This window comes from Salvia splendens, chromosome 16, assembly GCF_004379255.2.
Source record: "Salvia splendens isolate huo1 chromosome 16, SspV2, whole genome shotgun sequence".
NCBI lineage: Eukaryota > Viridiplantae > Streptophyta > Magnoliopsida > Lamiales > Lamiaceae > Salvia > Salvia splendens.
The window spans coordinates 24,460,785-24,532,873 of NC_056047.1; the positions used below are offsets into that span (position 1 = coordinate 24,460,785).

At 40.6% G+C, this 72,089-nt stretch overlaps 3 protein-coding genes, 1 long non-coding RNA gene and 1 pseudogene across 4 annotated transcripts; all 5 read right to left on the bottom strand.

Moving 5' to 3' along the window:
* Nucleotides 1-8,727: 8,727 nt before the first annotated feature.
* On the bottom strand, nt 8,728-9,408 carry LOC121771087. Its single transcript, XR_006043929.1, has 2 exons — nt 9,284-9,408; nt 8,728-9,133 (listed from the first exon to the last, which is right to left on the bottom strand). It is a non-coding gene; the product is annotated as an uncharacterized LOC121771087 (long non-coding RNA).
* Nucleotides 9,409-15,772: 6,364 nt separating this feature from the next.
* LOC121771466 lies at nt 15,773-17,607 on the bottom strand. Its single transcript, XM_042168252.1, has 6 exons — nt 17,472-17,607; nt 17,241-17,401; nt 16,649-16,829; nt 16,442-16,564; nt 16,212-16,355; nt 15,773-16,122 (listed from the first exon to the last, which is right to left on the bottom strand). Exons 3-6 carry the CDS (start codon nt 16,706-16,708, stop codon nt 15,919-15,921), a joined length of 531 nt encoding a protein of 176 aa, XP_042024186.1. The 5' UTR covers nt 16,709-16,829; nt 17,241-17,401; nt 17,472-17,607; the 3' UTR covers nt 15,773-15,918.
* Nucleotides 17,608-19,347: 1,740 nt separating this feature from the next.
* On the bottom strand, nt 19,348-21,528 carry LOC121771459. Its single transcript, XM_042168247.1, has 3 exons — nt 21,269-21,528; nt 20,975-21,031; nt 19,348-19,770 (listed from the first exon to the last, which is right to left on the bottom strand). Exons 2-3 carry the CDS (start codon nt 21,018-21,020, stop codon nt 19,355-19,357), a joined length of 462 nt encoding a protein of 153 aa, XP_042024181.1. The 5' UTR covers nt 21,021-21,031; nt 21,269-21,528; the 3' UTR covers nt 19,348-19,354.
* Nucleotides 21,529-51,927: 30,399 nt separating this feature from the next.
* On the bottom strand, nt 51,928-53,353 carry LOC121770890 (protein FD-like). The gene is made up of 3 exons (XM_042167673.1): nt 52,846-53,353; nt 52,577-52,654; nt 51,928-52,197 (listed from the first exon to the last, which is right to left on the bottom strand). The coding sequence occupies exons 1-3, from the start codon at nt 53,320-53,322 to the stop codon at nt 52,126-52,128; spliced, it is 627 nt and encodes a 208-aa protein (XP_042023607.1). The 5' UTR covers nt 53,323-53,353; the 3' UTR covers nt 51,928-52,125.
* Nucleotides 53,354-60,787: 7,434 nt separating this feature from the next.
* LOC121773084 lies at nt 60,788-60,959 on the bottom strand (annotated as a pseudogene).
* Between the last annotated feature and the right edge of the window lie 11,130 nt (nt 60,960-72,089).

Below are 72,089 nucleotides of genomic sequence, written 5' to 3' on the forward strand. Positions count from 1 at the left end.
GACATAATGTCCCTATATCATTATGTCCCTATGTCACTTTGACATATGCTTAATTTAAATATAGACTAATATACCCTTATATTATTTTGGTGCATGCAATTATGAATAGTTCTAGTTTAGTGGATTTAATGTTAAGAATAATCCAATTAAATATGGTAAATTTAAGTTATGTCTCCAACATGTTCTAATCATAAATTAATATGACAAAAATATTTTAAAAAATGTGAAGTAATAGTTTTATTTTCCTTTTTTTCTTTATATTTTTATTAGTATCTTTCTTAAATTATATATTCTTCAATTTTGTATTACAAGATTTTTTTTATCATGATTTGACTATAAGGTTCCGAAAATTAAGAATTTAAATAAATTTAAATTTTGTAAAGTAAATAATTAGATTCAAAATTATAAATTCTCAAAATCAAAACCGTAAAATAGTATTAACATATCATACTATAAAAAATTATAATTTGTTGCTTGCTATAGTGAATAAAATAAGACTTTTAATTAGTATTTTATAAAAAAATAAAAAAATATTAACCATGTATCCTTAAAATATTAAATAGATTTCTTAAGACCATGAAATTATATTATTTGTCGAGATTTAGCGCAACATTCTAAAAATGAAGAATTTAAAGAAATTAGACTCTGGAAAGCAAATAAATAAACCCAGTAGTATTATGAAATTCATAAAAACTAAACTATAAACGTAATTAGTATTCATATATCATATATATCAAAATTTATTTTATTGCCTGTTCTAGTAAATTGTTAATTGAGCTACAAACTTTGATATCTGATAAAGAGAAAGAAAATAATGATTGCATAACTGCGAAATATGAAATAGATAAGTTAAGAACATGTGATTATTATTTTTTTGACCGTAGTATTCTAAGAAATAAAAATTCCTAGAAATTAATAATTAGAAAATATCAAACTAGAGTTAAAAAATTCTTAAAATCAAAATCATAAATTCAATTAGTATTAATATATCATATATAAACATTTAATTTGTTAATTTCAAATATTCAATAGCAGCTAATTATTTTAGGAAAAAAATTAAAATATACTACCATCTTTAAAATATTAAAGTAGGTTTTATTTATCGAAACTAAAATTAAAATTAAAACAAAGAAATTAAATTTTGAAAATTAAAGAATTCAAATGAAAATTATTAAATTAGTAAAATTAAATTTGTAAACAGAATTCATATCAAAATTAAGAAATTCATAAAACTAAAATCATAAACTTAATTAATAATGATATTGGTTGAGATTGCAAAATTGATTTTGTTTTTAAAAAGTATATCGTTAATGTTTTATCTTTTTCTTTGTAAAAATATTAGAGTTAGTTTTTTCATTAATTATAACATATAACAAAATATAATTTGATGTACACTAATACTGATTGAGTTTGTGGTATTAATTTTATTTCTTTTTATTCACATATTTTAGTTTATTTTAAATTTTGGAACATTACAATCAAGCGTCTATCAAAAAATCTATTTAATATTTTATAGCTATATAATTAGTATTTTTTATTGATATAATAAGAGTTTTTAGCTCAATTCATTATATCGTGAGTATTATTTGTTGCATGATATATTTAATTCAGCATAAAGAATATTGTGGATTAAAAGTGACAAAATGAATAAGTTTATCGTTATTGTAAAAAACTAGTATATGTATATGAACTACATCATTATTAAATAGATGAGATAAGATGATGTGATTATTTTTTTTGCTGATGTTTGATTATAACGTTCCAAAATTAAGAGCTTAAAGAAATTTAAATTCTGGAAAGTATTTTTTTTTTAAAAAAAACCATGAAATTCTTAAAATCAAAGCCGTAAAGTCAATCAATATTAATATAGTTATATAATAGTCCATCCGTCCACAAAAAATATGACACATTATGAATTACACGAATTTTAATGTGGAATTGGTAAAGTAAGAGAGAAGTAGTGTTAGTGGAATGTGAGGTCCATATTATTAGTAAAAAAGAAGGGAAAAAAGTAAGAGAGAAATTGTTGAAAACTTTCATTTTTTAAATATGCTCTAATTTTCGTGGACAACCAAAAATGACAAATGTGCTCTATTTTTCATGGACGGAGAAACGATTATCATATACTATCAATTTTTAATTGTCTCGTAATACAGTGAATTGACCTATGAACTCTAATATCGTATTGTCAAAAAGATAGAATTCTACATAGCTTTAAACTATTAAATACATGAGTTAAAAATATGTGACTTTTTTTTTATCAAGGTCGACTTTAACGATCCAAAACTTAAGAATTTAATGAAATTAAAATTTTGAAAAGTAATGAATATAAATCAAAATGGTAAACTCAATTAGTATTAGTATATCAAATTTTAATTTGATTCTTAATAAAATGATTGAGCTAAGAACTCTAATATAGAAAAAGAAAGTATTAATTTTATAGTTTTAATATACTAAATAAATAGACGGTTAAAAACATGTGATTATTTTTTTGATAGAGATTCGACCTAGTGTTTGAAAAGTTAATGGATAAAGTAGGAGTGAGAAAGAGAAAAAAAATTGTAAAGCAATTTTCATAAATAAAAATAAAACTAATTTTAGTGGATGAGCCAAAATGAATGTGACCGAAAGAGGAAATATTAAATTTGTATTTATATAATTGTCAATGCATTTGACAATTTAATATCTTATAATTATTTGTTTTATTATTTTTGTCATTTTGACGAAAAATAAGGTGAAATTGATAAACTTTTACTTATTCTTTCATTATTTTAGTTTCAAGCAAATTACAAAAATTTTAATGAATTATTGTGAGTCCAAATGTGGGCCCCAGGTTCTTAATCTTCTTCTTTATGAATGTATTTGAAATCGTCCATATATATTGACCATAATTAAGCCATCATTATTTTATCATAGTTAATACTCCCCCGACTTCTCGGTTTTTAAATACAAGGGAATAACAGTAATATTACTACTTAACCCCTATTATGGCAATGCCATAATGTCAAAAAATCATTTCTCTTATGGCTCGTTTTGTAGACTGGATAACCATGGAAAAGGTTTATTATCTGAGTTAATCCTCTATTTTGTAGTTTGGATTAATGCAAACCCAAAGCCAGAAAAAAAGGCGGCGACCCGCTAGGCCCGCATGAATAGTTCTACTTTTCACTATTGGGCTTAGTTAATTAATCCCATAAAATTTGTGGGTTTATGCACTGTTTCCACAGGTTTCCCCTCTTACCCCTTTCTCTTTCCTCAATTAGGTCTCCACATAGCTGCAACTTCCCCTTCTCTTACCTCCTTTCTCTCTCAATTATGTTTTTCCGTCCCTCTCCTCTCTGCGATTTCCGGCCCCTCTCGCCATGGCAGTCGTCGTTCACTCTCTCTCTCTCTAACGCGATCTGTTGTTCGTAATCTCCACGACTCCCCCACTGTCAACCACTCCATGGACGCCGTTGTTTGCGACATGGCGGTAGTGGCGGCGACCGGCGAATTCGTTAAACATAAGTGACGATTCTCGGAGTGAGATTCGATCCCGCTCCACGGCCGTCATTGTTTTCGTAATTTTTTTGTGTGGTTATGGATTGAGAATCAATTCTTCAATTTGCACAAATTTGAGGTTGCAAATCAATTCTGGGTTCTTCAATTATGATTTTTGAACTGAATTTCCTCTCATTTATGAGTGAATCTAATGATTTTAAAATTTCTGGATGAAATTTGGCTTCTGTTTTTGGTTAACTAAGGCTACAACAGTTTCTTCAGATTCAAAAGAGATCTAAATGAGCAGGGTAATTATGTCATTTACATCCTGCTTGAACAATAATCCTAAAAACTTATTTTTTCTACGAAACAATATGATAAAATTCTTATCCATACACTATCCTAGATAGATAATAATGTCATAATTAATCATAGTCATCTTATCCAATTAAAATAATCTCATAACTCATGATTATTTTATCCAGTGGCGATCCAGAAATTTCATATTGGTAGTGCGATAAATAATTATATTGACTTGAATTATACTAATTTATAAAAAATTCAAAATATTTAAACTAAAAATAAAATGCACCATATTTTCTATACATTTACCGGGTCATGGGAAGGGTGATACATTTAGCACTAGGCTACTTCAATATTTTGTATACAATAATACCTCAATGTTCTTTCAGGCCGCCAACCACTATATGCATTAATACTATCATGCCGTAAATTTGTAACTCTTTACGGTGACAATTGCAATTATATTAAGTAGTATTTCCATAAACAATAAGGAATGCGTTTCTTTATGTTGACGGCTGTAATTATTACTATTTTCATAAACAATAAAGAATGATGCTAAGGGGTCAACACCAACGCGTAATATATAACTATAACTATAATCTATAACTATATAAAATATGAATTTCAACCTTAATTTTAAATATTTTTTAGTTTTAAATATGAATTTGAATATTTATAAATTTAGGGTAAGATTTTTAACAAATCTGAATGTTTGTTGTAACTGCCATATATATTTATGTGTACTAAAATGCCATTAATATTTATATTTTGAAATTAGACTATAAATTACCGTTACATAATTAATTGAACAATATGCCGGTACTATTTAATATGACTATGATGCATTGTCGTTATTCTTTCTATACATATATTAGTACTCCCTCCATCAGAAAATAAAAGTCTCATTTTGTCATTTCAATTTATTACACAATAAGAATTACATTTCACTTTTATCACACTAATTCATTGTACTCACATTTTATTGTAAATCTAATATAAAAAAATGGATCTCATGTTTCACTAACTTTTCCAACCCACTATTTTACATTTCTTAAATCCATGCCCTCACTAAGTGTGACTCTTATTATGGTAAGGAGAGAATATATCTTAATAACATAAATTATTGGAAAATGAGAAACATTTGGAATTTATATAGCCGATTAAATTCTTTAAACTCAAACAAAATTATTTTAATATTTGACATCGGAATTCATTACAGCTATATATATGCCTTAGAGCATCCATTATAGGGGCGGCGTGCCGGCCGCCTCGGAACCGTTGCCGCGGCGGCTAGCAGGAGAAGCGTCCGCCCCGGTGCAGTCGCTTTTTTTTGGGGCAGAAGGGCGATCGGCGGCTGGCGTCGAGGACGCGCCGGCCTATAGCGCGGCGGTGAGCGGCGCACCGGTAGGGGACGGATATTTTTTTTTTCATTTTTTTAAAAGTTTATTTAATTTTCCTATAAATACACTCCAATTCCCTCATTATTTTCACACAATTCCAACTCTTTATTCATACTTTCTCTCACTAAAATTTGTGGATTCCATTGATATTAAAAATAGACTATTTGGCAGATGGGATATACCATCGTTGGCCCGTATTCGTCAAGACAGTTCGCCAACCGGTTGGACCAAAGAAACAATATTTTGCGCGAAAACAAGAGGCTGCTAGGAAGGATGTTGAACGAGCTTTTGGTGTGCTTCAAGCGCGGTGCCCAACACGAGTTTGGCACGAAGATGATGTCGTGAATATTATGTTAACATGTATCATATTGCACATTATGATAATAGAAGATGAAGGATTTGCTGCAGAGCGCTGGGCACCGGAAGATGGTGCAGGTTCAAGTCACGGTGTTGCCTCCGTGCTGATACAGATGGGTGTATCACGTAGTAATGAATATTTACTCCAACGTTTCACTGATATGCGCAGGAGCACAACACATGCCACACTCCAGGCCGATTTGATTGAAGAGGTATGTGCACGTAGGGGAGGGGGCGCAGCGTGAAGAACATGTGTGATTTTCTATAGATTAAATTTTCGTTGTATAATTTTTCCATTACTTTAATACGATGAAAGTTTAGTGTTCAATTTTAATTTATTTAATTATAGCCTTTTTTCTAATTATGTGTAGTCCGATAATTTTAATTATAATTGAATTAAAATATAAAAATAATAAATTAAAGTGAAAAGTGGCTAAAAAAAGTATCCACTATTGCTGCGGACACTTTTTTTTATGGGCGCGAACAAATACGAAATGGCTGTGAATAAAAAAAGTGGTGAGGCTATTGAAAGTGTCCACCTTATAGTGGATGCTCTTACTCTTCACCGTATTGCTCATTTGAATTTAATTAACATAACACGTTTATAGCATGCTATTATTCCATACTTTTCCAATGAGGTATTTGCCTACAAAATTTGACAGTTATCAAGTAAAATGAAAAGTCAAAAAAGTAATAAAAAATTTGTTATTAATTTAACTCAAAATTCATTCAAGCCTACCATCAATCCAAAAATATCATTTTTATCATGGACGGTAACAGAAAAAGAGTGAGGCACCGCGTGGTTCTGTAAATGCCTACAAAATTGCAAAATGGAAACAATGAAAAGAAACTTACTCGACGACAGCAGGCTGCGATTCTAGAAAGGAGACAGTGGCGCCAAGGCGACAATGTCGGATAGGAGAAGGCGATGTACAATTCAATACAAGAGTGAGAAACATAATTGTGTATTTTTGTTTGTGCTTCATGCGTGTCCAGAGCAGACGAGTAGAGGGGTGAACAACTAATGATATTTTCTAGGGGGTGTATTCGGGTTTCGGTTCAGTTTTTTATCCAGATTGAACCGAAACCGAAAAACCGAATTTACTTGAAAATCAAAACCGAAAACCGAAAAACCGAAAAATCGAAAACCAAACTAACAAAACCGAAAAAACCGAAATTGTATAAGATTTCAAAAAACCGAAAATTCAAAAAAAAAACAAGAAAGCATAAGGCCATCTGCAACGCTGTCTCTTATCCGTCCCTTAACCGTCCCTCAAATTACTATTCATGGGCCCCACTGTACTTTTTTACTTCATCTCTTAACTTAAGGGACGGAACCTGCAACCCTTCATATCTTATCCGTCCATTAACCGTCTCTTAAATTTCTATTCATTCAATTTCATTTTTTATTTTTATTTCCAACCAAAATCAATTAATAAAAACACACTTCATTAAATAAAATAAAATTACAACATAAAATAAAAATACAACATAAAATTCAAAAAAATAAAAAAACACATAATTAAAATCCTAAAAAAATAAAAATTACGTAATTTAAAATACAATTTTATAGAAAATAAAAAAAACTACTCCGCCGGCAAATCATCCCCCGAAGGCGGTGGAGGTGTACTGAAGCCACCTGGAGGCGGAATACCAAGTTGTCTTGACATAAACTCAATTCCGGCAAGATAGGCTTGGTATTAGGGAGGCGTCATGCGGGAAGTGTCCGCCATTGTGGCGGTCATGTACATGGACATTAGGGAGTTCGAGGGTGCCCCCGAGCCCGAGCCCGAGCCCGAGCCCGCCTGGATTGATTCGGCTCGGCCCCTCCTCCCTTTAGCCGCCTTCGCCGCATTTCTTCCTTGCGCCCGACGGCGCCCACGGGAGGACCCCCTGGGATCGTCTGTCGTGCCCTCAACCTCCTGCGAGGCAAACTCTTGTGCGGTGCTGCCCGAACCGCCCTCACTAGACGAGTATTGGCCACCCGCCGTGTGCTTCGTGCACTTCGAGGTCGAGCCCGAGCTGGACCGGACAGCGTCGGTCCGCCTTTCCTCGTCTTTGACGACCTCCCAAACATCGACATGTTCGAATTGTTTGGCGGTGTCGTCGAAGTAGACTCGCAAAGCTGACCTCAGAATGTCGGCTCCCGTGGCTCCGCTTTAGTAATGAGCCGCTTCACTCCTGTAGATGGCGCAAAATTTTTTGACCTCTCTGTCGACTCGGTCAAAGTGAGCGCAGAGCATCTTATATGTGCGGTGGCGGGACCCCTGCGGCTTAATCTTGTGGTAGGCCTCGGTGACCTTTTCCCAGAAGCACTTCCGGGATTGTTGATTCCCGACGATGAGATCGTACGAGACGCTGATCCAGACGTTGTACACTGCCAGCGTTTCTTTGGGGCTATACGGATGCCGGCCTAGATCCTCCTCCTCCTCGCCCGCCTCCGCCCTGGAGCTTCCACCCCCTCGGCGTCCTCCACCGCCTCGGCCTTCTTCCGGAGTGGGTTCAACGGAATAATCCTCCCGAATCTGGGATAATCCCTGCGAATACTTCGAGGCGGAGGGACGGGCGTATGCATCCACATCAAAATGGGGTGGTTGGTACCCCCGGCGTCGACGAACCGGAACCACCACCCAGGACATTGTACATGCCCACCAGTCGCCGAACGCGTTGATGTCGAACCCGCCGGAGCCGCCACCGCAAGAGTTTCCGTCGCCGGACATTTTGTGATGAGAGGGTAAATGAAAATTGGAGAGGAAATGGAGATGATTTGGGAAGAATATATGCGTATTTGTGTGTGAAATAAGGATGAATTATGAGTATTTATAGAGTAAAACAATAATAAAAAATGGTAATATTACCGTTTTTCATTTTTTTAATTTTTTTAATTCGATTTTTTTTTAAAAAAATGATTTATTGCGTCAGCGTGACGATGCCCACTCGCGGGCCGGCGAGTGGGCGTCACGCATGGCGCCGGAGCGCGCCACGTCGCGCTGGTGCGTGGCGAGACGTCTCGCCATCCGTCTCGGAAGGACGGAACGCTCGGCTGGCTGGGGACAAGACGGGGCGCTGCAACACGTCACGCCGCCGTCCCGTCCCGGCGTGACGGATTATGGGCCACCCGCGTGACGTGTTGCGGGTGGCCTAAAACCATAATATAATTAACATACATCCACAACAATTACAAATATTTTAGGCAAAAACATAAAAAAAAAATAGAGTTTGATAATATTAAATAACTAATAAATTTACAACAAATTATAACAATGTAAATCTAGTCCAAGCCTTCTTGACTTCTTCTTGCTCAAAATTCCAAATACTAAGGGATGAACTTTGGTCATATCTTTTGCCCACGGTTTTTCCTCACAAGTTTGAATAAACTTTGTAAAATCTGAAATACAAAATGATCAGTTATTAAGAATGAAGCTGAAAATTTATGAATGTGCAAGAAAATGCTAATGAACAGTTGTGGGATTGGGAAAATTGGAATAACAAAATTTTTTAAATCTAAGGGCATGGAGCCATGGAGCCATGGAGGACGGCAGATCTGGAATTATTAGTGCAATTCAATATTTTTCTTCAATTATTTCAAGTTCCTGAAAAAAGAACATATCCATAAACTCATTATATCAAGAATAATACTAACTTGCGCACTAATGCCTAAACACAAACACTTCGGAAATATTATAAATTTGAACAATAATTTGAGTATTAGTGATAGAAAATATATGAGTTTGAGTTATTACCCTTTTCTGGAGGCGTGGATAACTGGAGCACGGCTGAAGGCGACGGGTTGGAGGCTTAGAGTTTGGGAGATTTAGGGTTAGATTGAGAATGGAGGCGGAGAGAGTGGGGAACGAGAATGGAGTCAGAATTCTTTAGGGTTAGAGATTTTAGTGTATTAAATAATATATATATAGAGTAGTGATCTAGGGCAAGTGCCCACTAACTACATAACTAGAGAACAAATCACAACCACAAGATTAAGAAAATCAAGGGCTAGTATTAATACATGTAATTTTAAAATTTAAAGGAGAAATTAGTTCCCGCTCTCACAAATTTACTCCACAATAACCAAGCGGGGTTATAATGGTAATTGACAGCCAAAATTAGGTTACGTCATTGCAAATTCAATTCATTTGAAAGAAACCGCATCTCATCTTCTCCTCTTCTTCTCTTCTCCACTTCCCTCTTCTCCAAAATCAATGAGTATCACACAGATCCAATGGATTCTGTAATATGTTTGGATCATCTATCCTCTGTTTATTATCATTTCAGATACGGATTTTTGCGTTTGGAATTTCAAAGAAATATATGAGATTTTCGCCCTCTTTTTGCTTATTTCCTTCGGCTTCAAAACCTTCTCTTTCTTGCTGGTTTCCAATTGATATTTCTAGTGTTGATAGATCAAATTGAAGCGAAAATCAGATGGAAAGCATGCCTCTGTATCAGAGAGAGGCGAAATTGCGATTCGGAGGTGTCAGCATTGAGGAAATTGGTGAAGAGCGGCGGAGAGCGGATGCGGCTCTCGCGGAGGTGGAGAGAGAGAAGGCGGCCTCTGCCATGGCGGCGGAGGAAGCGATGGCAATGATTCAGCGGCTGCAGCGCGAGAAGAACTCGATCGAGATAGCAGCCAATCAGCAGTGAAAAAGTTAACCACAATGAAGTAAAATCATGCTAACAGTGATGTGTTTTGTAAACAATAGTGAAGTAAAATCATGCTAAGGGTGATATGTTTTGTAAACAACAATGAAGTAAAATTATGCTAAGAGTGATGTGTTTTGTTAACAACAGTGAAGTAAAATAATGCTAAGAGTGATGTCTTTTGTAAACAACAGTGAAGTAAAATCATGGGAAGTTATGAATGTGAGGCTGAAATCTGTTGAATATTATTATCGCTTCGATCATTTCCACCAAAAAAATAATTACTGCTGCGCTAAATGGCTCATCACTCCCACTTTTTTTTTCATAATAAAAATTTCGGCTGATCACCCGTTCTTAGGTCAATTTTTTTATTTCCCCAATAAATTATACTACTTTGATTCCAATAATTGAATTGTATACATATTTCATGCATGATTCAATTGCAATGTCGATGATGAAAAATTTGACAATTTGTGATAAGATAATCGATTGAGAGATAGAGAGTTAGATGGTTGAGTGTGAGCTTTGCAGGGCGGTGAGGGTGATGGTTTACTGCAAGTCCGACGGCGCCGTCTCGCTCCGCCACCTCCGCTCTCTAATCTGCGACCGCTGGGGCAGAGCTAACCGCCGGAATCCCCACTCCTCTCCGTTGGGATCCTCCTCTCGCACAAGGTCGCCGACGGATTATCTCTCCACTTGTTCATATAGAGAGAGAGTATGCATGAATGTGGTGTGTATGTCAAAATATGGAACAATGTATTTCCCAAAATACCCCCATGCAATTTTTATTAATAGAAAATAAATACTTAATTTAGTCATTAGATTAAGATAATGAGTGGCTGAGATTTGTTCTCTAGTTATACACTTAAAATTAGTTATACCTTGATCACTAACATATATATATATATATATATAGGGATGTATTCATTTCTTTTTTCTATATTTCCTCCTATTTCCTTCTTCATCATAGCCATTGATTTACTAAATCCTAGGGTAAATGAGTGGGTTGAATCAATTAAAATAATCACTAAATTGGTAATCAGTGTTTTTGTTAGTTATGGTATCTTTCTTAATTTACTCCTCTGAAGATCTTTACGGTTATTCTCCTCTCTGCAATTGTTTTTTCGCTCCAGACGTGTACTACCCCATTCTCTTCTCTCTAATTGATTATTTCACTCAACCATTCCTTGCAATTATCGGATATCCGATAATTGCTAAATTGTTTAGTGTCGTTTGTTACCGGCGTTGTAGAGATCGTTGTTCTCTCATTAATGGAAGAAGGTAATTTAGCTCCGCCTTCGTGAGTTAATGTATCGGTTCTGTTAATAACAATAAAGATAAGTCCGAATAGTCGATTCTTGGTGAGCAAGTCTGATTAGTCCGATTAATCGCTCGTGGTATATGTATCGGTTGTGTTTAAACATGTCGCCCATTGTTGAGTATTTGTCCTATATGTTTCTGTTAATGGTGTACGGTTGCCCAATTCTAGGGGATTGGGGTGTAGGACAGGTTGAGAAACGTAATCTTTATGGAGGACCGCGTGTATGAGAGAATTATTAAGGGTCTAGCTTAAAAAGATACGAATAATGCACCACATGGTAATGAGTAATGGATATTCTTGACCATATAATGCTTAATATGTGAACAACAATGCATACGAATAAAATGTGCCGTGTTTCGTTATTTGACAAATGGTGCTTGTGTACGTTAATTATGTATATAATGCACGACTTGATTATGCATAATGATGTCTATTGTTTGTATAATGCATAATACGTTGTAGGATGTAATGAAGGACCGCGAGTATGCCTCATTAATTAAGGCTCTTAATGTGCCGTGTTTCGATGTTTGGCACACGTTTCTTGTGTAACCCAATGGTTTAATAAGCCTAGGGGCTAGAGTATAGTACTTACACATTATATGGAAGTTGTAAAATAGGGCGTAACTGACGTATATAAACATCACGTATTTTTGAAATTTATATATTTTACCGAATAAAGTTATGGAAAAGATGCAAGGATACATATAATGCACCAAATAAATGTGCATAATGATATCTATTGTCTGTGTAATGCATAATACGTTGGAGGAATTAATGAAGGACCGAGAGTATGCATCATTCATTTAGGGTTTTGATGTGCCGTGTTTCGATGTTTGGCACACGTTTCTTGTTTAACCCAAGGGTTTAATAAGCCTACGGGCTAGGGTATAGTACTTACACATTAATAACAACGTTGTAAAATAGTCACAACATTCGATTGCTGCAGTGTACATTTTTGCTCACCCCTTCTTATTGTTTTTCTCTATAGTGAGTGTTGTTCCGGAATGTACGCTGGAGCTGAAGCCTCATGTCGGTATGAAATTCCAATCTTTGGAATTTGCTTTCACTTTTTACGAGGTATACGCCCGCGCAGTTGGCTTTGATACGCGCAAACAAGCGATGAGGAAGGCGGATGATTTCACAACCTGGTATCTGGTATCTGGTAGTATGCAATAGGGAAGGAAAGAAGAAGTCGGACGAAGATGACCAGATGAATGCCCGGTCTGGTTTCAGTAACAAGCGGATGAAGTTGTCTAAGCGTTGTGGTTGTAAGGCTAGTATATCTTTCAAGTTTTTCTCGGAAGACGGCTTGTCTGGTTATATAATTCTGGAGTTTAACGAGGTTCATAACCATGATATGGTTGAGTCGGATCATCATCACTTCATGTGCAGTAGTCGCAAGCTAGATGATGTACATCATAAATTCATCCTCGACTGTTCCAAGGCTAATATAGGCCCCACAGTTACATTTAAGGTGTTGAAGGAAATTCTCGGTTGGTTTGACCTAGTTGGTTGCACTGTTGGGGATATCAGGAGTGCTTTGCGGGACATCAAAACATATGCACATGGATTTGACGTACAAATGGTTTTGGATGATATGGCTAAGAAGAAGGAGATGTCCGAGGCGTTTACCTATCACTACGAAGTTAACGCTTCTGACCAGTTGGTTGCTCTATTTTGGTGCGACGGTTTGATGAAGAGGAATTACCACATGTTTGGTGACATTGTGTCCTTTGACTCCACGTACAACACAAACAGGTTGGACCTCAATAATGTCTAATATACCTTGTAGCGCTCAAATTTGTTAAGTATCACGTGCATTACTAATGTGAACAATTGCATTACCACTGCTTTGAAGTTGCATTATTAAATTTTTACCTTTGTCATGCCACTTTACTTTGTGCTACGTAAACCTGTGACCTTCGCTGCCGGATTAGTTTGCAGCGAGAAAACATGGGCTTTTGCTTGGTTGTTCAGACATTTCGTTGAATGTATGGGTGTAGCACCCAAGATGATTGTGACCGATCAGGATTTGGGCATGAGATCAGCTATTGAAGAGGTTCTAGTCGGGACTCGGCACTGTTGGTGTATGTGGCATATAATGCATAAGTTGGCTAGCAAGGTACCAAACCGGTTGCTGAGGGACAACGGGTTCAAAAAGGAATTCAATGCTTGTGTGTGGTCGGACCTGGTTGAGCCGGGCGAATTTGAGGAGGAGTGGAATAGATTGGTCGAACAGCATCAACTAGAGGACATCGACTGGTTCAACACGTTGTATGCGTACAGGCAATTCTGGATACCGGCGTACTTCAGGGATTTTCCTATGGGTTCGATGATTAGGACTACGTCCATATCCGAATCAGAGAATAGTTTTTACAAAAATTTTCTGAAGCCCAGAGCTAACATTGCTGAATTCTAACTGAATTTCAACCACGCCATTGAATTTCAGCGGAACAGTCGGACGGCGTTGGACTACCACGATGCCACTGCCATACCCATACTAGCCACTACTCTGCCATTCGAGAAACATGCTTCTACGTTGTATACCGAAAGTATTTTCAAGAAAATACAAGAAGAAATTGTGGAGGGTAATGACAGATGTCGTGTGCTTAGATTTTCATCCGGAGAAACGGTTGACACCTACAAGCTTGGTGACAACCAGCGCAATGCATATGTTGTCCGTCATAAGAATACTGATGATACTTACTCGTGAGAATGCAAACTATTTGGTTGGCACGGTTACTTGTGCAGCCATATATTTTTCCTGTTTCGGAACAACGAGGTGAAAAAGATCCCTGATAAATACTGTGAAAGTCGATGGATGAAGACTCCCTTAGCCAAGGCTGTACATGGGGAGTTCCACGATCCCATGCCTACCCATTCCTCCGGAGACGATAGGCAAATTGTGTCTAAGCAGGCGATTTCGATGTTTTATGGGTTTCTTAGACGCTTTGAGACAGACATTGAAGTGCTACGTGCATTCGTTGGGGGCGTCGAAGAACTTGGCAACGCTCTTCAAGCTGGTAACCCGACTACCTCCGCATCTGAGAAGAGGCGTATGGTTGAAGAGTTTTATGGCATGGTCAGGCCTGAAGTAGTTGAGGTGCATCCTCCGGATGTTGTGAAGACCAAGGGCCACGCCAGTAGCTCTGCGAGTCGTCTGATTTTGAAGAGAGAGAAGGCTATAAAGGATGCGACAAGACCTCTTAGACGGTGTAAGGCGTGCGATGAGATGGGTCATCACGACTCCAGGAATTGTCCATTGCTTAAAGAGATGACGATGGAGAAAGATGCGCGCAAGGGTAAAAGGCCAGCTTGAGTTAGATTATATAAACACCACATTGCAGATTTTTGTTGGTCTAGTAGTATGGTTTTTCAAATGGTTGTCGTAGTGTTTGAAATTGAGAACTAGTTGTTTCTTGTAATACTTCAGTTTTTATGTATTTAATATTTATTACAGGAATTATTTTAGTCGACGTCTATACATGTATGCAGGGTCAGTGATTGAAGTAACCATGAGCCCATGGATACTTTGTGTTCGATACTGCATCTAAAATAATGACACTTTGTTGATACATAATGCAATATTTTATTCCAATAATGCACATCTCTATGTTCCGTATATATATCAGATTTTATTTGTCTGATGCTGATATTGATAGTTAACAAATCAAATCTACCAAATACAAAAGTCCGTTAGCAACTTACAAATTACACGCATGTTAAGGCCTACAAAACCATATTCACCCCTATACACAGAAAAATTCTCATAATGCATACTATATTGCAAATAATGCCATTGGATGCAGACATAATGCACATCATAAATAATAGTACTGTACCTAATAATTATCTGAATATCGATAATCTTTCGGCGCTTAAAGAAAGTCGTAAATCAAATAACATATTTTACATCCCTCTAGCTTATTGTACTGTATAATGTATTAGTGCATTGTTTATTTTACAAGTTGCATTATGTATCATGTCATTTACATTATGTGGGATGTAATACGCATTATTACTGAATAATGCAAACATCTTTAACAATAATGCACAAAGTAATAAACGTAATGCACATATTATAAGTTTGAATAATGACTTGTAATCCATTCACACTACATATTCCCAAAAACATTGTCAACTACCAACACGCATCTTAACGGTGCAAAAAACTTCAGTATCAAATTCAAAAGTGAACCACCAAATCAAGGATTTCGTTAACCTCCATCAACCTATATGAAAAACCATCACTCGCTACAGACCATAATTATCGACCCACTGCTCGAAATTGAACTTTGCAGGTCTCTCCCTCCAATACTTTGTCGCTTTAGATTGGTTTGCAGCACCTCGGGTGTTGTGCGCACAGGTAAGGAGCGTCCGTGCAATCTTGATTCTACACATCTCTAAGCCTTTTGTTCATTTTGCACTCAGCCCGCAATCCCAATCCTTTTCTTTCTCCCCGAAGTACGTTTCCATGTGGCGCATGACATACACACCGTTCTCCATTGTAACCACGTTGTTCCTCCATGGCATTGTGACCACATTAGTAGTCCAGCTTCGTACGAGATCGGACAATTTCGTTTCTTTGCATTTGTCCAGTGCAGCACCCATGAACTTCCTCTGCATCAAATAGAAAATGTCTTTTACATTAGCATTATAGAAGTTTCGTGTGCTATTATACATCAAAACCGATTAAGCGCATTACGTACCAGCAGAGAGGGTGTGTTTCCATATTTGTAGCTGAACGATGCATGAGATTCAGCAAGGCTATGGTCTATTATATTCATCTTTCCATCCGGGACATCAAAACAGACCACATACTGATGTCGTTCACCCCAGATGGGGAAGAGTAACTATGTAATGAAGAACACATTAAAATATCTTGTATCGTGTACTATACAATTGACTATCAGCCACAAATATTTGGAATCAAACTCACCATTTCGAGCTTATCCAACTTGTTGTATCCTGCTCCAAGTGCTTCCTCGAAAAAGATGGTCCAGAAAGAAGCAAATTGCCTCTCATCATCCCATCTTGTGGGTGTGTCTACCACTGGCTGTGTCTGCATTTTTGATTTGTAACTCAGTTGCTTACTTTGCAGTTGTATGTATATTAAGTAAATGTTGTACACAAATGATAAACTCACGCATGGCCTTGTGGAGGAAAATATTCTTGAAACCGTTTCTGGCGCCTTCAGTTTCTCCATGTTATTCAAGTAAGAGCTCCATGTGTCTACAATGCCGGGGCTTACTGCTTTGAACGGTGCTAACGAAAGGAACTCACTCAGCTCGGTTTACTTAAAATGGTCATCGTACACAATCGCATCCCTGCATGGCAATAAAACAATTAAACACATTCAAGCACTTATATAACAAGGGGAGTTGTTTTCCCAAGATTCATATTGTCTCACATAATGCTAAATATACTCCAAATAATGCAACCAACTGACTAAGTAATACATTGCCCACATCAAATAATGCATTTATATTTTCCAAAAATAATATAGTATGGTTTGACAGAATACCATTCAAAATGCACTTGTATAAAATACACTAAGTAGATTAACCTATATACAAATTAACACTAAAAATACATAATTTACACCAAATAATGAATGAATACATATAAATAATGCACTGCCCAACCCAAATGATACGCATATGTAAACTTGATTGAGTTGCTTATCCAACAAAGAGAATACCCCTATTTACAACATGATACAAAACAAAGAAACAAACCTGATTGACGGATGCGTCTCCGCTGTGCAAAGGACCCAGTAGTAAAGTTCCGTGTCATTGAGGTTGGCCTTTGCTGTTAGTTTAACAGCCCGCTCGTTGAACGGTGATCGCAAAGCCAGACTGGCTTTCTTCGCGTGGGCTGTGTCCACATTGCCCGCCTCCTTCAAAAAAAAAATTCTGAACTCAAATATTATTCATGACAAAAAAAATGAAGCACTGTTATTCCCATACCACTGTTCCAGCCTCCTCAGGATTGACCTGCTTTTCCTTGGCTTTCCCACGCACAACAGTATTACATACAGGCACCTCTTCACCGAACGCACCCGTCCTATTCCCACCGATGACTATCCCCTTCTGCCTAGGCTGGGGAGGTGGTGACTGTGCCAATCCAAGTTAAGAATGCGACAACAATATATTATTACATGTTATGAACAAGTCAAGACAACGAACTTACATCTCTCTATTAAATAATGCATACTTTACAGTAACGAAACATAAACATTGTGTAATCCACGGGATTCATAGATTGTGCATACCTTGGCTCTCTCCTCTGCCATGCCTACATTGCGTTTTGCCTTCACAGCCCTTGGTATTGCCACCTTTCCACTTCCACCTTTCCTGTTCACAGTTGGCACACGAACCGTCTCACCTATTGCAATAGTCTCCTACAGAATACAGCCAACAATTACAGCAAGTCCGATACGTTAAAAACATGCAGCTGAGAAATTGTAAAGTTATTAACTAATACTATAGTCTCGCTATGCAATCCCCCGACCACTTCCTTGTCAGTCACTGCATCTGCAGTGTGGCCTTCAGTTCGGACTTCAAGTCCGGCAGCATCACCTAATGGATCAGGCATGGATGAGCATCCCTGATTCTCTTCAATTCCCGGCTCACCCATAGTCGGGTTAAAACTTGCTGTACCACCAAGTTGGGGAGCGTCAACTCCTTCACCGCTCAAGCCTTCCTCTTGTGTTGGCTGTGTTGCAAAAGGGTCAGGGCATTCAAATGCATCTAACACAAACGATGGCCTTTTAAAGGTTGTAGTTATAGTCTTCTTCTTGTCGTAAGCAGCCATCATCTTTTCCATCTCATCTATCCACTCCTGACTGTACTCCTCCTCATCAACCCTTGCCTGGGTAGCCTAGTTGTGTTGTCGTCATCTCCAACCTCCTCTTGCTCTGGAATGCCCAATATTTTTCTGCCAATTTGACTTCCCACGCGTAAGCAATCGTCGTCAAGGAGCTCCACGGGTATACTCATGAAATCATCGACCCACGCCGAGACTGCATGGGCCAACAAAGAGATCGAAGCGACGAACTTTTCTTGAAACTTCTTCGCTCTGTGCATGCCTCTTGAGGAGCCCTCGCCTTCAGCCACTGTTGCTCACCTACGTATGTCCTCGCCCGCAACCAAACTTTCCTTATCTATTCGTGGCTCTAACCTTCCAGTCCCGAATTGGTCTCGCTCAACGTCCTCCCGTTGCTTAAGTGTCTCGCATGTCCACCCTTTTATCGTCGGCCACGCACGGATGATGCGCTGCCGGACGTGTACCACGCGATCAACATAACAACACTATCATGTTTAGGAAAAATACGTTAGTGGTCAATAATGCAATGTAGAACACATATAATGCATGATATGAATAGTTATAATGAATAATAAATCGAACATATTAGGTAGAGTTTATATGAGTAGATGTTGGATTGAATCCAAATAGAATACAGAGGATTAGGTTTTGTAGTTTCTTATTCACTTACCACAAGAAAATGTATTGGCCCGGAGAACAACAAAGATTGTCCATTTGCCCAGCTTGGGTGAGTGGCCTCAAGGACGGACAGAACGTACCCACACCAGTTCAGATTTCTGATCTCATCTACTTTGTCGATGAAATGAAGAATTTTGGGTTTACAGTGGCTGTCACTCGGAGTCTCTATTAATGCATTTTCTATAAGGAACATGAAGAGCTTCTTGAACTCTTCCCCCCCATCGACCTCAGCCATCATGAGTTGTGCAATGTCCTTTGGGGTCAGCTTAAAGCGACCCTTTTGACACCTTTCTGCCACGATGTCGTTGAAGGAAAAATTTGATTGTTTAACCACGGGCCTTGTGATTTATTTAGGGCCTCGAGGGAACCCCAACGTCAAGTGGGTGTCTTCCTCGTCTAGTGTGAGGTATTCCCCGGCCGCCAGCTTAATTTGGCATCGTGCTAGATGAAGGGCGTTCAACACCCAGTACGCAAGATATCTCGGGATCTCCTTGATGTCAAAGTCAAGAACACCCCCAAATCCAATTTCAGTCATCGACCTTCTCTGCCTAGGATTCAACTGCTTCAAGCAGTTGAGGAATTCTGACGGGGTACGACTACAGTAGAGTCGATCACCTTTTCGACCTGTAGGTTGATTCGGCTCAACCTCATTTCTAGACATACTTGGGCCTACATAAGCCAACCTATCTCTGAATTTTTTTGCCAATGCCACTAGTATAATGTCATTCACTGCGTCGTCTATCTCGTCCCTAAGCTGCTTGTCTGATATTACCAAACAACACAACACATTAGAAAATTATCACCAATTCAAAAGTCAGCATCATATGAGCTGTGTAAGGTTTGACACGTAAATCAAAAAAGATACTGCTTCAGTCAGAACATATAATGCAAAAAGTACCACCCATAATGCGTTTGACAAAGCAAATAATGCACTTATTACCATAACAAGCTGAAGCTTAGTTGAAGCTTAGTTTGTAATCTGAGTCAATTAACAAATACAATCAACACCTCTGCTGTGCTTACTATACTCCTCATAATACTCTTTTATAATGCAAAATGTATTCGACATAATTAAACTCTCATACGACATAATGCATTGTCTAAACCGAAAAATGCATAAGTATTACACCAAAAAACTAGTAACCAATAACAACAATACATCACAGATTCATAATACAATTCCCAAACGCAGGAGTAACCATATTGAATCTTGTCTGAGTTTCTTAAACATCAAAGACAATAAACGTATTAATGCCTGCTATAGACATCATAATGCACAATACATGATATATAATGCACAGTCCAAAATAAATAATGTATAAAATAACCAAATGTAAACTTTGACGGAGTCAGAACCCGTATTAATACATAATATACCCAACATAATGCAAATATCATGTTACAGACTGCATAGTCCAAAATAAATAATGCATAAAAATAATTGTGCCTGAGTGTAGTGCTTAACAAAAAACACCACACTACATAATGCATCAGTTAAGGCACATAATGGCACTTACATGTATACATAATGCAATGTCTACACCCAAAAATGCACATGTAATACACACAAAGACTAGTATACCATATTAAGACTACAACTCATGCTGAGCCATACACTCCACCAAATGCATAATTACGGATTCAGAATGCACCTCCCACACCAAACAATAACAATATGTAAACTTTGACAGAGTTGCTTAACCCACAGAGTCAGTACCCGTATTAATACATAATATAGACAGCATAATGCAAATATTATGTTACATAATGCATAGTACAACATAAATAATGCATAAATATAATTTTTCCTGAATCTAGTCAGTTAAAATCAGAACACCCTACACAATGCATCAGATGCTGCACATAATGACACTTACATATATACATACTGCATTAAGCAAACATGGAATAATCCTTCCACAAAATCGACATATAAGATATTGAATTCCACCAACAACGAATTTACCTGCAACTTGGGATGGTTGTGAGCGTGGACGTCCTTGCTTAGGCATATTCTATCTGTCTGGAAATAACCAAATCAAATTCCAAATCAAACAATGCTCTCAGACCCAGAATAAATAAAACCCAGTCGGATTCAGAGAAATGTCAAAACACACAATACAACCCAGTCGGCCATCAAAATATATGCTTTTATACCCAAATCAATATATTCCGGTGTGAATTTATTGTTCCGCCACAGTTGTCGCTGTTACAATTTATTGTATTCGCACCAACACAATGTTTAGGCACAGACACGTACCCTAATGCCGGCAGCGTTTCGTTGTTAGGAACGACGGCGAATGTGTGATGAAATTTCAGACACTTGCGGTCGATTACTTGAAAGAGTTGCGCGTTGTTAACAAATCTAGGGTTTGGGGAGAGGCGATAGTGGAGAGAGTGGATAGAGTGTAGATTGGGTGTACAACGTTTAATGACCGAGAATGAAGAGTCGGAAGTTTCAAATCCCTATAATTTCGCCCTTTCCAAATTCTGGCGGTTCTAGTCTCGTAGAATTACTATTTTAGCCTTATAATGCACACACACAGGTTCCATAATGCAACACAGATTCACACTGGAATTGTCAATCTGGACCGTTGATTAAGTTGATCTAACGCCTAAGAATGAGAAGAAGAAATGATGTTATAGTTGAAAAGGAGAATAATGCTCCCACATATATATATAATATTTTAATATATTTATATTAAATATAATTCTGTTTTTCGATTTTTCATTTTTTTCGTTCGAACCGAAAAACTGAATTTTTTTTATTTTCAAAATCGAACCAAACCGAAAAACCAAAAAAACCGAACCGAATTTCAATTTTTCTGTTTGGTCGATTCAGATATTCGGTTTCCGGTTTTTTTGCTCACCCATAATATTTTCGCCTATGGATATATAAAGGTAGATTGAGAAGTGAAAAAGGAGCACAATATTTTTTATATTTGAAATTGATATGATTAGAGAGATACAAATGAGAGGAGGTGAAACTCAACGAAAAACGGATATGCACGCTGGTAAAGAAAATATAACGCTGACTAATCAAGCAGACATCAACCAAATGACCCAGTAGTCATTCTTCAAACTGACTTGCAATGATTCGCAGACTGATCAAGTAACGGTGATCTAACTGGTCAAGGTGACTCCCTAAAATCTATCCACGTGTCGTCAGACGCGCAAACCGAAGTTGATTTCAAAACCTTAACCCATAGTACTATTAATTAGTAAAGGGAAGTAAGGAACAAATCCCACAAGGATGAAGGTGTTAACACAAGTGTCGTGGACATTTTGAGATGGCTGTTGCCATGCATCTATGTGGGTTAAGTTCTACCTACTTGACTTAACGCACTTAAGGAGAAATGTTCCTAACTGATCAACTGGAGTGAAGTATACGAAAGCATGATTGATCTATTAACTATTTCTAACTGATCAAGCAGATTGAAGCACACTGGATTTACGTAACGAAATGGAAAAGTAAATGGGGACCACCTTTCTAACTGACGAACTAACAGAAAAGCTGGAAAAGTATAAAGCTAAAAGTGGACTGCAAATTTGGTCGCCTAACTACCTCCCGACTTTTTCTTCCTCAAGTAACCAAAATGAACATCAACAAACACCATGGACGATATCTCGATGAAAACAAAGCATGCAACGAAAATAAGAAATCAAACAAGTAATAGCAAGATCCATAATAACTGACCGAGTAAACAACGAATCAAACAGTAACTTGCCATAATAATGCAAATCTCAACAAGGCACTTCAGATCTGATGAAAATCAAACACTAACTAGCTAGATCTAAGAAACCTAACAACAATCAAGCACGAAGATTAATCAACCAAACATAATCAAACTCCCCATCTCAAGATCCAATAGGAAATCCAACAAAAAATTCATTGCAACAACAGTTTCACAAAATCCCAGATCCAGTTAACAACAATCAAACTCAAAATAACAAGATTCTGGAAAAACAACTTGCGAAAAAGTTTAAGCTAAGAAAACTTGGAAATTATGAACACTTAAGAACTTTAGCTAAAACAAACTGAAAATGACAAAAGAACCATTGTATTTGCTCCTAAGAGCTTTGGAAAATCAGATTAATGGTGGAAACTAGCTGGAACTGAGGTTCTCTCCCTCCAAGTTAGGAGGCAGAGAACATTTTTCTTTTCTAGTATGTGTTTTCGCATATATGGTGTGTGTTTCTTCAAGTTCCCTTCCCTTTTTATAGGACTGCTGAAGTGAGGTCTCACTCGACTCTAATGTCGAATGACTAGACTCAGGAGTAAGCGAGTGTGCACATATGAGAATTAATGCAAAGCTCGGTCCAGACACAACGCTCCTTAAATCCACTGGATCACTGGGTCCAGGAACTCTAGAGAACTACAGTGTTTTTGTCGTTGGACACACTCGACTCCCCTTCAAAAATAAATCCCTCAACCCGAATACTATGAATTAGTATAGGGAAGTGGGGTCGATCCCACAGAGATGGATTCACAAAGTAGTGCTAAGAGACTATGGAAACAAACGGCTGCTGCCACACAAAGGGGTTGAGATTTAAACTACCACTAGATCTAGGCAAGAAATGTAAACGCTAGACCTAGGACACAGAAAACTTACTAGATTCAGACATCAATACCGAAAGACACAATTACTCCCTAGACTAAGCAAACGACTACCTAATCTAGCTAAACAGTAAGCAAATAACAGTGGGGACCATATTTCCAGAAATAGCAAGTACGGTAAAAAGCTGCAGATAACCAACCCATGCTCCAACTAACTACGACATGTACCTTCGCAACTAAACTAAACTCGCAGATGAAGAAAACAGAGCACACTCCTAGATTCAAACATAATATAAAGATTTGGACGCCGGAAACTTGCTATGAATCGGAAATACATCAGATCTACATAAACTAGGCGAAATGAAATGAAAACACGTAAGCTAGGCATAAAATCAAAACACTCCTGCTCAGAATCACTTCAGGCGCTTAATCCACTCCGGATCCAAGTCATCCGAACTCAACAACCAACAAAATCAACTCCATAACTCCGATTCTCACAGATCTGCTCCGATCAACTCCAAATTCCAACAATCACAAACAACTCCACAACATCAGCAAAACAAAACCCCGATTCATCCACAAACAAACTCCATTCTTCCAGATCTCACCATTAACCTACAATAATCCAGAAAATAACCACGAAAACGACCAACTCCAACAATCCAACTCCAGAATTCAAGTAAACACAATCAATCGACAGAAATCATCACGATCGACGTAAGCGAAAACGAAACTTGCATAAAAGTAGAGAAATATACAGAAACAAAAGAGGACCGAGCTTCAAACAGCGAAGCTCGGCGAATTCAGCAGAAACGAAAAAAAACAGAAATAAATTGTTTCTTCGCCCCAAAGAAGGACGGTGTTACAACCCACAAACACTATCGGAAAGCTAAATGTGAACCCCAGCGCGAACCCGAGATCCTCCGCGAATTAGAACCAAGTATGTGAAAAGTGAACTGAGCAACAGGCTGTTCGTGAGGCCTCCACCGAGAAGGTCCCTCCAGCTTGCATGCTTCTTCCTTTTATAGATGCGGACATAGCCTTCTATAGTCTTCGTAGAAATCCCTATTCTACCCTTCAACTCCGAGGCTTCCCCGTCAAGCAATTTCTTTCATAATGTCCGCTCTTTCGCCAGTTTCCTAGGACTATGCAAGCGTCCTCTTCTTTTCCTGGATCTAGCGAAAACCTTCACACACCTGGCTTAAAACATGCGTTAGACCCAGTAATTTCACGAAATAAAACCCCTAGACCGATGCATGAAATTAGCCTTATCAAACTGCTCACACTTAAACCATGCTTGTCCTCAAGTATGAAAGACAAGAGAAAGAAATAAGGCGAATTTCAATGCACGGTCCCCAAGAACGACTCTACAAACAAAAACAAAAACAGACTCCTGGACCTAGACAACTGGCAAAATAAAAAAAACAGACTTATAAAAGAAAACAACACAAAGAATCAAAACACAAACAAGCATGAACTAGGTTCGACTTTTAGGCAACCGTCCCCACAAGCTTAAGTTCAATTCGATCGTCTACAGTCTTCAAATCTTCCCCCTTCCCTCTTCTACCTAAACGGTCCGTCAGTTCGTCAAGTTAGCCTATTGACACCCCAGCTGTTAGGTTCGCTCGATCACTCATTCCTCACCAGGTATGTTAGGATCAAAACGCTCCCCAGTTAAAGTTATGCCACTGATGCGTTGGGTTATGAGAGTTTTACCCTTCTTACTTCTCTTTTTTTCCCCATTGATTTTCCTGGTTAGGTTGAAATTGCTTCCTGCCCTTGAGGATACTAATATTATATTTATTTATTTTTTTATTTTTTTCTGTATTATATCTCCTTTTCTCCTGGACTTCGTCCAGCTTATACCTCCAAATTTTTTTTTTCTCCTCCCCTGGACTTCGTCCAACTTATTCCACCTTTTCCTGGACTTCGTCCAGCTTATACCTCCGAAACCCATTTTTTTCTCCTTCATACTCTACTCCCTAAGCATCAAGTGGCAGCCCTATTTACATGTTAGCACAAAAAAGTGTTTAGGCTTATAACTCGCTCTTATAGTAGGGCTACACAGCTAGGTTATCTAAGGCTTTTTCCATCGTCCCAACTTCATTCAGACCGCCTTTGGTTTATTAAGGAAGAATGTGTCAAAGTTGACATGCATTCTCTCTTCAATCGCTCTCACTTAGGGAAACCTGCCTTATTATCTCACTAGCTCATGCGAAACACACATCCTAAAGACTCTTAAAACAGAAAGAACACAAACACCATACTTACTCCCCCCCTCCCACTTCACTCAAGCTTGTCCCCAAGCTATCCTAGTGAAGGGGGGAAAAGGAAGTAAGAACAGCAGACAACAGACACAAACGCAAATAAAGCACAAAAACAAAACAAACTTCTCACACTTAGACCGAACATCGGGCTAAGTGGGAGAAAGCGCAACATACAAAACCAAAACAAAACAACCCCTTCTCACACTTAGACCAAAAATTGGGCTAAGTGTAGGAAGGTATAACACATATATACAGAACGATGCATGCTGGCACATAAAAACACAAGCGAAAGAAAAACAAAAAGTAAAAGACAGAAAAGTAAAAGTTACTTGGTTCTGGGGGAAATTCAATTCGGGTTCTGGCCCCCGCGGGAGCCAGACTTGGGTGGCACTGTCTGTTGGGTCACTTTAACTTTCTTTCTTGCCGGTGACTCCGGCGTCTCCTTCTGATCTTCTGTGGGTCAGGGTACGGTTTTCTTCAAAAGCACGGGCCTGGAGGAAGACGGGGTGGTCTGAGGCCTTTGGGCTTGTGGCGGCTTCTGCACAGCTAGACTCCCTTGACCCGGCGTCTTGGAACCGCCGCTAGGTTCAGGAAGTCCCTTCGGTGTCTCGGGGAACTTCGCTTGAAACCACTTCGTCATCTTCATCATTAGTGCGACGGCCTCCGCCATCTTGTCGGAAGGCCTTGACGATTTTGCCACTAGGTCGGTGATACACCCCTTCAGGGCTACGACCTCCTCTCTACTTCTCCCCATTTCCCTCCGTATCTCCGTCACTTCTTTTCGTACACCGATTACCTCCTTCCTCACATTCTCTACTTCGTTTCTCACTTCCTCAACTAACTTTCTGACTTCTGCATCCTCAGCACTGTCCCTTCCTTTACCCCGTAGGGCCACAATCCCCTCCAAAACCATTTTCATCTCTGACCTCATCCATCCAACCTCTTTCCTTACTTCTTCTACTTCTATCCTGGCTCCGGCTTCCATGTCAGCAGTATCCTTCGCCTCCACCATCTCAGGCTCCTGCTTCGTCTGCGCCTCCGACTGACCGACCTCATAAAAGCACACGTCCTTTCCCTGTGTAATGAGCAGCCCCTTATTGAAAAAGTAGTCCACGTTGAACACCTCCGGGGGTAGACACATCTTCACTTCTCTGCAGGACTTGTGGATTTTCATAATAACATTGCGTTGCAGGTAAGCCCCTAGAAGGTGGCATGTGTAAAGATGTCGGGAAGGGTTGGCTGTCACTTGATGGCAGGCTTGGGCTAACCAATAGCCCAAGTGAACACGTACTCCCTTGGCCATGCACCAAGTAAAGTACAAGTCGGGGGTCGTCAGAGCGTTGTTGGCTGTGCCCATCAGGTTGTAGCTAATGAAGGTCTGGGCGAATCGCAGGACCCTGTTCTCAATATGGTGGGCCTTCGACCAGCTGGTTTTGAACTGACCTACCCTAGGGTGAGCCACAAACTCCCATGCATTCCGCGTCTTGAATCCCGGCGTCAGCTTCGGCGGACCAATCATTCTCTCGCTCCACAAACCCTCATCATCCTCTGTGCGCGTAAGCAGTCCCATCCGTAGAGTCCATTCACGGATGCTCATCACATGCTCTTCATTGAAGAGCCAGAATTTGATGGAGTCAGCATTCAGATCGGTGGTGGACTTAAATCGGAAGGTGATTCCCTTGCCAGGTCGATTGGAACTTCGGCAGTGCTGTGCTTGAGCAACCAATCAAAGCCGATTGCGTCGATATAAGTTCGGAATTCATCATTGCAAGCGATCTGCTTGAGCTCCGATGAGCTGTACATTTTTCCAGACTTAGCGTACTTGCCCTGGGCACTCTTTTCCTTGTGGATGGTTGCGCGTTTCGGGTCGTCAAACTTTCTCATCTCGTCCAGGAGCTCTCTTGTAATCCAGATCTCAGTAGGCTCAAAGTTGAGCTCCTCTTCTTGTTCTTCTTCAGAGTCACTAGACCCAGCAGAATCCTCGGGCTCTGCAGCGTATGGTACCTTGGCAGGTCGAGGAAGTGGGGATTCAGTGGATTTCCCTTTCGCCTTCTTGGTCTTGGAAGGAGCAATTTGTTTCCCCTTCCTTTTCTTCTCGGCCGCGTGGCGGCGTTCCTCTGCATCACTCTCCCCTCTGCTCGGTCTGGGAGATTCTGCCTGCTCAGGTGCTGTGGCTTCTGGACCCAGCATTTCTTCCTCCGTCTGCTGGACGGTTTCATCTATCTCATCAAGCAGGCTCCGACGAGCCTGTCTCCGCGCTTCCCTTGCGTTAACCGGTGAATCGGTCCCTTCGGGGACATCAGTCAGATCCACTATCAAATCCAACCCGACATCGACGGGTTCTTGGACATTCTCAGCACCGAGGGCTTCTCCTTCCTTGTTCAACAATGGGGTTGCCCCTGAAAAATAAACAGGGGTCTCTATCCCCTCCAAACCTTCTCCAACGTGGGTTTCTGTACCCGTAGACTTCTCAGGGGTTTCCCCCTCTCTGACATCTTCCTCAGTAATTAGGGCTTCGTCGCCCCCAACCACTTCTGGGGTTTCCCCTTCCACATTTCTTTCAGCATCTAGGGCTTCGTTGCCCTCTGGTATTTCAACTCCATCAACAGGGGTTTCCCCCTCAACAAACTCCTCCAAAACAGGGGTTTCCCCCTCAACACGGCTATCAGTAACAGGGGTTTCCCCCTCAGAAACACCAACCACTCTATCCTCTAAAACAGGGGTTTCCCCCTCAGTGGCAGATCCTAACCTGGGTGCACTTACGGCCAACAACTCCAACCCCGCGGCCAGATCTGCTTCGTCTTCGCGAGTTTCTGCAGCGGTTGGTTCTGAAACGGCGGCAGTGGGTTCTGCGATGGCCTCCGGCTCAGCGGTGGTTTCTTGAACGGTCTTTGGTGGTGGTGCGGAGGATGTTGAGGCGGTTGGTACGGATTTCCCCATTACAGCCGCGAACATGACAAACGCCTCCATCGCCTTTTCTGGTCCCCCAAATTTTTGTAGCACGTCTGCCATAAACGCCGCCGCACTTGAATTGGCGGATCCTGAGGTGTTCCCGGCACTTTGCTTGTTATCCATGGAGAATTCTGCAGAATTTTTTTTTTTTTGACAAAGACTTGGACAGAAACTTCTTTGATTAGGGTTAGAAAAGAAAACCTAAAGAGAATTTGGGATGTAGAGAGAGAGAGTAAGTAAGTAAAAATAAAAGAACACGGTTATTATCCGATAAGTATGGGCGAGGACGGCTTTTGCAGGCGGGTTGCAGGCATGACGCCAGCGACTGTACGCCTCCCATAAAGGTGTCTTTTGAAATCCGAGCCGGTGCCAACTCCCTTCAAAATTTTACTTCTCAATTCCCTGCCCAAGTAACTTCCTTCTGCAAAATCACACTTAGAGAAAAACATTAAACTAAAAAAAATGAAACGCCAGACTCCCCGGGTGTAGGGTATGACAGTATCAAAAACATTCCTTAAGGAGTCTAGTATTTCGAAAATATTTTTGGAAGATTATTTTTTTTCTGATTTGTTTGGGTTTTTCTTGATTTTAAAGAAAGCGATTAAATATTTACATTTTATGTTCAAGTGTTCTCAAGATTCCCTAGGTCAGGACATGTTAAAACTTCTTGGATGCTGGACCTAGGAAATTCTCTAACAACACTCACTTCCCAGACCGATTAGGCGATATCAGGGAGTGCGCGTAGTGGCATTTCGTCCACTACACACATCTCCGAATTATCCCTAAATACCTTCACCCTATGGCCATTGACAAGAAATGGAGTAGAGTTTGGAGCACTTTCCTGGATCTCTACTGCTCCATTTGCACGAAGACTCACAACAGTGTATGGTCCGACCCATTTGGACTTCAGCTTACCAGGCATCAACTTGAGCCGGGATTGGAATAGGAGAACTTTCTGCCCAACTTGCAATTCCTTGACTCGGAGGTTCTTGTCATGCCAAAGTCTTGTTTTCTCTTTGTACCACATTGCCGATTCATATGACTCCAGCCTTAGCTCCTCCAACTCCTGCAGCTGCAATTTCCTCTCTTCCTCGCAAGATTCGGGTCTCATGTTTATCTCCTTGACCGCCCAATATGCTCGGTGTTCTACTCCCACGGGCAAGTGACACATTTTGCCGAACACAAGCCTATATGGTGACATCCCAATAGGCGTCTTGTATGCCGTCCGGTAAGCCCATAGTGCGTCTCCAAGCCTCTTACTCCAGTCTTTTCTAGACGGATTAACCGTCTTTTCCAGTATCGCATTTATCTCTCTGTTGGATATTTCCGCCTGGCCGTTAGATTGAGGATGATAAGGTGTAGACAGTCTGTGGTGGACGCCATACTTTCTCATCAAAGCTTCAATAGTCCGGTTGCGGAAATGCGTCCCATTGTCAGATATTATAGCTCTGGGCATTCCGTACCGATTGAAGATATTAGCTCTAAGAAACTTCGATACCTCCTTAGCTTCGCAAGATGTGGTCGCCTTGGCTTCTATCCATTTCGAAACATAATCCACTGCCACTAGTATGTATGTATTCCCGTATGAAGATGGAAATGGACCCATGAAGTTCATTCCCCAAACATAAAAAATTTCACAAACGATCACCGGTACTTGCGGCATTTCATCTCTTCTGGAGATTCCCCCAGTCTGTGTACACCTCTCACAATTCTGACAAAACTCGAACGCATCCTTATGCAATGTAGGCCAGTAAAAACCACTATCTAACACCTTCCTTGCGGTCTTCCTAGGTCCAAAGTGACCTCCACAAGCTAGGGCAAGGCAATGATTCAGCACATCCCTCTGTTCCCACTCCGGAATACACCTCCGGATTACTTGGTCGGCTCCCATTCGCCACAAATACGGGTCATCCCAGAAATAGTTCTTGGCCTCGCTTTTCAATTTCATCTTCTGGGCCACGGGAAATTACTTGCGAACTGGGCACCTCTCCAGTGACTAAGTAATTTGCCAGGTCTGCGAACCATGGCTCAGCGTTTTGATGACATTTCCCTTTTTCGGCATCCCCTGGACCTGTTAACACCATAATCTCTTCCCAGCTGATAGGTCGAGGAATATTTTTTACGTAGTACAAATGTTCCTCTGGGAATGCATCCGGTATTGCTTCCTCGGTCTCCCCTTGAAATATCCTGCTCAGATGATCGGCTACTTTATTTTCTGTTCCCTTTTTGTCTCTGACTTCCCAATCGAATTCCTGCAAAAGCAACACCCATCGGATTAATCTCGGCTTGGATTCTTTCTTTGCCAACAAGTACTTTATAGCTGCGTGGTCGGTGAAGACTATCACCCTCGACCCAAGCAAGTACGGGCGAAATTTCTCAAATGAGTATACTACCGCCAGCATTTCTTTTTCAGTAGTGTCATAATTTCTCTGAGCTTGATTTAGCGTTTTTGAAGCATAAAAGATCACATAGCTTTTCCCATCAACTCTTTGACCTAGCACCGCTCCCACGGCATAATCTCTTGCGTCACACATAATCTCAAAGGGTAGATTCCAGTCGGGCGCTCTAATAATAGGCGCAGATACTAGCCTGTCTTTTAACAACTGAAAAGCCTTTTTGCAGTCCTCATCAAAGACAAAATCAACATCGTTATGCAACAAGTGGGTGAGTGGCTGAGCAATTTTTGCGAAATCTTTTATGAACCTCCTATAGAATCCTGCATGCCCTAGGAATCCTCTCACCTCCTTCTGATTCGTCGGGTAAGGCAGTTTTGAGATCACCTCAATCTTTGCCTGATCTACCTGTATACCTCTTTCCGAGACTACGTGCCCTAGGACAATTCCCTCAGGGACCATAAAGTGGCATTTCTCGAAGTTCAAAACCAAATGTTTTTCCTGACACCTTCTCAATACTATATCTAAACTAGCCAAACATGAGTCATATTAATTCCCGTACACAGTGAAGTCGTCCATAAAAATCTCAATGCAGTCCACCAAAAGATCCGAGAAGATACTCATCATACACTGTTGAAAAGTGCCTGGCGCATTGCACAGGCCAAACGGCATCCTCCTGTAAGCGTACGTGCCGAAAGGACATGTGAAAGTTGTCTTCTCCTGGTCCTCGGGATCCACATAGATTTGAAAATACCCACTATACCCGTCTAGGAAACAGAAGTATTGCTTGCCTGCTAGCCTCTCCAGCATCTGGTCAATGAAAGGTAGAGGGAAATGGTCTTTCTTGGTCACTTCATTTAACTTCCTATAATCGATGCACATCCTCCACCCAGTAACTAGTCTGGTGGGCACCAATTCATTCTTGTCGTTCTTGACCACCTGTATTCATGACTTCTTGGGTACCATATGGACTGGACTCACCCATTCACTGTCTGGTATGGAATAAATGATTCCTAGGGAGAGTAGTTTCAATACTTCTTTCAGCACTTCCTCCCTCATGTTAGGATTCAATTTGCGTTGAGGAACTCTGCAGGCTTTTGCTCCTTCCTCCAAGCGGATGTGATGCATGCACAAATCTGGACTAATTCCTACCAGGTCAGAGAGTGTCAACCCAATAGCCTTCTTGTTTCTTCGGATTACCTTCAGCAGTCCCTCTTCTTGTCCCTCGGTCAAGCTGCTGTTGATAATCACAGGGAAAGTTTCGTTCTCCTCTAGATACGCATACTTTAGGCCTGGTGGAAGTGTTTTCAACTCTTTCTTGGGAACATCTTTTTCCTGGGGCAAGGGATTTTTCTCTGTTACTTCCGTTGTCATTCCCTTCCTCGACCCAGCAGAACCTTCCACACTCGCCACATAAGGTGTATTCCTTGACCTAGCTAGCTCCGGATTTGCACAGAATTTTAGAATTGCTTCAGCTAGCTCCTCATCTGATAACTCGCTTGTGTTCATTGCTTGACACCAACTGGCCACTTCTCTGTCAATGGCTTGACTCATCCCGGAGTTCTCAATCTGTTCCTGCATTAATTCCGTCTCAAGGTATTCTTGGACCAAAGGGTTAATAACATCTATAGCATGCAAATTTTCAACGTCAAGAGGTTTCTTCATTGCCTCATCAATGCTGAATGTGTATTTCTCCCCATTATAATCAAGGCAAATTGTTCCATCTTAGCGGTACGTAGGAAGGGTCTCCCTAAAAGTACTCCGCCCGACTCTGCAGACTCATTATCACTCATCTTAATCACATGGAAATCAGCAGGGTACAAGAAGTCATGTACCTTGACTATCACATTCTCAAGCATCCCTTCAGGACAGATGCATGACCTGTCCGCCAGTTGAATCACAACCCTCGTGTCTACCATGCCTACCCCCACTAATTTCTTGTATATGGAAAGTGGTAACACATTTATCGACGCACCCAAATCACACATAGCGTGCTCGATTCTCACATCACCAATAGAGATGGGCAAGGTGAACATACCTGGGTCATTGCATTTTGAAGGCATCTTCCTCTTCTGAATCACTGCGGAGACGTTCTCGCATATCAGAATTTTCCCACTGGGCCTAGCCTTCCCAGCTATAAATTCCTTGATGAACTTGCTAAAGACTGGAATCTTCAGGGCCTGTAAGAATGGCAGATTGATTTCCAACTTCCCAAAAATGTCCATGAAGTCTACCGGTTCTTCCTTCTGTTTCTTGGCTTCCCCCCGACTCGGAAAGGGTTTCAGTCGCTTCCCTGCTCCGTTAGAACTTTCAGCTGATAACTCTCCAGTTTCTTTTCCCACTGCCTCATCTTCCAACTCCGGCTCTGGATCGAGGAAGAATGGTTCAGTTGATCTAGGCAAAGGTTTCTCTAAATCTCCTGTCTTAAGGTCATCCTTGACCAAGGGACTTCCTCCCTCCAAGTGTCTTAGCCTAGGAATTGTATCCTTTTCTTCCCTGTCTTCCTTGGGATCTGTCACCTCCTTTGTTCTTACCACTGGCCCATCATATCCCTTCCCGGATCTCAAGGTAATCTGACTTATGTTAGCTCTGTCCGGTGGCCTTACGGAGGCGGGAATCTTCCCTTCATTTCCCCTCATATCACACAAAGAAGTAGCTATCTGGGACAATTGCTTAGCCAGCATATCCATGGCTGCTTTCTGCTCCTGTTGAGCATCTTGAAGCTTGTGCACTACGTCATTGTTCGATTGCAGGTTGTTTTGCATATGTTGCTGAGAACTGACGAGGTCGTGCACCATATCATCGATACTTTTTGGTGGTTTCGGTGGCTGACTGGGTTCTGGGCCGATACTTAGGGTCGGTCCACTTGCTTGATTCTGACGAGCGTTTCCTTGACCGCCTGAAGAGTTATTGTATTGATTTCCTTGGCCCTGGTAATTGTTTTGAAAATTCCTTTGGTGTGGGGGTACATAAGAGTTCCCTTGACTGCTCTGATTCCTGTTTCCCCAGCTCGAGTGGTCTCCTTGGTTCCGATTAATCCAGTTGCCCTGCCCCTCTTGATTCCTTCCTGACCAATTACCTTGTCTTTCGGGCTGAGGTGCAAACTGCTGACTTTGTTGCGGTGCCGGCTGATTCTGTTCATTGTCAGTCCATCTGAAATTTGGATGGTTTCTCCAGGGCGCATCTCTCTGTCTCCCTGGATTCCAGCTCCCATCGGGATTCCAACTTCCCATTGCATTGACCTGGGCCTGATAATCTCCTTCCTGGGTCCCGTAATATTGTTGAATTTGATTATCTCCTGGACCAGGAGATTTCTCCTTTCCTTGTGAAGCCAGTGGAATCGCCTTTTCAATCACGTTCAAAAGAGCCTTCTCGAGCCTATCAATCCTTGCTTCGACTTTGTCATCTTCTTGTTCTCTCACAGCATGCACCGATCCTCTTCTCACTGCATTCCTAGGGTTATCGTACGCCTTCTTAGCGTCAATCAACTTCCCTAGGATCTCTCTTGCCTCACTTCCCTTTTTTCTTGTGAAATTTCCCCCACTCGAGGAGTTCATTAAGTCCTTTGACTCGGGAGTGGCTCCTTCGTAAAACAGATAGTAGGTCTCTGCCTCTATCATTCGGTGATTCGGGCATGCATCCAACAACCCCTTAAATCTCGACCAATACTGACTCAACGATTCATCGTAATCTTGCTTACACTCTAGTATTTCTTTCTTAAGTGCATTCGTCTTGTTGGATGGGAAGAAATAATCTAAGAATTCTAACTTGAAGTCCCTCCACGTGCGGATAGAATCCGGAGGCAACCTCAATAGCCACGTATTAGCTTCCCCCTTCAAGGTAAACGGAATCGCTCGTAGGCGATAATCCTCCTCTGTTGCATCATTCGGCCTCTTCTGAATACCACATAACTTACTGAATTTATTTAAGAACTCATACGGACACTCATTTCTACGCCCAGAGAACGTCGGCAAGATGCCTAGTACGTTTGTCTTGATCTCGATAGTCCTCTGGCGTGGATTCATCACTATAGCTTGAGCTGGTTCTCCATCTAAATGGGCAGTGAGAGAGCCGATTTCTGGATCCGGGTCTACCACCTGCGCCATGGCTACTTCCTCTGCTTCCCCTGTTTCTGACTCTGTTTCTGATTCGGGTGGTGATTCTGGATCTTCGCGTCCTGATGACGTCCAAGATTCGTCGCTAGTAAATTCACTCGGAAACGGACCTCCCTTGGTGAACCCTGATCTGGTGGTCACAGTAGAGACTGTACCCTTAACCCGCCAATCAAACTGGCCGTGTTTTCACCCAGATGAGTTGCTCCAGTAGGTAGATCTTGAGCCTCTGCTCATAAACTGCAAACAAAAGAGAAAGAAAACAAATCAAAACTATTTACACCACAGACTCTGAACACTAACACTAAGCACGCCATCCATCCCCGGCAACGGCGCCATTTGAAGTGAGGTCTCACTCGACTCTAATGTCGAATGACTAGACTCAGGAGTAAGCGAGTGTGCACATATGAGAATTAATGCAAAGCTCGGTCCAGACACAACGCTCCTTAAATCCACTGGATCACTGGGTCCAGGAACTCTAGAGAACTACAGTGTTTTTGTCGTTGGACACACTCGACTCCCCTTCAAAAATAAATCCCTCAACCCGAATACTATGAATTAGTATAGGGAAGTGGGGTCGATCCCACAGAGATGGATTCGCAAAGTAGTGCTAAGAGACTATGGAAACAAACGGCTGCTGCCACACAAAGGGGTTGAGATTTAAACTACCACTAGATCTAGGCAAGAAATGTAAACGCTAGACCTAGGACACAGAAAACTTACTGGATTCAGACATCAATACCGAAAGACACAATTACTCCCTAGACTAAGCAAACGACTACCTAATCTAGCTAAACAGTAAGCAAATAACAGTGGGGACCATATTTCCAGAAATAGCAAGTACGGTAAAAAGCTGCAGATAACCAACCCATGCTCCAACTAACTACGACATGTACCTTCGCAACTAAACTAAACTCGCAGATGAAGAAAACAGAGCACACTCCTAGATTCAAACAGAATATAAAGATTTGGACGCCGGAAACTTGCTATGAATCGGAAATACATCAGATCTACATAAACTAGGCGAAATGAAATGAAAACACGTAAGCTAGGCATAAAATCAAAACACTCCTGCTCAGAATCACTTCAATCGCTTAATCCAATCCGGATCCAAGCCATCCGAACTCAACAACCAACAAAATCAACTCCATAACTCCGATTCTCACAGATCTGCTCCGATCAACTCCAAATTCCAACAATCACAAACAACTCCACAACATCAGCAAAACAAAACCCCGATTCATCCACAAACAAACTCCATTCTTCCAGATCTCACCATTAACCTGCAATAATCCAGAAAATAACCAAGAAAATGACCAACTCCAACAATCCAACTCCAGAATTCAAGTAAACACAATCAATCGACAGAAATCATCACGATCGACGTAAGTGAAAACGAAACTTGCATAAAAGTAGAGAAATATCCAGAAACAAAAGAGGACCGAGCTTCGAACAGCGAAGCTCGGCGAATTCAGCAGAAACGAAAAAAAATAGAAATAAATTGTTTCTTCGCCCTAAAGAAGGACGGTGTTACAACCCACAAACACTATCGGAAAGCTAAATGTGAACCCCAGCGCGAACCCGAGATCCTCCGCGAATTAGAACCAAGTATGTGAAAAGTGAACTGAGCAACAGGCTGTTCGTGAGGCCTCCACCGAGAAGGTCCCTCCAGCTTGCATGCTTCTTCCTTTTATAGATGCGGACATAGCCTTCTAGAGTCTTCGTAGAAATCCCTATTCTACCCTTCAACTCCGAGGCTTCCTCCGTCAAGCAATTTCTTTCATAATGTCCGCTCTTTCGCCAGTTTCCTAGGACTATGCAAGCGTCCTCTTCTTTTCCTGGATCTAGCGAAAACCTTCACACACCTGGCTTAAAACATGCGTTAGACCCAATAATTTCACGAAATAAAACCCCTAGACCGATGCATGAAATTAGCCTTATCAACTGCTACCAGCTCAAATCCCTAGGGCATATCATTTATGATTTGACATTTGTACCCTTGCAGCAAAAAGCACCTTCGGATTCTCTCTCTTCTATCGTACTCTTTGCGATGCCCACTTCATTTGGCAAGTCCACTTGATCAGTTTGCATGGCTTCTGGCACCTTTGCTCCATCTGCATCCACTTGATCAATGTGCCTTAACTGCTTGATCAAGTGATATCCTGCGCACTAAAACTTAGATTTTCTCGCATTATCTCCCTAAGAAGCACATTTAAGCATCATCAAAACGATGCATGAAACGAGCCTTATCAGGAGGCGCTGCAGACAAAATATGTTTAACCCTAAGAGCATCCACAATGGAAGTGGACTAGCAACAGCCTAGCAATAGCCCAGCCCAAGAGCATCGACAGTAGTAGACTAGCCGGCGCCCTAGCCGCTGGCGTGTAGCTAGAGCGCTCGGCTACTCCTCTATTGCAATCGGATAGTGGCAAGGACGAGTGAGGAACGGACGAGAGGTCGGGAAAGGATGATACCCGTTAGCCGATCGCTAGGCGCCTATTGTGCTGTGAGCGATCAGCTAACGCCTATATTTAATTTTATTTATTTATTATTTTAACTCTATATGCACTTCATTTTATTAACACCACTTGTTGTAACTAGCATCTTTTCTTCCTCTCTCATTCTGTCTAGATATAATGAATCATGACAATGACTCTCCCATCTATGGCGAATCACAAACGCCAACTTCGTACACCAGCGGAGGTGGAGGAAACGCCGACGGAATGGGCGGCGGAAATGCCAGTGGCATTAGCAGGTGGGGGACCTCCGGCCATATGGGCTGTGGAAACATGGGTGGATGGGGGAACGCCGGGGGTAACCGGCGGCATGGGTGGCAACATGGGTAGCGGTATGGGTGGATTTCCGGGGTTCTTCGGGGGTTTCGTGGGGTTTCAGCGGCATGCGCGGCATGCGCGCGGTGTGAGCAACGCCGGAGGCAATAGATCGAGGATTCCCCGATCGTCGTTTAGGGACAATGTCTATCGGTCCAACTTGGACCATTTGACCGCTGGAGCGGAGGATCCTACTCCACCGGTCATTGAGTACACCAACAACGACTTTCTCGTTGGAGGAGTTGGGTATTTCTCCGGTCAGGGAACAAACTCCTTAGCCGACAGGAAGGGGAACTAGGAGGGGGAAAATGGGGAATGATACTCCGAGGGGGAGGGGAAAGGGAAAGGGGAGGCGGAGGGGGAAAGAGGTTGTCGGTGAGTCGTTGCATACGAACAAAGAGTGGATGGTGTATACACGAGGAAGTCGGGAGGTTGTTTGGCCAACTAAAAAGGAAAATATGGAGGCAGTAGTTTGGCCAACTGATGGGAAGAAATCGGTGTAATAAAGTGGTTACAACAGCTTGAAGATCCCAACAGTCATTAGTCCAATCTTGTTAATTTGTTCCTTTATTGTAGTAATTTCTGTTACACTAATCACCTATAAGTAGTGTGATGAGAAGTGATAGCTCAATGCTGGCGTGAAGGAGCTTCAATCTGGAGCTAAGATTCAACAAAAAATGAAGTTAGACGGCTGGTAAAATAGCTTGTTTCAGCAGCCGTCAGATGGAGTTTAAATAGTTAGTTTTAATCCTAGCCGTTGGATTAAAGTAGCCGTTAGTTTCTGTTTAAATAAGGGCCGATTAGTTAAAGCTCTAATTCATTATGTTTGTAGCTCAATTTTTCCCCAAATTGTTTCAGTGAAATAAAATTTCCTTTTCACAACAAGAATCGATCAATTCGTTCTCCAATTGTTAACAAATTGGCGCCGTCTGTGGGAACTACGAAGGAGGCGCGATTGATTTTCTGGTTTGTTGGTGAGATTGCGAAGTGCCATGGCTTCTAGATTTGAAGCTGAGAAATTCACGGGAAGAAACGATTTCGGCTTATGGAGGATGAAGATGCGGGCTATGCTAATTCATCAAGGACTTGCGTCGGCGTTGGAGGCAGGTGGAGAGAAGGATAAGCCGAAGGAAGGGGAGAAAGTGGATCTTGATGAGAAAGAGATCTTGAAGCGAGCTGAGATCGAAGCGAAGGCTCATAGTGCGATTGTGCTATGTCTCGGAGATAAAGTTCTCCGAGAAGTCGCGAAGGAGAAGACGGCATCCGCGATTTTCTCAAAGCTTGAAAATCTGTACATGACCAAGTCGTTGGCGAACCGGCTATTCATGAAACAGAGGTTATATTCCTATCGGTTCTCGGATGAGAAGGGTGTATTGGAGCAACTTGAGGACTTCAATAAGGCGGTCGATGATCTTGAGAACATTGACGTTTCGATAGGAGATGAAGACAAGGCGATATTGCTTCTGAACGCTCTGCCTAGATCATTTGATCAACTTCGGGATGCGATACTGTATGGTCGTGAGGGTACTATCACGCTTCTTGAAGTTCAATCCGCCATAAGGGCTAAAGAGCTGCATAATAAAGGGTTTGCAGTGAAATCTGAAGTGGTGGCGGAGAGCTTGAACATTAAGAAGTTCAAGAACAACAAAAAGTTCCAGAAACCAAAGCAGGACAGTCAGAAGGCATCTATGAGTGATCAGAAGGAAACTCGCTCGTGTTATTGGTGTAAAAAGCCAGGTCATCTCAAGCAGGATTGTTTCGTTTGGAAGAAAAGGCAGGCGAATGGAGGTGGAAATCGGGTTCCTACCACTGATTGCGTTGAAGAAGGTGACACTCCTGAAATCCTAAATGTTATGGATGGTGATTTGGGAGGTTCTTGGATCATGGACTCAGGATGTAGCCTTCATATGAGTCCCAATATCAATTGGTTTGAGGAGATCCAAGAAATGACAGGATCAGTGATACTAGGAAATAACCAAGTCTGCAACATTCGGGGTATCGGCAAGATCCGGCTGAAGATGAATGATGGATCAGTGAAGATACTCAGTGAAGTGAGGTATATACCAGATGTTAAGAGGAACCTTATCTCACTTGGACTTCTTGAGCGAAAGGGCTACACTTTTGGCTCTACAGGTGGAAAGATGCTGGTTACAAAGGGTGAGAGGGTGTTGATGGAGGCAGAAAGGAGAGGTAGTCTTTATTACCTACTGGCTACTGTTGAAATTCCAAATGCACAAGCCAATGCAGTGAGATTGGATGATTATAGGCTCTGGCATATGAGACTTGCTCATGCGGCTGAAGGCACGATAAAGGAGCTAACCAAGAAGGGAATTATTCAGAGCAGTGAGCAACAAGAAGATTCAAATCCTTGCGAGGAATGCATTCTTGGAAAATCAAAGAAGCAGCCTTATCCTAAGGGTAAGCATACCTCAACCTCCATTCTCGATTATGCTCATAGTGATCTTTGGGGCCCGGCATCTGTGATTTCTGTTGGGGGTGGCAAGTATTACATGAGTGTGATAGATGACTACTCCCGTAAGATGTGGATATACATCTTAAAGGATAAATCAGAAGCATTCAGTAAATTTAGGCAGTGGTGTGCTGAAGTTGAGAAGGAAAAGTCTTGTGTTCTTAAATGTTTGAGAACTGATAACGGTCTAGAATACTTATCGAAGGAGTTTGATAATTTTTGTAAGGAGAAAGGTATTAAAAGACATAGGACCGTGCCACTAAATCCTCAACAGAATGGTGTTGCCGAGAGAGCAAATAGAACAATCTTGGAAAGGGTCCGGTGCATGCTTCTGTCATCCAGACTTGGAAAGGAATTTTGGGCCGAGGCTGCAACCACGGCCGTGAAACTCATCAATAAATGTCCCTCATCTAGTATAGAAGGTGACACACCTGATTGGAGGTGGTATGGCAGTCATGCTGGCTATTCAGACCTGAGGGTGTTTGGATGTAAGGCTTATGCTCATCTAAAGCAAGGTAAATTGGATGCTAGAGCTATCAGGTGTGTAATGTTAGGATATCAGCCTGGAGTAAAGGGGTATCATTTGTGGTGCATTGAACCAGGTAATCACAAGATTGTGGTTAGCAGGGATGTGGTGTTTTCTGAGGCAGAAATGCCATTCCTGACTAAGGAGAAGGTGGTTCTTGATAGCACTGAACCTGTAGCTGATGCTGGCAGTAATACTGACCTTGAGGTGGAGCAAGAGAGATCTGAGGAGTCTGAGAAGTCTGTTGATACTGGGGATCAAGGTCAGAATGGCTTAAAGAACTATATGTTGGCCAGAGACAGAGCCAGAAGACAGATCAAGCTACCAGCCAGGTTCAGTGACTCTGAAATGTTGTTTTATGCCCTCTGTGTAAGTGAAGATGTTGAGTACGCAGAGCCATCATCCTATAAGGATGCAATGCAAAGCAGAGAATGGGAGAGATGGATGGCAGCAATGATAGAAGAAATAGACTCCTTGCTAAAGAATGGTACTTGGATATTGGTTGATAGACCAGATGGTAGGAAGGTGATCAGCTGTAAGTGGATTTTCAAGAAGAAATTGGAAGGTACAAGTGGTGATCAGATCAGATTTAAAGCCCGGTTGGTGGCAAGGGGGTTCACTCAAGAGCATGGGGTTGATTTTAATGAGGTGTTTTCACCAGTTGTGAAGCACACTTCAATTAGAATGTTGCTAGCCTTGGTGGCCAAGTTTGATCTGGAGCTAGAGCAGCTTGATGTAAAGACTGCTTTCCTACATGGTGGATTGGAGGAAACCATATACATGGCCCAACCGGAGGGGTTTATCAAACCAGGAACTGAACAGAAAGTTTGTCTACTTAAAAGAAGCTTGTATGGTCTGAAACAGGCAAGTAGGCAATGGAACAAGACTTTTGATGACTACATGATCAAGATTGGATTCTGTAGATCCAGCTATGATTCTTGTGTGTATATTAGAAGAAGAGGCAAGCATGCTACATTTCTTCTACTTTATGTAGATGATATGCTTGTGGCTGGAATGAACAAGGAAGTGGTTCAAGAAGTGAAGGATGAACTCAGTGAAATGTTTGAAATGAAAGACCTTGGAGCTGCAAGGAAGATTTTGGGGATGAATATTGTCAGAGACAGAGCTAAAAGACAAATTTGGCTCACACAATCTGATTACATTTCAAAGGTGCTGAGGAGGTTTAAGGTGGAGAACATGAGGGCAGTTGCTACTCCACTAGCTATGCATTTCAAACTGAGCATTGATCAGAGACCTAAGAGTGAGGCTGAAGCTAGGGAGATGCAAAAGATTCCCTATGCTAACATAATAGGAAGCATTATGTATGCTATGATTAGCACAAGAGCTGATATTGCTCAGGCCACCAGTGTGACAAGCATTTTATGGCAAGCTATGGTAAGGAACATTGGGCTGCACTAAAATGGCTCTTGAGGTATTTGAAGGGTGCAAGTGATGTAGGCATATTATTTGGAGCAGATGATAAAGGTGGAGCTGATGCTATTATGGGGTTTTGTGACTCGGACTTTGCTGGGAACTTGGATAACAGAAAGTCACAGTCAGCATACATATTCACCATGTATGGATCTGCCATAAGTTGGAAATCAAATCTTCAAAGTGTGGTAGCATTATCCACAACTGAGGCAGAGTTTATATCATTAGCTGCTGCTATAAAGGAAAGTTTTTGGTTAAAAGGCATGTTATCTGATCTGGGGATAGAGCAGGAAGCCATAGCCATTGGATGCGATAATAATAGTGCCATATATCTGGCAAGGCACCAGGCTTATCATGAGAGGTCCAAGCACATTGATGTGCGGTATCATTTTATCAGGGAGGAGACTGAGAAGGGGAGTGTGAAAGTTTTCAAGGTTCACACATCAGAGAATCCGGCTGATATGTTAACCAAACCGTTGCCAAAGGAGAAGTTTCTGTTGTGCATGAAGCTGGTGGGGCTGAGGAGAAGAGAGGTGGTCAGTGATTGAGCAATCAAGGTGGGGTTTGTGATGAGAAGTGATAGCTCAATGCTGGCGTGAAGGAGCTTCAATCTGGAGCTAAGATTCAACAAAAAATGAAGTTAGACGGCTGGTAAAATAGCTTGTTTCAGCAGCCGTCAGATGGAGTTTAAATAGTTAGTTTTAATCCTAGCCGTTGGATTAAAGTAGCCGTTAGTTTCTGTTTAAATAAGGGCCGATTAGTTAAAGCTCTAATTCATTCTGTTTGTAGCTCAATTTTTCCCCAAATTGTTTCAGTGAAATAAAACTTCCTTTTCACAACAAGAATCGATCAATTCGTTCTCCAATTGTTAACAAGTAGTGAGTCTTCTGGACGATTTAATCATCTTGGAAAGTCAGTCTCAAATCATCTTGGAAAGTCATTCAGACGCAAGCCTATTTCCCTTTGTTATCTTCGTGCATGTTCCATTTCATTTCAACTCAATAAAGCCAAGAGTTTCTTCCTGTTCTGATATTGTCAGTTTCACGAGCACCCCTTGTGCTCAAAGTGATTTCCGGCCTTTACTCTATCAGGACCGGAGGACGTTCTGAAAACCGGAGGAGTGCACTGCTCTTGCAAAGGCGTGGGTCTCTGTCGTTGATGATCCGATTCGGTCGAGTAATGACAGGTTGTGGACTCGCATCCCGATGAGCTACGAAGCATTGATGCCGGATGGTGCGAAGTATTACAAGTCTGAAGAACTTCAGAAAGCAATGGGACAGGATAAAGGCCGTGTCTCCTGATTTTCCGGCATCTACGAGAAAAACTCCCGCACGATGAATAGCGGCATGAGCTTAGACGATGTCAAATCGTTGTCGTACCAGCAGTTCCCTGAGCCTAGTCGATTCGGGCAATTGAAAGTACTGGAATGCCTATGTAGAGCTGAATAAATCCCCCAATTGCGTTCAAGGATGGAGGCTGGCTGAAACGGATGAGGCTTGGGGTCTCTGGCAAGTATAGCAGTAGTCCGGTTCCCACGACCTCAAGGACGATGTCGATGAGACGCCTCCACTAGTTCCCAGCCGCCGTCGCGGATGTCGAGAGGAGTTTCAAGCTGGTCCTCCGAAGTCCAATCTGCAACTCCAGTGCAGAGTTAACCGATGTTGTTCGTATCCAAGCGACCAAGTTCGACTTCATGGTGCAGTGGAACCAGGCAACCGACCCAAAATACATGGAGAGCGCCATCAATCAGATGAAGCGGAGTTCGGGGATGAGTCTGGAAGACGATGAGCCCCAAAAAATTGCATGCAATGACATGCTTATGCATGATACACATGCATCAATCACATGCTTAGGGACATGTAGCGTTGTGCTTAAGCACATAAATGTGTGCTTTTCCATTTTCCCTAAGCGCGGTTATGGGGATCCTCCAAACAAGTACTCTACTACATTGTGACGGCTCACAAATTGTTCCATAAAATAAAATATAAAATCTTACATTATAAAATGTTTAAAATTTTAACAATTAAATAAAAAAACCAGTTCTATAAAGTATGATGATGTTGTTTATTTTTATTTTTTCTATTATTTTCCAACGTGTATTTTGGCATTTTCTCCATTTTTATTTTTAGTTCCCAAAATATAAATAGCTAATATCTCTCGCATATCAAAATTTTTCCAAAGTCATCTATTCTTCTTTCATCTGCTCTTCACACAAGTACTTGAAAGAACGATTGTGCTGCTGCTGAGGCCTCCAATACCGAGGGCATACATGCATCGAGAGCTTGAAAATATCACTTGATGCCTCATCGAGGTCTATTTGTCTGATGAGCCCCGATGAGATGCAATTGTGTTTCGACACTAGTTCCGTATGTGCAGATTGTTGTTCATGCGCATAACTAACAAGTTCCCAAGATGTGATGGGTATTTCTAGCGACGACCTTATTGCGGCGGGACTCTCGACGATACAGAGCTCTAGACCAATTTGAAGAGTATTTGCACATCGTAGACAAAATGGGTTGGGCGAGCCTTAAACATTATCGTCGAAACTCTCATTGAAACACGCTTCTTTAGAATGATATAATCGCAGACTGACTAGACCAAACCACGTCCGATGCATGTGCATGAGAATATGTGAACTGATCAGGCATACTGTTGGATATTTTAGTGTAATTGGATTAACTTGATTGATCAACGTGATCATAATGAGACATCAAATAAGTTGGAAGTGCGGAGTGTACACTTATTTGAATTCCTTATGATTAGACAGGGTTCGGGGGCACCGCCCCTGGCTGGGGTCGAGCTGAAGGACTATTTTTTAATTTCTTATTCCCGCCAAAAACTGTTAAAACAGTTATGAAACGAAGAGACGCGACTGTTCGTTTTCAGCCTCTTCTTATGATCAATTTCTGGATTCAAAGTTGCACAGAATCTGCATACGAATATCTTCGAAACCTGAATTGTATCCGATCAAATATTGGTAGAACAGCCAAATTGATTTGATCTGAAAGTGTTTCACGCCTTTCAGGACATCCGATTTATCCACGTTTTGTTTAAACTCCCTAACAAAGACTATTTGGACCTATCTACGTGTTGTCGGACGCGCAATCCGAAGCAACCTTCAAAACCTTAACCCACAAGATACTAAAACTTAGCATAGAGAAGTAAGGATCGAATCCCACAAGAATAGAGGTGTGAGAGCATGTGATCAACTAGGCTGGAACGTATGCAAACAAGCTCAACAACTAAACATGACCAAACATTTGAATCTGAACTAAGGCAACTAGGAACACCTGCTTTTAAAAGATCATGCTAAAAAAATTCCTAAAATAGGCAGACAAGATGAAAAGGTGAGTGGGGACCAGTGGCGGAGCTAGAAATTTGACGATGGGGGCCCAAATTTCTTTAAATAGTTATTTTTCTTTTTTGTCAACATCGTCAAAATTAGCCGCAGAAGAGATGGTTAATGAAAAAAAATTAGAAGACGGACAACAGAAACTGTAAATATATGGAGACAAAGTAAATCTAAATTAAGTTTTATCCTTAGAAGGTAAAATTCATTAATTAATAATTTTAAATTAAAAATATCTAGAAGTAATAAATATATACATATAAAAATATATTTATTTATGTATAATGTTTAAAATTCACTACTCTGAATTAAAAAATGTACATTAAATTACTAGTTGTGAGAAATCAACAAACCCTTAAACGAAAATAAATAATACTATATGTAGTAATATTTATGAGATTTAAAAATGTAGAATTACTCTTTAGTCGTACATTAATTAAAGTTTTAAAATGAAAGTAAACAATGATACTATAGTGATCTATTGAAAAATATATTTTTTCTTAGATATGTATAAATTAAATTAAAAATAAAAGAAAATAAAAATAAAATGGATTTATCCATAAAAAACAGTGAATGGAAACTGAATAAAAATGAGGCTATTGGGTATTAAACTCGGGCCTTTAATGTGGTAGTCCAATTCAAATACCAACTGCGCTAGCCATGTACAACAAACATTGCGTATAAATAAATTATATATAGGAAAAGTTCAAATTGTTGAGGGGCCCAAGGGCCCCCTGGACCCACCGTAGCTCCGCCCCTGGAGGGGACCATATTTCTCAAACTAGCTAAGTTGGCAGAAAAAACTGTGAAAGTAAAAAGCATAAAGCAGTTGCAGATCTGATTTCTAACTACCCTCCAACTTTAAGCTAAGAACTAATGGATCTATGCTAACTGATCAACTAAAGCGCCGAACTAGCAGAAACGAGCCAGAATCATGCAATTCTAAAACAGAACGAACCAAATCTACGAAATCAAACACTAACAGACATGGATCTACGAAATCAGACGCTAACAAGCTAGATCTAAGAGGTTCTAAACAACTACCAATTGCGAAAAGCATCCAACAAAACATAAAAAAAAGTTCAACATCACAAGATCAAACAAAAACTCCAACGAAAACTTCCATAACTTCAGAATAAAACCAGATCCAAAACATCCAATGACAATATTCAACTCCAACAATGAAATAACTAAGAGATCCTTAAACTAAATTGTTCAAACACCAGAAACACTTGAAGAAAATGAAATTAAAACGATGCAAAACGGAATTAAAGATTGTATCTTCGCTCCTAGAGCGGTGGAACAACGATTGAATGATTAGAATGGCTGGAACTAAGGTGCTCCCCCTCCCCCGAGCTAGGAGACATAGAGCATTTTCTGGAGTGTGGATCGGATTTCAGCTGAGAACTCTCTCTAAGGACTGTGTGTTTGACTGTGTGTAGGATCGGGAGCTCCCTTTTCTCTTCAATGTTCCTCCCATTATATAAGACGGCTCCAAGTTCCAATCCCTAGGGTATATCTTCATGAGTTGATATTTGTACCCTTACATTGAAGGGCATCTTTGAATTCTCTCTCCTCTGTCCTAGTCCTTGGAATGCCTGCTCTTTTTTATAACTCTTCTTGATCAGTTGGACGGCTTTTCTGCATTTTTACTTCATTTTGCTGAATCTGTGTCTGCTCGACAAGTTGGCACAATTTAACTGATCCAACGGCCACCCAGCAAACCTCCCCGAAAAGCACGTAAAACCACCTAAAAACCAATGTATGAAACGAGCCTTATCACTTACTAAAGTGTTCTATGATACACATTTAAGAAGACATGTGATGTAGAACACCCAATGATTGACGAATATGAACGAGAGACATCACAACCTTTTCGGGATGTCAGGTAACATCGAATGTATGCACTTGCTATGAGATCCTTAAACTAAATTGTTCAAACACCAGAAACACTTGAAGAAAATGAAATTAAAACGATGCAAAACGGAATTAAAGATTGTATCTTCGCTCCTAGAGCGGTGAAACAACGATTGAATGATTAGAATGGCTGGAACTAAGGTGCTCCCCCTCCCCCGAGCTAGGAGACAGAGAGCATTTTCTGGAGTGTGGATCGGACTTCAGCTGAGAACTCTCTCTAAGGATTGTGTGTTTGACTGTGTGTAGGATCGGAAGCTCCCTTTTCCCTTCAATGTTCCTCCCATTATATAAGACGGCTCCAAGTTCCAATCCCTAGGGTATATCTTCATGAGTTGATATTTGTACCCTTACATTGAAGGGCATCTTTGAATTCTCTCTCCTCTGTCCTAGTCCTTGCAATGCCTGCTCTTTTTGATAACTTTTCTTGATCAGTTGGATGGCTTTTCTACATTTTTACTTCATTTTGCTGAATCTGTGTCTGCTCGGCTAGTTGGCACAATTTAACTGATCCAACGGCCACCCAGCAAACCTCCCCGAAAAGCACGTAAAACCAACCAAAAATCAATGTATGAAACGAGCCTTATCACTTACTAAAGTGTTCTATGATACACATTTAAGAAGACGAATATGAACGAGAGACATCACAACCTTTTCAGGATGTCAGGTAACATCGAATGTATGCACTTGCTATGAAAAAAATATTTTTCTGCATGAGACTCCTTCACCAACAGTCAAGTCAATAGATAGAAGGTCATACATCCAATGATCATCTTGAAGCAGTTGCTGACCAACGCTTGTGAATCTGACATGTATTTTTTTGGTGTTTTAGGGTCGAACAATGACATCAACTTCCCAAACCAATCACCTATCTTAGTAAAACCTGCAATGACATGGCACCGACTATCGAATTCAGGGTTGTTCACCAACTCTATAATACAAGCCACTACTTGGCCTATGACATCTATCTGAAGTGGTCAGTGTTCATTAAATCTATTACTCCTGTTTGACCGAACGAAATATATCATTGTTAGCATCTATCCGAAGTGGTTAGTGCCTCAATTATGAGAACCTCAAAGTCATGAGCTTCTCTTCGTGAAGAACAAATGCACAGCCAAAAAAATTGACTGTTTTTTTTATATTTAAATAATGTGATTTTTTATATTTTAATTATGTACAGTAAATTCCTAAATTTTACTCCGAATCATTTAGTTTCTTTTTTTTATCAATTTAAATAAATACTATAGAATTAAATATTAATAAAAATGATAATTAAAAAAAAGTATCGTTATGAATGCAATTTTATGATTTAATTATTAATATTTTAGTTCAAAATTTTAAAATATTAAAGTGAGAACAATAGAATTTCCCAAAAAATGGGGTTAGTTTTGGAGTTATTACTAGTGAATTAGGAGTAGGGTCTTCTGAAAGACACAGACGAGTGAAGTAGGACAATTTTATAGTTATCCTACTTATTCCGGTGATGGTGGAGTTGGGGCCGCGATCGGAGTCTTGGGCGGCAGCGGCGGTGAGGAAGAGAGTAGGGAGGAGGAGTGGTGGGGGATGATAAGACAAAGTCAACTTAAAATTTGTCATCCACATCATCCACTCAATACACACTTAGCAGCCACATCAGCTGAAAAAGACACGCCAGTTGGCTTCATAGTTGGAAAATCCGTCATAGAAAATGACGACGAATTATAAAGTTTGTGACATTATACGCCAATTTTTTAATTCGTGTGAAAAACCGGAATATAGCAAAAGTTTGTGACTTTAAGGCGGTTTGCTATAATAATAACTATGTATATGAAGTAATGCAACATACTTTATCAAATCTCTTTTTTATTTAATCAATTTTATCTAAAAACTCATTTTACTTGCTATTAGTATGAGATCTTTTTTATGGATGTATGGTAACTTATTACTCCTTTCATCCACCTTTCATTCTACAATAAAAGTCCTATTTTATTTTTATTATAAATAGTAAGTATGCATTTCACCAACTTATTTCATCACATATATTATAAAACTAATATATATAAGTGAGACCATTAATTTATTCATACCATTTACCATGTGTGGAAACATAAAGTTGAATATATGTTTTCTTTTTGGTATTAGTACTAGTATTACTTTTGGAGATGTAAATTCCACACAGCCTCGAGTACAGCCTCGAGTACAGCCTCGAGTAGTTGCCACAAAAGTAAATTTCCGCAGTTACATCAATACCAAAATCTAGAAATCTCAGTACTTATTTAATACTACTAGTTATAATTAAAATTTATACCGAGCCCTATATATATGAGGAACGGATGCAGCTACCTCCAACCCATTTTATCATTTATTTATTCAATTTCAATAATGCAGTAAATGGATTTTGATCATATCAAGTTAAAAAAGAATACGAATGATTAATTCTAATAATATCCTCCAGATATCTTCTTAGTTTCAAAACGTTTAAAAGAATCTTTAGATTAGGACCGTGAAATGATATGCTTAATGACGGTTGGAAAGTATCACAATTTCCAAATTAGTATGGGGTGATATTTTAAAAATGAAACAATAAATCAAAAATAATTAGTCATGGTCACAACATTAAAACAAGATTAGTATAGATGTGAGAGCAAAGTTTTGTATCCCCGCTCAACTTTGACTACATGTTGTTGATAATATATTTATAATCTTCAAATTATTATTATTAATATAAATATCGAATAGTAATTACTCTTCATTGGATACATGTTCAATCATACGCAACACCAGACAAAATAGTTGTATAATTGTCTCCATAATTAAATAAGAGTAGTACTATATTGGTTGAAATCAACTTTATAAAAAGACAGATCAAAACACCATTTCAACGCTATTATTTCTAAAAACCACAGCATCATCATATTTAAAAATCTCATTTCCTTTTTCAAAATCTTTTCTCAATATACCAAAAGTTATAATATAGGAGTATCCATCCGCAACGTTTTCTCTTATCCGTCTCTTAACTCTCTCATCTCTTAACTATTCATAAGTCCCACTGTACTTTTTAATCTATCTCTTACCTAAGAAACAACACCGGTAACCCTCCATCTCTTATACGTCTCTTAACCATCTCATCCCTTAACTATTTATTCAATTTCATTTTTTATTTTTATTTCCAACAAATTCAATTAATAAAAACACACTTCATTAAATAAAATAAAATTACAACTTAAAATTCTAAAAAAAATTAAAAACATCATTAATAAAATCCCAAAAAAATTAAAAATACATAATTTAAATAAAAAAAATATTTTTTATGATGGATTAATTTTTGGGAATGATTTGATATTTATAGAAGGAATTGGAGGCTTAAAAAAAAATTTGTAAAAAACGTCTATAAACGACTAGTATATTTTTTGGGATTTTTTAAAATTTTTTGAATTTTTTTCTGAATTTTTTAAAAAAACAAAAAAAAACATTTTTTTCGGATAAAAACGATGCCCACTCACGTGCCAGTGAGTGGACGTCACGGACGAACCGGAGCTAGTCACGTCACCAACGCGCGTGGCGAGACATCTCACAAGCTGTCCCTTCAAGACGGGATGAAGACGGAAGGCTGCTACGTTGTCTCTTATCCGTCTTGTCTCTGCGCGACGAGATAAGAGACGGGCTAAGGAATGCGTCGCGGATGACATTTCTATAATTAAAAGCTGTAGCTTTCAGCAAAATCCAAATACATAAAACAAAGAGTATAAGTGACGAAAGCAGAGAAACTTGACACCAACTCAAATCAGACATGCATCCATTATTTATAGCGATAAATATTTATATCAACACTCATTAAAAATTCATAGAAATAGTACAAATTAAAAAAGCCACAAAAACATCAAATCAGCATATAAATGCAGCAGCAGTGATAATCAAATTAAGAATAAAATTGGTCAAAAAAATAAAGAAGTGATTATGATGAAGCAGAAGTAGAAAAAGCCATTCCTAGCAAGAATCCAAACTTTTGCAGCAGCCAATAAACCAACTCTCTTCTACCTAGTACACTTATATTCTCTCTCATTCTCTCTCCTTCTTCCAGCACACACCAAAAAAAAAAAAAGAAAAGAAAGAAAAGAAAAGCAGCAGCTTCAGTAGTTTGCAGTGACAAAAGAAGATATATTCATATCTTGGTGATGGATTCCAAAGGAGTGATCAACAAAAGAGGAAAAGGGCCCTCCAGTGAAAATCCATTCTAACATCTAGAGACATTATAGTAATAATTAATAATTAATATTAGTACTGAGTTCCCACCGGTTTTCATGAACCAAAAAAAACAAAAAAAAAATTCAAAATTCAAAATGGAGCAGTGGATGTTCTATGGAGAGGCTTCCTTTTCTGGTGCTCAGCAGCTGCTTCTCTATAAAACTGACATGAAATGGAAACAAACAAATGAATAAATGATTGAATTGAATCATCTGTCTTTCCCTCAATGGAAGGACAGTTAAAAATGTCAAAGAGGCTTTGAAAGAGTGAAGTTTCTTGTTTAATTGTTGGTGTCATAAAACAAGAGTGTACCAAAACAGGGCAGTGGGATTTTGTGGCAAAACATGCCATTTTGAGAAGAAAATATCTAACCTTTTCATGTGCACATCTAAATCACCAATAATTTTAGAGTAAAAAAACATCCATTCTTTCATAATTTTGGCAAAAGAGAAGAAAGATACACAGAGGGGTGGGGCTTGGTTGTAGTATAAAACTAAATTACTACTAATGTGTAGAAATTCACACACACACACACACACACCTTTTCTTGCTGTTTTCTGAGTTTGGCATTCTCTTCAAGCAAATGGGCTACTTCCAACTCCAACTCATTTGTATAAGCCTGCAAATTTTTCCTTGCAAGATTCAATTTTTTGTTCATGAAAGGGTGCAAGATTCAATTTTTAGTCCATGAAAGGGTGCAAGACTCAATTTTTAGTCCATGAAAGGGTGCAAGATTCAATTTTTTGTTGATAAAAGGGTGCAAGATTCAATTTTTAAGATAAAAAGTAGAGAAAGAGAGAGAGGGGTTTCCTGCTTTCTAGCTCTGGAGCGAGCAGCGGACTCGCGGTTCTTGATCATACGCTTATGGCGGCGGTCGCCGGAGTTCCTTTCGAAATCAGGGAACCTCTTCTTTCCGGCGGCGGAGTCATCGGGGACGACGGCGTCGAGGGCGGCGGGGTGGCAGTGGGGCTGGAAGAGGAGGGCGGCGGCGGCGGAGGAGCTGAGGGTGAGCATTGTGGGGGGAGGGGGAGGAGGAGAGGCGTGGGAAGGGACGGAGGAGGGCGGCGGAGCTTTGGAGAAGAAGTCTTGGAGGATGAGGCCGCGAGGGGAGGAGGGGTTGAGGTGGAGATCGGAGGCAGCGAAGGTTATGTCTTTCCAGACTTCTTCCATGGTTTTGGGGTGGTGGAGGTACGGAGAGGGAGAGGAGGAGGCGGAGGTGGAGGCGGAGGCGGAGGCGGAGGCAGAAGAAGAAGCTGTCCACATTTGAAGAAGCACTTCACTAGACATGGAAGAGTATGTCTGGATATTTGGGGTTACCAAACTGTGTCTTGAAGTGGAGTACTATTTTTTTTCCTAGCATAACAATCAATAGTAATAGGGCCGTCGTAGGCTAACCACAAACTCCTCTTAGGGCATCAGCAGTGGGGCGCATATGGCGCGCTACATCATCATTTTTTTAATATTTACAAAATTCATACGAATTTAAAAAAACTAATAAATTAAAATACGAATTTCAAAAACTTCATTTTATTTAATAAAAATTAATACATTACAATGCGAATTAAAAAAAACGCAAACTCAGCGACAACGGTTACGAGCCCACACTTCTTCAATCATGTCGCTCATGAGCTGCGCATGATCATGTTGGTTGCGCATTGAGGCCTGTCTAGATAGAACCTCATTGAAGCCTAACGGTAACCATCTATCGGGTGTCTCGGTCGACATGCCGGACGAGCTAGATGCACGGTCATCTTCATTCCAATCGGTGATGCTTCCGCCTTCATTCTCGACTATCATGTTGTGCATGATTATGCACGCATATATGACATCGGCGATGACTTCCTTGTACCAGGAACGAGTCGGCCCTTTCACAATTGCCCAACGTGATTGGAGCACACCAAATGCCCGCTCGACATCCTTCCGCGCCGACTCCTGCTTTTGCGCAAATAAAACCCTCTTTTCACCAATTGGGCAGCTGATCGTCTTTAGGAAAACTGACCACCGTGGGTAGATGCCATCGACCAAGTAGTACCCCATATGGTATTGGCGTCTGTTGGCAGTGAACTCGATGGCCGGGCCGCTGCCGCCGCCGCCTCCTCCTCGCGCTGCATTGCCGCATAGTATGCCGTCATGGCCCCTTCAACGGCTACATCTAATGCTTCTGACATCGAACTATTGGTGTCGTCGCCGAGATTAATTTTGGTTGGATGTTGAGAGAGAATATGTAAAGAGATAGTCGATATGTTCGTATGTACAAATGAATGAGAAACGAGATTTAAATAGAAAATAAAAAACGCTTGCCATCGTCCGCGACCATCGTCCGCGTAGCCCAGAGTGGGGCGGCCGATGGCCTATCGTCCGCGGCCATCGTCCGCGTAGGCCGCAATGGGGCGGACGATGGCGCGGACGATGGACATCGTCCGCGCTATACTTCGCGCCCTTAGTATAGGGCGCGACGATCGTCCGCGGCCTATGTCACGCACCCGCAATGGGGCGGACGATGGCGGGCGCGGCCTTCGTTCATTTGCCGTTCGTACTCCTCAGCATCCCCACCACTACCACCAGTACTACCACCCGCGTTACTCATTTCACGTTGTTGCTCTTGTACAGAAATTAAGATGGAGAGAAAACTCGTTAAAACAAGTGGTGCGAATGAAAATGACGTGCAAATCGCGTATACATATTGTTTCGAAAAAAAAAATTGAGCTGGCCGATTGCTCGCCGATCAGGAGCCTGCAATGGCGGCCAGCCGACCGGCGAGCGGATCGGCCAATGCCAAAATGGCGCTTGCCGGTTCCAATGGTTCGGCGAGCGGACCGGCCAGCGCGGGGAATCGGCTAGTTTGTCCACTCGCCGCCATTGGAGATGCTCTTATCCCTCTTTCTCAATTTATAATTGTACATCTATTTTGACTCTTTTATGGTTTTCTTTGTATAAAATATATTCTCCTCGTCTCAACTAAGTTGAATCAAAACTTTTGGGCATTAAGATTAAGTAATTGTGTTAAAAAGTAAGAGAGATGAATAAAGAGAGATTAAAGTAGGTGATTGAATAAAGTATTAGTGATTGGATGTTTTGCTTTTTGTCAAAAGAGGAAATGACTCAACTTAATAGAGACATCCCAAAGAGGAATATGACTCAACTTAGCTGGGCGGAGGAATTACTACTCACTTCGTCCCATAAAATGTGTGCACTTAGTCCTATAAAAATATGTGCATTTCATTTTTGGAAAGTTATACTCCCTCCGTCCATAAGAATATGCACTCTTTCCTTTTTAGTCTGTCTCACAAGAATATGCACTTTCCAATTTTGGAAAGTCTTTTCTCTCTAATGAGGTGAGATCCATTCTCCACTAACAATACTTTAAGGTCATGTTTGGTTGTCAGGATTCTGTCTGGGAAAGTAATCTGATTCCTTAAATTTTAAATTCCTGTATTTGTTTTGGTTTTTAATCAAATTGGGAAAGTAACAGAATCCGAGAACAAGGAAAGTTAGTACAACTTTCCAGGATTATGAATCCTAAGTTTTCTTAGGTATTCTTTTTCCCAAATTTAGAATTCTTACCTATTTAATGCAATATAGTATAATAATAATAATAATAATAATAATAATAATAATAATAATAATAATAATAATTATTATTATTAATTACAATGTTTTCAAAATAATTTAAAATTATAAATCACACACATTCCAGTATAATAAATAACTATAATGAAAATCATCATAATTACAAAATATTATTATGATATTTATATATAATTGTTATTATTATTATAATTAATAATTTATTAAAAAATTAAAATATGATTATATAATATAAATCATATAATAATAATAATAAATAATTATTATTTTATAAATTAATAATTAATCAATAAAGTTGTTGGGAAATTTTGAATTATCAAATTTATTCAATTATAATATTTGCAAATATAAAAAAATAATAATCATATTTATTATGATTATTATATATTATAATTAATAATTCATATTTAAACTATAGATCATAAAAGAATGATTAGGAGAATATTTTTAGTTTGATATTTAAATCAAATATAAAATTTAAAATTTTGATATTTCCAAACACATGAAAGTAAAGTTATTAGGAATCATATTATTGAGATTCATTTTCCTGAATCATTTTTCCTTGTCAACTTTAATTTCCCGTCAACCAAACATGACCTAATGACTTTTTCTTTCTCCTTCTCTCTTACTATACCAAATTTACGTTAAAACTCGTGCCGAACTAAAAGTGCATATTCTTTGGGGACGGAGGGAGTATCAATTTAATAATGTAGATCTCACTATTCACTAACACTACTTTAACTAACATTCTCCTCCTCTCTCTTACTTTACCAATTTTGTCTTAATTCTAGCGTCATACCAATTGCCAATATTTTTATGGGACGGATGGAGTATAACTAAGACTATTCATACATTATTAGATGTTAAAATATGAGTAGATGAGATTAAATTTCATGAATTTTAATAAATAAGAGACAAAATATCAATAAAAATGTAAGGATACCATCGCGTAATGGCTGATTATTTCTCTGAAAATCTGCATGAGGCATGATTTATTCTTGTGCATGACTAATGCGGTGGCAACGAGGGAAAAATGCTTCCAACAAAGACACGACAACACTGGTCACCCAAGCCTCTCGATGCTGTAAAATTGCACGTCAACAATCAAATAACTCGCAACCCGTGGAGTCGAAGCTACTTACTCTAGGATCGACGATGGCTCAAAAACTTGAATTTCGGTACTCGTGGGCTAACAATGAGGTCGACTCATCCCATGCAACTCCACCTACATTTGTCATTGATCAAAATGAAAGTTGCACTCTAGCATAAGACAATAATTTAAAGTGTTCAAGATTGGTATCCAAGTAACAAGAGGAGAAAGAGTGAAAATGATGAGATCATGAGCCTATACTACTCCTTCCATCCGCTGTTACTTTTTACTAATTTCCTTTTTGGTTCGTTCGCTAATACATGTCACACCTATTTTTAGTAATGGATCCAACGTTCGACTAACTTTATTTCACTCACATTTATTACTTCCTCCGTCCTTAAATATATGAATATTTGGTTCGACATGAATTTTAATGTATAATTGGTACAGTAGGTAGTGTTAATGGAGAGTGAGCTCCACATCACTGATAGTGTAGTGATATGGTATAAATTGTAAATAAAATAATGTGTATGGTTAATGTGTTGTTTAACTATTTCAAAATTATAAAGTTCATACTTTTTAAGGACATAGATATATTAAGAAAAAAATAGTTCATACTTCACACAAACGGAAAGAATACTATAAAACTAATATATAAAAGTAAAATCCACCTTTACTAACTTTTTTTATTCATTTTTTTAAATATTTTTTAAAGTCCTCGACGAAACAATTTATGATATTTTATGGCAGACCGATGGAATAATAAGTTTAACGTTTAACATAAGGCCATCCGCAATGGGGCGGACGATGGCACGCCCGATGGCGCGCATCGTCCGCGCCCGCCATCGTCCGCCCCATTGCGGGTGCGTGACATAGGCCGCGGGCGATCGTCGCGCCCTATACTAAGGGCGCGGAGTATAGGGCGGACGATGCCCATCGTCTGCACCATCGTCCGCCCCATTGAGGCCTACGAGGACGATGGCCGCGGACGATCAACGCGGACGATGGCACGCGGTTTCGTTTTTTTATAAATTGAGTTCATTTGTAATTTCATTTCACAATTTCACTTTCGAAACTTATTATTACATTTACATAATTACTACGAAATGTATTCAAGTCCTAATAGTCCTATGTTTAGCGGAGAGGCGCGTTGGCCGGGTACAGAACCCGGCGAATATCGTTCGTTCGACGCCGACACCCAGTACGATCCCGATTTCAGTACGGAATCGTACGGGCTGTCTGACATGGAGCAGTCTTCTGATCCCGATCCCGAACTCGCCGCGACCGCTTCCGCCCAAGCCAAAAAGAAGCGGAACCGGCACCGGGCGCAGAAGTTGCCGCCTCCCGGAAATTGCGATGAGTACGCCCCCAGCCGTACGAACTACACCGACGACGAAACCCTCATTTTGGCCCGGTGTTGGGTTGATTTATCGGAAGACCCGATTTTCGCGAACAACCAGAGGCAGGGCGCGTACTGGGAGCGCATCGCCGGCCTCTACAATGAGGCCAAGCCGCCGACCGCGTACAAGCGCAAACGTGAGCAACTCCGCAAGCACTGGGATCAAGTGAAGAAGCAAGTGAACTTGTACGCGGCGGAGTTCGAGAAGTCCACGCGGGCACAGGGGAGCGGCGAGAGCTTGAGCGACGTGCGCGCTAAAGCGCTATTGTCGTACCGGTCGATGTACGGCGACTTCAAGCACGAGGCCATCTGGGCTCTCTTGAGGGACAAGCAGAAGTTCAAAGGTGGAATTCTGCACACTGGTGCGCTGAAGAGGACGAAGACCACCGAAGCTGGTGATTACACGAGCAGCGACAGCGGCAATCACCCGGTTGACCTCAACCGGACGTACGTGGATGAAGGGATTTCCGGCACACCGGTGTCCTCCCGGCGTCAAGGCTGCGAAGGCCAAGGGGAAGGCGGCCGCGACCTCATCCTCGACCGCTGCAAACCCATCTCCGTTCCCGGAAACGCTCCCGACCCAGACGGCCACCGCGTTTGAGTCGTTGGCAACAGCGTCGATGGCGAGGACGTTATTGCAGACACACAAGGCCCTCAAGAAGTGTACCGACCCCGACGAAGCCGAATATCTCCGGCGTTAATCGATGAGCTGCGTCGAAAGTTGGGAATTGCACCGACTTAGTTGTTTTTTTTTGTAAGTTGAATGGTGTAACTTTTTTTTATTAATGCGTCGCCATTTGTTATTTAAACATTTTTTATTTACTCGTTACTTGTTATTTGAAAACATTTAAATTAATTAAATAAAACTATAAAATGATGATGTGGCACGCCATAGGGCGCGCCTTAGGGCGCCCCACTGCTGATGCCCTAAGGAAGATTATGTTACGTGTGCATTATTTAGTTTTGGGAAATTTATACGCACAATTTATAGATGCCCTGCTCCCTAGACAATTTTTATGTGATTATATATTTTGATGGACAACAAAATCCATAGCACTGTCATCTAGCCTTATGTTGCTGATTTTGACATAAGTTTTTAGTTTAAAATTAAGACTTACAAATTGCCATTAATATTAGTATTAATTTTATAAATAATACTTCCTTCATCCCACTTTAGCAGTTTCAATTTTCTTTTTAGTTTTAGTTTATCCTATATTAGAAATCTCAGTTAGAATCTTCCATAAATATTAATAGGCCCATATTCTACTAACTCCATTCTACTCACATTTTACTATAAAACTAATATATAAAAATCGGACTCATATTCCTCTATCTTTTTACACCAACTTTCTTTTTCATTTCTTAAAAATCCTTGCCCAACTCAACCGAGACTGCTAAAATGGAATGGAGGGAATACTATAAAATATTTGACTTATCTACTATTCCCCATAACATCAAAACATTAAATAAAACAATTAATTATGCTTTTATTTTTTTTATCAAATTAATTAAATCAATTTAAGATATTAGTATTAAATTAAATTAAATAAATAAAACAAAAGAATTAATATCAATATAGTCAAAACAACGTACAATACTCACCTAATATAGTATAATATATATTTATACCATTCATACATAAATGATGGACAAATTACCTCTAAAGTCATGAACTTTGAAGATAGTTTGGTTTTTCCCGTGAACTTTAAATGTTGCATGAAAAGTCATGAACTTTATCAGACTGTGCAAATTTTCCATCCGACCCAACCCGATAGATTTCCGATATAAACTTATCATACATGGCGCACTAGAGGCGTGACTTGACAACTCCACTAATTCTAATTGTTTCTCTTCTATCTTTGCAATATCTGACCTCAGACTTATCACAAACATACAAGTAGCACAAATGAAAACATACAAGTCGAATTCCACAAGTCGAATTTAGCATACAAATCGACATAAACATACAAATTGAATTCCACAAATCGAATTGATCATAAAAGTAGCATAAATTCCACAATTGGAATTGAACCCTAAATATTTCATTTGCCAAGTCACGCCTCCGGCGCGTCACGTAGGATACGTTTTTGTTGGAAATCCATCGGATTGGGTCTGATGGAAAATTTGCACAGTCCGGTAAAGTTCATGACTTTTCATGCAACATTTAAAGTTCACAAGAAAAAAACCAAACTGTCTTGAAAGTTCATGACTTTACAAACAATTTAGACACAGAGAATTAATTGTACTGTATAATGCCAAATAAATAAAGTAAAAAATTACATTATCTTTACACTAAAAAATTAAAGATTTTAGGAGTAAAATAAAATTTGTAAGAATCAATACACATATTTCAAATAATAGTAGTACTCCATCCGTTCTATGTTGATAGAGTCATTTCATTTTACTATTTTGGAAAGTTCTAAGTTAATTGAGTCATTTCTATTTTTTGCAAAAAGTATCGATCTCTCCTTTATTCTCTCTTCATCTCTCTTACTTTATTATCTATTCATCTCTCTTACTTTATTCACTATCTACTTAACACACTTTCTTAAACTTCATGCTGAAAAGAAGTGCCTCTATTAACAAGGAACGGAGGGAGTAATAAATTATTTAGGGCATGCCTAACCCTGTGCTCAATGTTAGAACACGACTATGAGCCCGACGCATGTCTGTTTGATATTTTGGACCATTTCTCGATTTATGCGTGTCATCCTTGCGATGACGATACTGTAAGGAGGTCATGTGGGAAAATAGCTCGATGCAAAGTTGATAAAAAGCTTTACACCTCGGGAGCCATGCTAATCTTCTCTATATCGTTCTAATTTTATCGGAGGTTCCTGAAGGGACACATGTTTGTTTGATAATCTCATCGTGATATGTACACTTGATTTTTTTTAATCCAAAAATATGATTTTAATTAAATATTTAAGTAAAATTTCTAATGGTAATTTTTTAAAAACTAATGGTCAAATTTGATATTTTTACTATAATTACTCCTTCCGTCCCACAATAAGAGTCACATTTCACGTTTACGATAAATGGTAATTAGGTTTCACATTCCACTAACTCACTTCACTCACATTTTATTATAAACCAATATAAAAATAAGCCTCATATTCTAATAACTTTTTCAAGTCACTTTTCTTTACATTTCTTAAAAGTCGCCAAATGTGGCTCATATTATGGGACGAAATGAGTATTTTTCTACTGTAAGAGCATCCACAACAGTGGTCTATGCAAAGAGTCATCTATTAACTAGTCACGGGATCCACACCCTTATACATTTTTTTATTTCATCTCTTAACTAAGAAACAATACCTACACCAATATATCTCATCTCTTAACTATTTATGGGTCTCACTATTCCACTCTTCAATTTAAAAAATACAACTAATAAAAACATTTCATTAATATAACCCGAAAATGACATTACAAATTCCTAAAAAAAATAAAAGTTACATGATTTAAATCCTAAAAATTAAAAATTGTATAATTTATATCCTAAATATTAAAAATTACATAATTTAAATCCTAAAAGTTAAAAACTACTAGGGCGGCATGACCGATATACACAATTAACTTTGGAGGGCTTCAATCATCTAGCCATGCAAAACTTGTTGACAGATGAGAAGGCCGCAGAGTAAGCGGTCCGAGAGGCTATAGTACCCGTGATGCACATGTTTAATCATGTGAATACTGTTACCTTCCTGAAGGCCCTCGAATCGATGCTAACAATCTTGAACTGCGAATGCCCCTTATATAAAGGGTGGAGCAGTATCCTTTTGCAGGTAGGGCCATGGATGCCAACTGCCATCTCACCAAGTTCGTGGAGATTGCGAACACATTGAAGTTAAATGGCGTCGACGCTGACGCCGTAAGGGTAAGACTCTTCTCATTTTCATTAATTGATTCTGCTAAAGAATGGTTTTAGTGTTTGCCTATAGAGCAAGTCTCCACATGGAATGATATAGTAGCCTCCTTCCTAGACAAATACTACCCGCTGGGAACCATCCTCAAGCTTAATAGTGAGATCTTCCAGTTCATACAAGGCCATGACGAGCCACTCTACGAGGCCGTCGCTCGCTTCAAGGGCCTCCTCTGCAAATGCCCCAACCATGGTTTTTCCATGGATCTTCAGGTAGGCATTTTATATAATGGTTTTACTGAAATGATTACCGCCATGTTGGATTCAGGGGCCAATGAAAGATTTCTAAGAAAGAGTAGACCGGAGGCCATGGCAGTTATAGAGGAGTTCGCCTCCAACAGCAGGGGGTGGTCAAAGGAAAGACACAATTTGAGAAGAGTGGCGGCCATAGATGAAGCCGAGGAGAGTTTATTTGCTAAGGAATTGACCGAGCTTAGAGTGAGAGTAGACAAGATGGACACATCCAAGAGGGAGAAACCAATTCCACCAACTTCTGTCATCGTAGTCACTCCACCAGACATCCCGCCTACTCCAAAAGAAGATGTCAACTATGTCCAAAATGAGGGCGGTCCCAATAGGCCATACAACAACAATTATCGCCCTTGTTCCCAATAATTATAATCGAAACCGTCCTCATCCTAACCTTTCAGATTCTAACAATAACTTTCAGCAACCTCCTGCAGGGTTTAATGTGAGTCAAGGTGGAGCAGTTGAGCCAATAAAAAAAGAGGAGAAATATGAGCAAGGGATCCTCAAGATTTTGGAAGTGTTAGTGGAAGATAGGAAAGCCAACGAAACCAATATTGGAGTCGTTGAGGCGAGATTAAACAACCTCGAGGCCGGGATGAACACCATTGCCTCCACCATCTCGATTATCAAGAATCAAATGGACTAAGTCCAAAAGAAGGCGGAAGAGGAAAGGGCCAAAGCAGCAACACGAGTCGCTGAAATAAACAAGAAGTGGGTTGAAAAGAAGCCAAGGGATGAAGCCAGCACCTCCAGAATGAAATCTGGGGATTGTGCAATTCCCAGCGAACCGCTGGCGGAGAGTCAGAGACACCAGAATCCTACCAGCCTGTTCAGCACAATGGGATTATTTTCCCTTTTCATCCAAAGATGAAGTTTAAGCTTGAAGAACAATTCAAGCATTTTCTTAACATGTTTTGTAAAGTCCACACTAACCTTCCTCTTATTGATGTGAAGTAGCTAGGATAAGTGTGTGCACTAGGTGTTTCTCAATCCAACAGGTCTAGAGAATTCACTAGATCACAAGGTCTAGGAGGTTATGAATCTATCAGAAATGGTCGTCGGATAAACTTTTCACTGCTTCAAAACCTTAACTCATCATACTATTGGCTAGTATATGGAAGTAAGGATCGATCCCACAATGATAGAGGTGTTACCAAGTATTTAGATGACTTGGAAAGGGTCGGCTGCTGCCACGCAACTCATGGGTTAAGATTTCTTTAAACTACTGGACTCGAGAGAATTAAAAGCGCCTAACTAACTACTGGACCTAAGAAACGAGAAAAACATGCACGCATGCATGACTCAAGAAACGAGTTAACTAAGGAAAGTTTATCAAACTACTAGGTCAAGTAAAAAGTTTCCCAAAACAGTCAGACAAGTATGCAAGAAAAAGCCGTGGGACTAATTTCCCGAATTAGCTACGGCGACAGAAAAAGCCGCAAAAGCAAATAAACAACAGATCTGCCTCTAACTACCAACGATCTTCATCTTCTTCAACAAACATGAAATGAACACAGACGAAACAGAGCATCAAACTCGGAGAAACGTGGCAAACTCATATCGAAATTCAAACATACGATTAAGTAGAAAAAAATACCAGATCTACACTACCAGGTCGAGTAAATCAAAAGCAACAGTAAAATAGCCAAAACCATGCAGATTGAAATCAGTACGTATCAGATCCACAACTCCAAATCACAATTCCACACCAATCAATCCAATCCAAACTCAACCACATCCAGATCCACATCCATCAACTCCGATTCTAAGGAGTGCGTTGAAGCTGGTGTAGAATGATGATGCTTCTCTTCAAGATAGTTGTCCCTTTTATAGTTGAGGCTCAGATCCCTAGGGCACTCCTTCTTCATGATTTGTCATTTTTGGCCTCCGAAAAAGGATCCTTTAGAATCTGCTCCTTGTTCACTTTTGCGTCCTGCCAGCGTTTTCATCATTTCCCCTGTCAGGTAAATTGCTGGTGCTTTTTCACTTCACTTTCCTCATTTTCGTCTACTCGGTTGATTTGCATGCATTTCTTGGGTCTGGCAGATTTTTCACGCACCTGAACTTACAAACACTTATTAATTCGCTGAAATCACAGAATTTAACCCATAACCAATGCATGAAATGAGCCTTATCAAACTGCTCACACTTAAACCATACTTGTCCTCAAGTATGAAAAACAAAATAAAATACATAAGGAAAATTTCGATACTTGGTTATCTCCTGACGGACTCTAAAAAAAAAAGACACAAATCCTACACCTAGACACAAAAAGACTTTTAGACAAAGAACAGAACACTGGCACATAATTAAGAAAACAAACAAGACACAGAAACAAAAACAAAAACAAATGAATAAACTGGTTCAAGTTCTAACAGCCGTCCCCACAAGCTTAAGGTCAATCCAATCGTCTACAGTCCCAGATTCCTACCCTTCCCTTCTTCTATCTGGCCAGTTTGCCAGTTCGTCAAGATAGCCTTTATTTTCACCAATTGTTGGATTCACTCGGTCATCCATTCCTCACTAGAAACATTAGGACCATTCACTCATTCATTTTTGCCATGCCACTGATGCCTTAAGTTCTACTGACATAGGAAAGTTCCTTAAGGTCTTTCACTTGGTTGTAACGGGGCTAGGGGATTGTAGTATATAGGTGAGGATCCTAGGGGGCCTAAGTTTCAAAAAGTGTAAGTAAAATTATGTGAAGGACATGTGAACTTAAGGACAAAAGATGGAAACAACTTCCCTTTTTATCATCTATTATTCCCCGTTTCTACCGGGTCAGGTTATAAATTTTTTTCTCTGCCCTGTTTTTTTCTAATATTTTCCTAGGTCAGGTTACAACTTAAGGACAAAAGATGGAAACAACTTCCCTTTTCTTTTTCCTAGGTCAGGTTACAGATTTTCATGCCCTTTCTTTCCTAACCTTTTTCTCGGGCCAGGTTACATATTTCCCTACCCCTTTAATTTCCATACTCTTTACTTATATCTCCCTGTTTCACAACCTATTTCCTACCCCAATTGGTTAGCTGCCCCCATTTCGCCTCCTTGTTCACATGATATGAAAGCTAAAGGTGCCAAGGAAAGGACAATTTTTCTTATAAGCTCAACATTGGCTAACTAGGGGGTGCCTTTACAATGAGGCTGGTCCAGCAAATTCGAAAAAATAAGCTCAACTAGTTTCTCCTATTGCCTTTTTACTCCCTTATGTTATTTCTCCCTAAGCATCAAGTGACAGCCTCTCCTTTCTTCTGTTAAGTAGAAACTGTTCTACACTAGGCTTATAACTCACATTATAGATGGCTTCACAACTAGATCAAATTAAGGCCTTTCTATCGTTTTTACTTCCTTCAAACTGATTTTGATTTATTAAGGAAAGAGTCTCAAAAATTGACATGCATCCTCTCTTCAATTACTCTCACTAAGGGAATCTTGCTTTCTATTTCGCCAGTTTATACTTAAAAACTAACACTAAACTGACTCGACACCAACAATTACACATGCTTGACACTAACTGCTCTCCCCCTCTCACTTCACTCATGCTTGTCCCCAAATAATCCCGATGAAGTGGAAAATAAGGAAGTTGGTATACACAAACAAACATAATCTTCTCATACTTAGATCGAGAATTAGGCTAAGTGGGAGAGGGAACATATATACAAAACAGTCTTCTCACACTTAGGCCAAGCAATGGGCTAAATGGGAGAAGATAAACACAGAAAGGTACAGAAAACAACAGATATCAACACATGCTATATCACAGAACTTCTCACACTTAGACCGAGAATTGGGCTAAGTGGGGGAAGGCATACAAAAACACACCTACACAAACACAACGAAACATGCTCAAAACAGAGAAAAACATGCATCACTGATAGGTACCAAAAGAAAAGAAAAACAAAAATTGAAATGTAAAATTACTTGGTCACTTGGGGGGTATCAATTCTTCTTCTGCCTCCCTCGGGAGCCAGGTTTCTGGGGCACTTGTTTTGGCGGTCTGCTTTCACTTTCTTAGGAGCTGATGAAGCTGGCTCCTAAGAAAGCTCCTAAAGCTCCTAAACCTTAAACCCTAAAGCTCCTCTGTCTCCTTCCTTATTGGCATGGGGGTGTTCTTCTTCTTCACTTGCATGGTGGTGGTTGTTGATGTTGACACTTCCTTCCTCTTCTTACTTGGGGTACCGACAGGATTAACGGGTGCTTGCTGAATGGCGGAGGCTCCTGGGGCTAGGGGTCTGATCTCTCCACTGGACCCGGGAGGAATAAATTGCTGGACCTGGGTACTCCTCTGCTCGACTGAGGTCACCATCCGCATCATCAAGGTAATGGCCTCAGTCATCTTCTCCTTGTGCGTCTCCAACGACCCTTTCAGTCCCAGTATAGCTGAGCTTATCATGCTCATCCAGCCCCGGATCTCCCCTATCTCACTTCTGACTTCCCCCATTTCCCTACGCCATCCCTCTCTCTCGGCATTGGACACCCCTCATTCTTCTACCTTCATAGTCGCCTCGACCTTCCCCATCTCATAAAATATTATCTCTCCATCCTTCATCTTCAGAAGGCCTTTGTTGAAAAATAATCTAGGTTGAATAGTTCTGGAGGATCGCACATTGGAAGAGTGGGTACCGATTTCGCTATCTTCATTACACATTCCGCTGAAGGTAAGCGCCGAGGAAGTGACAAGTGTAGAGGTCGCGGGAGGTATGAGTAGTCATCAAGTGGCAAGCTTGGGCCAACCAGAATCCGAGATGGACCTTCACACCCTTCAGCATACACCAGGTAAAATAGGGCTCGGGTGTAGTGAGGGCGGAGCTTGCCTGACCCATGAGATTATACCCGATGAAGACTTGGGCGAAACGGAGGATATGGTCAGTAATGTGGACTCCTTTTGAGACGCTTGTCTTGAAGGTACCACCACGCTTGTGGGTGATGAGCTCCCAGGCCTTCTGTACGTCGAAGCCTGGAATTTTCTTCGGGGGGGGCCCATCACCCTTTCGTTCCATATTCCTTCCTCGTCATCCTTCGGTGTGAACAATCCCATCCTCAAAGACCACTCCCTAATACTCATTGTTATCTTCTCATTGAATAGACGAAAGCTGGTTGAGTCGGTGTCAGGGTCCGTGGTGGACTTGAACTTGTACGAGGTGAAAAATTCAATGGCCAAAAGCGATCGGCACCTCCGTCACGCTATGACCCAGCAACCATTCAAAGCCAATGGCGCTGATATAAGATAGGAATTCGTCCTCTGACTTAATTTCCTAGAGCGACTGAGGGTGGAAGCGCTTTCCCGACTTGGTGAATTTTCCTTTTGTACCACGCTCTTCACATGTTAGAGCCTTCTTGGGGTCGTCGAAATGTGACATAGCTTCTAGCATGGGTTCCTCTGGTTGGTTGGCTTCCGCCTCTTCCTCCTCTTCACTGTCCTCCTCGGGCTTTCCCAACAGCTTGGCAAACGGTACTCAGATGGGCTCTGGTGTGGGTTCTTTAATCACTAGGGTCACGGAAGCTTGCATGTGCTTCTTCTTCAGGGGCTTGGCCTCCTGCTTCCCCTTACGCTTACGCTTAGTAGCAAAGCGCTTCTCCACGGACTCAACGGAGACCTCATCTTCCTTCTCTGGAGTCTCATCGGCTCTGGGGGTGTCCTCCCCTATTTCTTCCTCATCCTCCGAGGTACCGAACTGTAATTTCCTTGCCCTTGTAGCCGCTAACAATTCATCCACTTGCTTGCTTCTACGGGTGTTCCTTCTTGTCATTCTTTCGTCGACCAACGACTCCTCCACCTTCGACCCATCATCTAGATCCACAATTTCTTTCAACTCTTCTTCTTCGGGTTCATCCACATTCAAGTTGACAGTCTGCCCTGTCCTAACATCTTTACCATCATCCTCATTAACGATCTCTTCCTCAGTTTCTCTAGCAACAAATTCCTCAAGGATTTCTCCCTCAACATCTGCAGGGATCTCCCCCTCAACGTTCTCCTCATCATCTTGTCCAACCTCTCCATCATCATCAGCCTTCTCACTACCCTCAACTTCCTCATTACCGGAAATCTCCCTATCATCAACGTCCTCATTCACTCTACCCTCCCCAACAACTACATTCTCTTCCCCCAAATCCCCCTGGTTTCCCTCATCACCCTCTGGCTCCTCACCTTCAACTCGCTCATTACTCTCCTCCTCTAATTCTTTCTCCTCCTCCTCCCCTCCCACATTACCCTGATTTCCCTCCTCATCGTCATCCCCTTCTGCCTCCTCTACATTCTCCTCGCAGGTGCACTCTGCCGCCTCTGCATGTGGCAGAACAAGGGTATGGGTAGATTTCGTGGCTTGGACTTTGGCTTGGATCGCCGAGGAAGGGGGGTTCTATAATAGGGGTTAGGGTTTCTGGTAATTTTTGTGTATTTCTTTACGTGAGGTTAAGGATTGGGCTGTGGGGGTTTCTCGGAAGGTTGACGGTCTAGGTGGAATTATCAGTGGGGTAGGGTGGTTTCTTCTTCTTGACATGCCGTCGATATGCGGGCATAAAATGTACTCGCTTTCGCTCCACGCCCAAATTTCTGGAGGAATTCCTCCATAATTTTCTCTGGATCTGGCTCGTCGGTCGGCTCTGTGGTGGCGACGGCGGTTGTGGCAAGCCGAGCGGTGGAAGTCGTCGGTGGCATGGCAGAAGTTGTAGGTGCCGCCGCCGTTGGCTCCGTCCGCACTGTAATCGGGGTGGGAGTCACGATTTGAGACTATGAAGTCGCCACCGCCGTCCTCAAAGGAACGGTTGGTGGTTTCATCGCTGGCGGGTTTGTCGATGATTTTGATGAAGACTCGCCGGTTTTTACTTTGGTGGGTCGAGGATTCTTCCTCCGGGAAGTACGTTTTGGTGGCTGTTTTCCATGGTGGTTTGCTCGGAAATATTTGGCGGTTTGTGGTGGTTTCGCCGTAAACTGATACACAAAATTTTTGGAATGATGCAAGTGGCCGTACGCCTCCTCCTTAAGGAATTTGAATTTTGAATTTTAAAATTTGAAACTTCCCCCCATTTTGTCCGAAAATTCCTCATTTGACCGCCAATTTCATGCCTCCTCTCACAATACAACACTTAGAATATATTTTAACTAAAAAGGTGAGACCTCGAACACCCTAGTCAAAGGGAAATGAATCCACAAGTTTTTTCACCTTAAAAAAGTGCTCTTCTAGTAATGCTCGGTGTTTCAAAAATATTTTTGGTAAATGCATTTTTTCTTTGTTTGGATTTTTTTTATATCAAAGATTAAGAAATATATTCACATTATTTATAATTCGTGCGTAAGTATTCTTGGGAATATGCTGGTTCAGTCCACATATTTTAAAACTTCATTTTTATCTACCTGACCCGGGAATTCCCAAAGAATACTTAGCAACTAGACCAATTAGGCAATAGTGGAGAGTATGCGTAGGGGAACATCCTCCACCACGAACAACTCTGAACTATCCCTAAATACCTTGACCATGTGACCGTTAACAAGAAAAGGCATAGAGTTAGAAGCGTTTCCCTGAATTTCCACAGCACCATTGCTTGAAGGCCAACGATCATGTAGGGTCCTATCCATTTAGACTTCAGCTTTCCAGGCATTAACTTCAGCCTTGATTGGAACAAAAGAACTTTCTGGCCAACTTGCAATTCCTTGACCCAGAGGTTTTTGTCGTGCCACAACTTGGTTTTTTCTTTGTACCACATTGCCACATCATACGACTCCAGTCTCAATTCCTCCAGCTCTTGTAGTTGAAGTTTCCTCTCTTCCTCACAGGCTTGGGGCTTCAGATTCATCTCCTTGACTGCCCAGTAAGCTCTATGTTCTACACCCAGAGGGAGATGACACATCTTGCCGAAAATGAGCCTGTAAGGTGACATTCCAATGGAGTCTTGAACACAGTACGGTAGGCCCAGAGAGCATCATCCAACTGTTTGCTCCAGTCTTTCTTCGACGGGTTAACTGTCTTCTCCAAAATTCCTTTTATCTCTCGGTTGGAGATCTCCGCCGGCCCGTTACTCTGTGGATAATATGGAGTGGACAACCTGTGATGTACTCCGTATTTCTTCATCAGGGCCTCCATTGTTCCGTTGCAGAAGTGCGTTCCTTGATCCGAAATAACCCCCCAGGGCACTCCGTAGCGGCTGAAAATATTGGCCTTTTGGAACTTTGTGACCTCCTTTGCTTCACACGTGGTAGTCGCCTTAGCCTCTATCCATTTTGATACGTAATCTACTGCCACTAGTATATAAGAATTTCCGTAGGAAGATCGAAATGGACACATGAAGTCCATCCCCCAGACATAGAACACTTCACAGACGATCACTGGGACCTGTGGCATTTCGTCACGAGCGGAGATTCCCCCGGTTTGTTGGCATCGACCACAACTCTGACAATACTCATACGCATCTCTATTCAGTGTGGGCCAGTAAAAACTGTTGTCCAGAACTTTCCTAGCAGTTTTTCTTGGGCCAAAATGCCCACCGCATGCCAATGCATGGCAATGGTCCAGTACGTCTCTGTGTTCCCATTTTGGAATACACCTTCTAATTACCTAGTCTGAACCCATTCTCCAGAGGTAAGGATCGTCCCAAAAATAGTACTTGGCTTCATTCCTAATTTTCATCCTCTGGGCCCGAGAAACTTCTGGCTCACTAGGGAGCTCTCCCGTGACTAGGAAATTTGCCAGGTCTGCGAACCAAAGTTCTGCATTCCGCTTAAACTTCCCCTTTTCTGAATCTCCTGGACCAGTTATCGCTAGCACTTCCATCCATCTAATCGTTCTAGAAGAATTTCCTACATAATAAAGATGCTCTTCTGGGAATGCATCTGATATAGCCTCCTTTGTATCTCCTTGAAAAATTCTTCTTAGATGATTGGCCACCTTATTCTCGATCCCCTTCTTATCCTTTACTTCCCAGTCGAATTCTTGTAGTAACAACACCCATCAGATTAGTCTTGGCTTAGACTCCTTCGCCAACAAGTACTTAATAGCTGCGGGATCAGTGAACAATATCACCCTCGATCCAAGTAAATATGGTCGAAACTTCTCAAAGGAATACACAACAACTAGATTTCTTTCTCCGTGGTGTCGTAATTCTTGTGGGCCTGTTAAGAGTCTTCGAGGCGTAGAAAATTACATAGCTCTTTCCATCAATTCTTTGACCTAGCACTGCTCTGACGGCGTAGTCACTGGCATCGCACATCACCTCGAAGGGGTGGTTCCAGTCTGGAGCTCAGATTATTGGGGCTTATACAAGCTTCTCCTTCAGGAGTTGGAAGGCCCCTTGGCATGCCTCGTCAAAGGCAAAATCGACATCATTCTGCAGGAGGCGGGTAAGCGGTAGCGCGATCTTCGCAAAACACTTTATGCACATTCGGTAAAAACCCGCATGACCTAAGAATCCTCTCATTTCCTTCTGACTTGTGGGATAAGGTAGCTTCGAGATTACATCCACCCTTGCCTTGTCGACTTGGATTCCTCTCTCAGATAACACATGGCCTAGGACGATACCCTCAGGAACCCTAAAATGACACTTCTTGAAGTTGAGGACGAGGTTCTTCTCTTGACACCTTCTCACAAAAACATCCAGATGACCTAAGCACGACTCGAAAGAATCTCCGTAAATAGTGAAGTCGTCCATGAAGGTTTCTATACTCTTCTAACAGGTCGGAGAAAATGCTCATCTTAGACCGAAGGGCATCCTCCTATAAGCATATGTGCTAAAAGGGCTAGTGAATGTTGTCTTGTCCTGATCCTCTGGGTTGATGTAAATCTGAAAGTAGTCACTATACCCATCAAGAA

Bases quoted from the DNA above. Each gene is read 5' to 3' on its own strand.
- LOC121771466 (XM_042168252.1), bottom strand. From the start codon at position 16,708: ATGGAGAAACTGAAGGCGCCAGAAACGGTTTCAAGAATATTTTCCTCC. The intron at 16,356-16,441 runs GTGAGTTTGATT...TTCATTACATAG, and splicing joins AGTTGGATAAGCTCGAAATG to TTACTCTTCCCCATCTGGGG. The intron at 16,123-16,211 runs GTACGTAATGCG...TATTTGATGCAG, and splicing joins GAAACACACCCTCTCTGCTG to AGGAAGTTCATGGGTGCTGC.
- LOC121771459 (XM_042168247.1), bottom strand. From the start codon at position 21,020: ATGCCTAAGCAAGGACGTCCACGCTCACAACCATCCCAAGTTGCAG. The intron at 19,771-20,974 runs GTAAATTCGTTG...TGGTAATATCAG, and splicing joins ACAACCATCCCAAGTTGCAG to ACAAGCAGCTTAGGGACGAG.
- LOC121770890 (XM_042167673.1), bottom strand. From the start codon at position 53,322: ATGTCTAGTGAAGTGCTTCTTCAAATGTGGACAGCTTCTTCTTCTGCC. The intron at 52,655-52,845 runs GAAACCCCTCTC...AAAAATTTGCAG, and splicing joins GCTCCAGAGCTAGAAAGCAG to GCTTATACAAATGAGTTGGA. The intron at 52,198-52,576 runs GTGTGTGTGTGT...ATTTCATGTCAG, and splicing joins TCAGAAAACAGCAAGAAAAG to TTTTATAGAGAAGCAGCTGC.